Source organism: Periplaneta americana, chromosome 13 (genome assembly GCF_040183065.1).
Source record: "Periplaneta americana isolate PAMFEO1 chromosome 13, P.americana_PAMFEO1_priV1, whole genome shotgun sequence".
NCBI lineage: Eukaryota > Metazoa > Arthropoda > Insecta > Blattodea > Blattidae > Periplaneta > Periplaneta americana.
The window spans coordinates 80,131,550-80,203,638 of record NC_091129.1 but is presented as its reverse complement, the minus strand read 5'-3'; the positions used below and the strand labels follow the sequence as shown (position 1 = coordinate 80,203,638).

General features: G+C 35.6%; 1 protein-coding gene across 1 annotated transcript; it reads right to left on the bottom strand.

Moving 5' to 3' along the window:
- Positions 1-26,913: 26,913 nt before the first annotated feature.
- On the bottom strand, positions 26,914-63,367 carry LOC138712051 (lysosomal alpha-mannosidase-like). The gene is made up of 17 exons (XM_069843442.1): positions 63,200-63,367; positions 60,979-61,081; positions 58,591-58,672; positions 56,997-57,182; positions 54,566-54,771; positions 51,010-51,146; positions 49,970-50,103; positions 48,646-48,856; positions 45,812-46,011; positions 43,065-43,258; positions 38,457-38,659; positions 37,968-38,175; positions 36,515-36,632; positions 33,450-33,726; positions 31,332-31,565; positions 29,090-29,239; positions 26,914-27,175 (listed from the first exon to the last, which is right to left on the bottom strand). The coding sequence occupies exons 1-17, from the start codon at positions 63,326-63,328 to the stop codon at positions 26,975-26,977; spliced, it is 2,973 nt and encodes a 990-aa protein (XP_069699543.1). The 5' UTR covers positions 63,329-63,367; the 3' UTR covers positions 26,914-26,974.
- Between the last annotated feature and the right edge of the window lie 8,722 nt (positions 63,368-72,089).

Genomic DNA, 72,089 nt, shown 5'->3' with positions numbered 1-72,089 from the left:
TATGTTTTTCCTCTATTTTCTTCTCTATTTTCACCTCTTTTTCTCGTCTATTTTGTCCTCGATTTTACCCTCTATTTTCCCTTTATTTGTTCTTATCGATATTCATAAATATTTGCAACAAAACAGTAAAACAATTCCCAAATTAAAGTGAAAGAAATATACCTTCTAATATGTTATTATTATTATTATTTTATTATTATTATTATTATTATTATTATTATTATTATTATTATTATTATATCAATAAATATTATCCTAAGCCTGTTTAGCCATAGGAAGATTTAAAAACAACGTAGGTTCAATGTAATTATATAAGTTGACATGTAGACCTAAGAAATAAAATTAACATATCATTAATTAAGTTGGCATGTAATTAATTAAGATGGCTCTTCATTACTTAAGTTGATAATGTTTGGGTTAAAAGAAATAGATTTACTTGTAATTTATATTTACTTTTCTTTAGGTATTTACTAAAGATTATTATTTTATTGGTCCTACAGAATATAGCCTATCTGTTATGGTAACAATTAATATTAGAGGAGAAAAATTCGCTCCGGCGCCGGGGATCGAACCCGGGTCCTTGGTTCTACTTACCAAGCGCTCTAACCATTAACGTCGGCGTAGCTCAGTGGTGAGAGCACTTGGTAGGTAGAACCAAGGATCCGGTTTCGATCCCCGGCGCCAGAGCGAATTTTTTTCCTCTAATTTTAATTTTCCTTTAGGTAGCCTATAGGCCTACTTTTTTTTAAAGATATAGTTTTATTTAGGCTAACTTTTACGTTTATTTTATCTTATGCACCTCTGCCACTGGGAGTATACCTGATTTCAGTGGGAATAAATGCATACGAATACTGAACTATACTTACCAGAAAGGACGACAGGGTATTGGTGATGTAGAAAAACTAGATGTAATATCTACTACTTGTGAGAATCAATCCTTTGAGTTTGGATCCGGTCGTCATGGTAATGGACAAACGCTTCTAAAGCGTCGCGGAATTGACGTCATTCCTTTGTTGCCAGGTTAATAGCGATAGTTGCTGCTGTGAGTTAACTTGTTGGAGAAGTGGAAATTGATTAGGATCGGAATCGTGGCCGTCGGCTTGCTCCTATAAAGAACGAGCTCCATAAAGATGCTGTATGTGCTATGAACGCAGTTTTACGACGGTCCGTACTACCGAGTAAATTAGAACCAGCTTATGCTGTAAAACAGGGCCTTACTGGGCTTAAACTGGGAAATCGTGTTTCAGAAGTCTTCTTAACAACATCACACTCAGAATTTAATATTGTATAGCCTTATAATACGGAATAATAAATATATTATAGACCTACATGATACATTATACTGCACTTCATATTGAGAATGATCAATAAAAAGCAGACAAACTTTGATAATAGTCAGTATTCATTTCAAAGTAACATACGTATATTTAAGAGCAAAAAATGCAGCGAGAATTGTAGGCCTATTTTGACGTAAGATTCATGTGAAAATATAAAATAGTAAATCTTTGTTTTCTTTTGATTTTTTCTTTTTCTTTCTTTTTTTTTTTTTTTCGAAAATAGCCTATACTTGCTCAAAACGTTTGTTAATATTACACTTAAATTTTTAGAAATAGGCTAGTATCATCGAAAGAGTGATTTAACGTGATTTCGACATCATATTAAAGAGTTTTCGCATCCTCGATGATGGCTAAACGTCTAACGCTATGTTGACGTCAGTAGTGACGTATATTCATTTTCGTTAAACTTCGGAAAGAATCGAAAGGGATCGGTGCAGGTATTCCTTTAACGTAAAGTTCTTGTTTGTTGTTTCTATTATACGATATTTCACTCTCCGTTAACATTTATCATGTCGTAGTTCCTATGGTAATCAATCGGTCTGTAATTCGTTAAATTTATAGCTCAGCGTCTTAGGAAAGGGTAGAAAAAATTCGAAATATAATTTTTTTAATAGAGGAAGAAATACTGACTTCCATATGATCTGTTCAGAATAGACATTTAGGCTATACCTTCAAAAGTTGGTAAGCGGCAAACTTTGTTATTTTTTACTTTAGATGAGGAGTCAAAGCGAAGGGAGTGTTGAGGAAGAATGGAAATTACTTTTAAAAGTGGTCGGTACTCAAAATCTTTATTCGTTTCTGAGTTACGGCGATTAGCGAAGTACACACGACTCAACATTTCGTCTGTTGGAATCTCAACGAAAAATTCTTTCCCGAACTTTCTTGTACTTTTAGTTTGAATAATTTTTCCAACTTGAGCTGTTCTAAGTAGATAAATATCGTCCATAATGGTAAATGTCGAACGAGATGCCATGTTTTAATACCGAATCAGGCCGACTTAGTTTCTTCACGTTATCTGCCTATAAATAGTGCGGTCTACTATTAAAATAACGTGAGGTGAATGGTCTGATTAGCTCTTTCGTCTATGACGTCACCATAGCGTTAAGCGTTTAACGTACCAGAAGGGTGTGAAGGGCGTCCGTTACGTTAGAGCAATATATTTATAATAGTTATCGTTTTTTCCCCTGTCTTCCTTTGCTGTAAAGCATGTAGAGAACAATATTGTCTTACATTGTGTTCATTTGGAGAATTTTGATAAGTTGGTTACAACTATGGTTGTGGACGCAGAAAGTAGTCTTTTGTAGCAGGAAAGAAGTTAATACCCGCTTATCATCCCTTCCCAAAATACTTTCTTTTGGAATTATATCCCATTTCTCTACGTGTTTTATTCTGGTGACCAAACACTTGGAAGGATTTTCTTCCAAAAGTGTACGGAGAAAAAATAAGTTTATATCCTTTGAGCCTAAGGGATGCGCACGTATTGCGGATGTCAATACTGAAGCCCAGCAACATTGCGAACCAAGTGGGCATACTGACGAAAGAATTGAAGTGCGTTATTGATGTTTTCAAAGTTCTGAGGCTTGTAAGCAATTCTTGGAATACTATCTAAAACAGATTCCCTCCTTTTATCAGTAAGTTGTGAATTGTTTAAGATTCAGGTAGGTTACTCATAACTTACAAGTATTTTAAGGGAACTGGGTAGTACTGCCTATGCGATTAAAAAATTTCAGTACAAAAGTTTAGTTCAATATTTCTAGGCTTTTAGTGCTCAGATTAGAATAAAAATTTCCATGCTTATACAATCAATCATTCTGAATTCAGGGCTATAAAAGACAACTAATTAGTTTCGTAACCAAGTGTAAAAGAAAGGTCCTAACTGATAACCTGTTTTCTCACCTTGCTAAGTGTACCTCATTCTTCAGATGCACATTACTTGCTACAATTTTCACTCATGTGCCTTGTATATTTTTTAATTATCTAGTAATGTATACGGTAAATTCTAAAGCAAAATTTAATTCAATATTTCACCCCTAGTGAAACAGAAAAATATTGAACTTTAACATTTTTTTGCAAATTTTTCAATGCATATATATTTTTTTGTCGTGTTATGTGTGTGATATTCTTAAACCCATAGGTCTACAAAGTAGAACACAGGCTGCAGAAAACAGTGAAAAAATTTATGTGAATTGATTGAGTAGTTTAAGATAAAAATGCTCTTAAGTTTGAAAAATGTCAACTTGTAAAAAACTGCATTAAAAAAAAGAAGGATGTATGAATTACATGCACTATCAAATTTCAAGAGGCTATTTAAAGGGCTTATCTGCAGAGCTACCCCCCCACAATATTTATATTGTTTTAAAGAGCAAGTTTTGTACTGTTTTTAAAACACAAAATAAAAATTCGTAATTTTGACCTCTAATCACTACCTGGTTTCCACGGCTCTGCTTCCAAATAAGATGTAGTAACTGATATTTTACCAAATGCGTTCCAACAGAAAATTTCAATCTGCAGGACGAATATAAGCAAAAAACTAGATTGATAGACACTGACTTACATAGCGTATAGTATTTGAACAACAAAGCAATCACAATATGTGCGATTGTAGCAAAAAAGATCAGCTATTTAGAACAGATAAATGTAACATTCCGCTCTTTAATGTACCAAAAGTTTCAATAGCACAAACTTCGCCAATTATAGCTCACCTTTGATCAGTAAATTAAAGGAATTATATCACTCTTATATTGTATAATATTGTTCTTAGATTTTGTGAACTGATGTTGAGTTTATTGTTGATCTAAAACCACAGAAATGCAGAGCCCTCACAAGGAAAAAAGCTCAGTCACTTAAATCTCGTCATTTTACAGTTAAGGTTGATTCACAATAAACCGAGAATGGAAACTAAAACAATTTAAAAGCAAATAAATAAGCAAGAATAAAACTCATTAAACAAATACTGAAACAAAATCGGACATAAATAAAAAAGTAAAGATTAAATAAAATAAAAAATAAAAAACGAACGAGAACGGAAATAATGTTAAAATGCATTTAAATGTGAGCATTCACAATAGTTAATTGTCAATGATCACATTTAAATACATTTATTTTAACAATACTTCAGTTCTCGTTTTCGTTGTCATTTCCGTTCCCGGTTTATTGTGGACCAGCCTTTAGAGTTCAAACGCGAGTGCCGGGGAAATGTATAGAGTATCTGACTCAAGACGGTCATTAATTGTTTCATGCATCACGCACAACACAACTAGAGGTGGACGCACTATACTTTTCGTCGTTGAAATTCTCTAACTCGTAGCACTGGTACTTTAGTTTAAGGGGAGAGGATGGTATTTTTTTAAACTTTTTCCTATTTGGTGTAAAATATCAATTTTATGTATCTAGAGAGGTCATGGCTGTGGCAACTCAACCAAATAAAATATTTTGAAAAAAAAAACTTGCGGGCCCAAATTTGAAAAAAAATATACCCAATGCAGGATTGTACTAAAACCGATATATATAAACCGTTTTTAAAGATAGATTCAAACAGAAAAAGCAAAAGCATGTTCTACAAACTGTCTCTAACAGAATTTTGATATTAGTTCCTACGTTTGTAAAATAAACAATTAAAATGTAATAACAATTTTCTGATTTCCTTTCTTGCAAACAAAATTCTGTTACAGAGAAACGTTTCCTAATAGTCTAAAGAATGTGTGTTCTAAATTTAATGCATGTATCTTTAATAGTTCAGAAATTATATCCATTTTTGTCTGGCAATGTAGCAAAAAAAAAAAAAATGAAGTTACTGGAAACCGATAAAAGCGGGGGTGTGATTTAAAAATCCATAGCGCAGAACGTTTAAAAATGACGTCTCAACATCCGATAAGGGCACAAATACCCACAAAATGCTATGCAATGCATTCCACACGTATCAAAGGGTATTTGAAAGAAAAAAAATTGAAAATTTAATTTACTGGAAACAGCAATAAAAGTGGGCGAGTGATTTAAAAATCCATAACGTAGGAAATTTAAAAATGGCAACCCAACATCCGATAAGGGTACAAATACCCACAAAATGTTATGCTATGCATTCTACACATATCACAGAGTATTTTGAAGAGATTTTTTTTAATGTACTCATTTTTCACCAAAAAATACTATCCTCTCCCCTAAGTAACGATTGAAAACGGTTAAAATAACAAATAGACATAGGTTCGGTGGACTGATTGATATATTACTTCATACGATGCGTCTGAGTGAAGAAACAAACATTTATAATACGCGCATCTCTAAAGCAGCGGTCTTCAGCACAGTGCACCCTCGGGCTAGCGTCTCTTACCCGCAGCGTGCACTGGCGTGTGTTCGAGGCTACTGGCGGGTATGCCTACTCCCTATCCCTTCTACACGACGGTGCATGTCGCGATACACTGCTTACCCGTTACCCATTTCAGCGAGTGCTGATGACCACTGCTCTAGAGGATATGCCATGGCACTTATCTAGAGTGACGTCTTCGTATGAATGTTTCGACTGCCTGAGGGGGTTCGATACTCGGGCCTTCCTTTCGTACTTTTTAATTTCGAACTTCGATAACAGGTGATTCTATAATATTAGAATTAATACTAATTTAAAATGGAAATACGCAATCCACCGTAACATCATGTTAATAAGAATGTTCCACAGCAATAACTGTAAAAGCTCGAATTCCACCGTCGGTAACCATTCACGGGTCCAATCTATTAAGTTCGTGAAAGCTAAATTGAAAGAAAGCGAAAGAATAATCAAATATAAAATGTTCCAGTAAGCAAACTAGCTGTGGATACTCACATTTAAATACATTTATTGTAACAATATTTCCGTTCTAGTTCTGGTTGTCGTTTCCGTTTCCGGTTTATTGTGGACCAGCCTTTATAATAAGAAATATGTAGAAACGCTTGATGATTATATCTTCACATATCCAGTTAATTATGCTAGCAAAACATAATCTACCCATAAGAGTGACTGACTCTTGAGATTTTGGACAAAACAATCTTGATGTTAGAGCCTGCAATAGTGTCGAAACTCTGAACTCATAAATCTCACGACGGGATTGGTAATCCTAAATTTTCACAGCAAATTCTTATTTTCATATAACATTCGTTGTCTTGACAGCTAATCTCTATGACGACCAGTGCTAAACGCTTTTCAATTTTTTCCCCCAATGCGAGTTGTCAAATAAAAAGTTCCATATGAAGACATTTCCATCATACATCCCTCGGAACTGCGAATGGTGTGCAGGAAATGGGGCCAGTTTTGCTACGAGTCGTAAATACATTTTTACTGGCAGATGATCGGATCCGGCGTATTGAACGATCCTATCGGCGGGACACGGAAAGTAATTAAGCAGGCCATGACGTTTAACATCTGCTGTAATGATGAAATCACGTCCGGACTGCAAACAAATCAATACTTTATTCGGGTCGCGCGCGAAATTAAGAAATTACTTACCTCCGGCGTAACTCAAGTGATGGCATTTACGCCTGCATACTTCGCGGATCTGATTTCGAATTCTAGAAAGGAAGTAGGACTTTTTATTATATTCCCATTCTCATAAATGGATAAGTATCTGTCTTCTGTTTGTTCTGTGTTTTCTCAGTAGAAAACTTCGTATTATGCTGGCCATATTACCAATAAGCCCCGATATTGAGAAGTCCTCCTATTTGTTTCTGTGTGTCGCGTGATTGGGGATAGAACGTACGAAATCGCGACAGTTCTTGAAATATTTGTGATGATGATGATGATGATGATTATTATTATTATTATTATTATTATTATTATTATTTTATTATTATTATTTTATTATTATTATTATTATTATTATTATTATTATTATTATTATTATTACTATGAATTTTAAAATAAAGTAGTAAAAAATATACAAAATTCTAAGAATAAATTAATAAAGAAATGAATATAATACAAAATATATCGACAAAAATTATTCTATTAATAACTTTAATAAGGGGTACGTTAGTTTCAATTTCATAGACTACTTCTACTATACTTCTAATACCAAATTGTTGCTATTGTTGTTGTTGTTGTTGTTGTTGTTTAGTCAATTGTCCGAAGACAGATTTGAACCTCATAAGTGACACCAATAAGGCATCACTCATAAGGCAACTAGGCCAGCAGATAATGGGGTAGGGTGGTCAGTTTTTCCCCCTCCAATGCATACATCGCCGATTAGCTACAGACTCCACTAATCAGACTTCAGATGTATACAAACAATTGTTTTGCCTCTGACACAAATCGTCAAGCGAGATGTGCCTGATAATAGATATACATATCAGCCAGAACCTTAATCAAAAGTAAACAACAAATTGTCCAATTTTATTTAATCTCTTTTTTCTGTAGATTTAATAAATTATGTTAGGTAGGCCTATTTATTATTATTATTATTATTATTATTATTATTATTATTATTATTATTATTATTATTATTATTAAATGGTACAGTGAGTAATGTATCACATTTATTTGGCCGCCTTTCATTGGAGACGAACATTTCATATACCGGTACAGCATCTCGGTACCTTCCTGCATAACTCCATATAGTTTCATCGCTTTCCGTTAGATGGCATTTATGCAGGTGGTGTTCAAAATTCTGTGGTGTTATGGCAGAAGTTGATATGTACAATTCTGGCAAAAAATATTTTGTTGTCTAGATATGTTTAAAATGTTGGATTTACTGTATATTTACGGTAAAACGTGGTATGTCTATCCCCATTACTTCCATTAGCAGCTAACACTAATACTAATAAAAATATTTCCTCTAATGGATCCCTTATTTTCCCTGAAAGAAAAAATTTTAAAACTGCTCTCCTGGAAATTAAGGAAAATGTACATATCAGCTTTTGCCTGAACTCCACACAATTATGACTGCAAATTTCTAAGTAGAGAGCTGTGATTGAATTTATTTTTGCAGCAAAGGAAACCATTGCAGATATTCACATACGCTTAAAAGATGTCTATAGAGAAAAAAAAACCTTGTAAAGGCTACAGTTTTCTCAGACTCTGAAGGCACAATTTCTCAACTTGCACACCGGTCAAGAGATCACAAAACTAGGACATACTGTCCTATCTCATCCACCGCACAGCTCGGATCTTGCACCCTCTGACTTCCATCTATTTGGTGGTCAGAAAGATGAAAGAAGCGATGTGACAATGATGGGGAGGTCCGGAGTACAGATTTGGCTGAAAGGAAGACCAGCTGAGTGTTGCCGCGACAGAATGCAGAGACTACCATCTAGGTGGCATAAGGATATAGATTTCAATGGAGACTATGCGAAAAAAAAATAGACAAAAATAGGCATTTGTAGCTAAAAATTTTGGGGATAACATGATAATTATATATGTGCAATTCCAATTAATGTGAGGAAAAATGTGGTGCATTACTTATTGATAGAACCACCTATTAATAATAATAATAATAATAATAATAATAATAATAATAATAATAATGGTTTATTTAACCTGGCAGAGTTATGGCCATACAACCTTCTCTAACAATCAATCAGGAGTAAAACTGTGTTACAAAAAACACTACAAATTTACAAAGTAAAGTACACTACAATTTTACACACAAAACTGAAGAAGATAATCATAATGTAATGTACGTAAACAACAAGTCTGTAGAAATCAGACATTATATATTACATAATATAGAAAGAAAGGAAAATGCATAATTTAATGTGAACAGTGGGTCAAAATAAATGAGACATAGAAAGTATAAAAATATAAGACAACAACAACAGCAATAATAATAATAATAATAATAATAATAATAATAATAATAATAATAATAATGATAATAAAAATAACAATATTAATAGTAATAAAATAGTGCAGTACAAAGCATACAATAAACACAATATTTTTAGGTACACACAGTAAGGAAAATTATAAGTACCTCAAATTATCACATTATAGATATTATTTTTATTATTGTTATTATTATTAATTAATTAATCTTAACAGAAAATTAATTATCAGAAAAGATTGTATTAGAGACCTCGATGTATTAATTGACAAATTATATTTTCACAACCACATTGATTATATTTACAACCATGCAATAAGAATGTTAGGAATAATTCGGTCAATTACTTATTCTTTCTCAACACCTGACTCTCTTTTAATACTATACTATACATTAGTGAGATCGAAACTCGAATATGCATCTGTAGTTTGGAACTCTATTACTAGTTCTGATTCGGAAAAACTGGAAAATATTCAAAGGAAATTTATTTCATTATGTTCGTACGAATTTCTGCCTAATAACTCTGGGTATAACTATGATAAAAAATGCGAGCACTTTAAATGCCGAGGCTTGTATGCCAGACATCATGATATCGATTACTTATTCTTATTTGAGGTCCTAAATGGTGCCATTAATTGTCAATCTTTCTTAAACAGTGTCAGCCTTCGTATTCCTATGAAGGACATGAGACATCACAAACTCTTCTATATTAGAAATTCTAAATCTTCCTCGCCGGTCTCCAGATGTATTAAACATGCTAACTTACATGTAGGCGATTTCGATCCATTCAATGTATAGAAGTATTAGAATTAGGCAATGTCTTTGCCAATATTATTTGCATAATCGTTATACACAAATTGGCAGTAAGAATCAACTCTTTTCCTTAATATTTTATAGTATTAATTCTTGTAAATTAATTATTGTAATCTATGTTCTTTATTTTGTTGTTAACTCAAGTATTTAATTTGTACCATAGTTGTTCATTTTAATGTATTAATTGTATCACTGTGCTGGACTTTTATTGGCCTATGGCTGTTGTGTAGCACATAAATATAAATAAATAAATAATAATTATAATAATAATAAATAATAATAATAATAATAATATTATTATTATTATTATTATTATTATTATTATTATTATTATTATTATTATTATTATATCGGTGCTCGCATTAACGTCACGTTGTGCTACAAGACGGAATCTCGTAGATTCGTTTCCTGAAGCCATTATAGACTTTCAAATTGATATTTTACCGACAGGTCTATTTATAATTTGGAAGCGGTTACAGCGCACATCGCTACAGTAAGTTTTTAGCACTTACATCACCTGTTTCCTTATCGCTGAATTTCGTGAAAAATAGCAGAGCGTGTTAGTCCAGCTATTCTAACGCAATGGTTCGGTATGGTATTAGGCAGATAATGATTTGTGAAAAATTTTTACAGTGTAAATACTGTGTAGAAACGTGTTAAAATATACGCCTACGCCTATCATCGTAAGTTTCGTCATACGCATAGAAAATCTCTCCTGCCAACCAAGTCATATGTTATACACTCATGTAACAAGCGGTTTGTGTTATACGAATAAAAAGGCAAAAAGAAGAAGTGTATAGTGACAGAAAGAAAGTTGCCAGATATTCAGGCAAGATCGCAGTTCAGGATGTTTACTTATGGTGAAATGAAATTTGGCAGACTTGCAATATACAGACGTGTGCAAATTATTAGACTCAAACGATAATATATATGAATGAAATAATATTTATTCTACAAAACTAATTTATTACACACTGTTTGCAACAATTAGTATGAAACCCTTTGTTCTTATCATCAATTTTATGCGGTTCGGCATGCTGTTCTTGACATTTTCACATTGTTTCTTGATGTCTTCATCCCTGTGACATATTTGGATAAGTGCTTCTATGAGGTCCACCTTGGCGGTAATCGTCTTTTTTATAGTTTTCTCTTTACGACAGACCAAAGATTTTCAATTGGATTTGCGTCTGGGCTGTTACCTGTCCAGGGAAGGACGTCTACATTATTTTGAGCCGGAAAATTAGTTACTGATCTGCCTTTGTGACAAGGTGCTCCATCCTGCATGAAGACACATTCACCATCAGGGAACCAGTCCCTCATTTGTGAAAAAATTCGGGTTTCTAGAACTGTTTTGTACTCATCCTGCCGCATGGAGTTCTACAGAATTATTTTGTGGCCAGTAATTCATTTTAATTGCATTGTATTAATTATGTTTTGTTCATAGGAATGCAGTAATTTTGTATCATACTGGTTGAGTGGAAGAGAAGGCCGAATGTCCTTAACTCTGCCAGTTAAAATAAACCATTATTATTATTATTATTATTATTATTATTATTATTATTATTATGAAAATGTAAAAAATGTGGTGCTGAGTCTATTAATTTGCACACGTCTGTATTCCTTCAGTTCCATACGTAGTTTTAATATTTTCAAAGAAATATTTCAGTTAAAATAATTTATACATCTTGATTACAAAACTTTTAACACTGCATCACTTCGGAATAAGGATACAACCCTAACATAATAGACAACATAATACGTAAGACAAAACATAATCAGAAAAACATAAGAATACAACACAAACACAAGAACACGAAAAATACATCACACTAACATACGAAAACAAAAACACACACAAAATTGCAACCTCATTCAAGAAATTAAATCACAAATAGCATACAGAACAAATAATAGGCTACTCTACAAAAACATCTCAATATACAAACAACACAAACAAACAAATACAACCGCACAGGCGTATACAAACTCAAATGTAACATCTGCAACAATTTCTACATAGGACAGACAGGCAGATGTTTCAAACACGTTACAAAGAACACATCACAGCCATAACAAAATTACAAAATACGTCCACATATGCAGAACATATCACAAATGCTAACCACAGAGACATCAACACAGACATGGAAATACTACACATCCAACCAAAAAGCCAGAAACTAAACACACTAGAACAATATGAAATATATAGACACACAATAACACACCCCAACGAAATTCTCAACACACAACTCAACTTCAAAACACACACACTCTTTGACTCTACACTATACCACAGGAACACACCCTCACAGAAAACAGAACAAGTGGCGCCAAGACCAACAACGACCAATTCTGAAGATGACCCATAAATAGGTCGAAACATGTAAACGAGGTACGTTGAAATTTAACACAGGAAAGTCTTACCATACATATTACAAAATAATGTAATTAATTTTCGGGAATATTTTGCCAAGTTGCAAAACATTTCTAATCTCATTGCTTGCAAAATAACCAGGATTTTTCTACACGACGGTTTTTAATTAATCCTGCGCTCTTTCTTAACCTGGTTCTGAAGATCTGTCAATATTTTAATATTCCTCCTTTTTACGTTCAGGGCATCTGAATTGAAATATGTGTTGTTTCCAGATGAGTTTATACCATTTAGGTATAAAATATTTTACTAAATCTGTTTTAAAATTTCAAATTGGTAGCTCTAAAAGTTGAGATACAGAGCAATGTGTGGGCTGCTGTATTTTATAGTAGATTAATTATACTACGTTGTTACATACAAAATCAAATATATGTATATAGTTGATAGTCCATCGCTGTGGAGTAACGGTTAGCATGTATGATCGTGAAATGAGCGGACCCGGGTTCAAATCCTTTTTGGGAAAAATTACCGGGTTGAGGTTTCCTCCGGGGTTTTCCCTCAACCCATTAAGAGCAAAAGCTGGGTAACTTTTGATGCTGGCCCCTGGATTCATTTCGCTGGCATCACTGCCTTCATCTCATTCAGACGCTAGATAACCAGAGCAGTTGGTAAAGCATAGTAAAATATACAACTTAAAAAACTTTATAGTTGATCCACGTAAAGATTATTATTTTTTGGTCCTACAGAACACATCTGTTATTAATTTATAGTTGAAGTTTCTAAAGCAAACTCGGAACAACTTTGAAATTTCTGTTTATTTTTTATATTTTCCCCAAGCGCATTTGTTCACTACAATTGAGGTATTTGACACGTTTCGGAGAATTTTAATCTCAAACACTAACCACACGCTTGGCGAGAATCCAATGACGTGGACTCGGCATGACGCCTGACCTTCACTTAAAATAACCCGGGACTTCATGTCGGATGTATAAAAATCCTCACTATAATATGATTCTAAATTATAGTGGCTGCAAATTGCTTGTAGCATAAATTATGTACTTCAAATCCAATACACCACGTAAAGTTTGTTTCAGAATGACATACTCAGATACTCAGAGTTTGATGTACCGTTGCAAGAAACTTTGACTAAAAAGTCACAGTAATAGTCTTCCTTTAGGTGTGTGTGGAAGGGATACCGGAAAGTTTGAGGGAACATGAAATGTGTTGAAGATATGTAATGAAAGAGAAGCAGCACTTTGCAGTGTGTTAATTAAATAGTAAAATGAAATTGCATCTAATTAGGTCGTCTTACTATACAGAGTTATTCAAAAGCTTGTGCTGAAACTGTCTCAGCTCACAGAGAGGTTGGGATATAATAATTTTATGCCTTACCGTGAAACGAGCGGGCCTGGATTCAAATTCTGGTTGGGACATTGTACCTGGTTGACGTATGGTAGGCGAAATAACGAAACAAATTGTAGTAGGAAATATTACATGACGTATTTAACACACCATAGTTGTTGGAACTGACGACCATAATTAATGCAGACATTTCATCGTCTAGCAAATGAGTTCCAAATACGATAGGGGAGGCTGTTGTAGGCTACCTTAGCATAGTGTACCTTTGAACATTTTTGTTTGTTTTTTTTTTTTTTTAATTTTTGCTGCTACCTAGAGGACTCAAACTGAAGTAGATTGTAGAGAAAGCCGCTAAGTAGCTCTGGTCGTAGTTTCAGTTTGATTTATTGCAAATTGTGGAAAAAAGAATTTTTTTAGTACCAAAAATAAACATTTCGTTCATTGATATATATTTTACAACACAAAACCAAATTATATTTGTTATTATCTATGAAGTACAGTGTGTTCCCTGTCATCTGGTGAGTAATAACATATTTTAATTTCCATTAGTTATTCGAATCTATAGTTTTTGGAGGCATTTTTGTTTAAACGTGGACCCTCTTGTACCTTTGAACATAGCACCATGGAACATGTTCCAAGGTACGCGATACTATCGGTTTTTTGTTTTTCTTTTATTGTAAGATCATGTCACGAAGTGAGTCTGAAGATAAAAGGCCCCCAATTGATCCGGATAACTTGAAGAAAGCTGTTGAAGCAGTTATTGTTCCTCCAGGAAAGAAAATCTCAATCAGAGAAGCCTGCTCTGGTTTATGATGGCAAATACATTTTAAATATGATTGTCAGTTTTTACAGCTATATTACCACCTGTATTCCATGGGTTCCAACTTACAAGAGGGTATGTACCAAGGTACATGAACCTGTTGTACCTTTGAACACATTACATAGCCCTTCATTTTATTTTTTTCATCCTTAATTGATCTGAAAAAAAGGAAAATACATACAGGAAGTTGTAAAGGAATCTTCAATAATTTTTTCAAACATTTTTTCATTTAAACATTTTTTTCCCAAAATTAAAAACAAAAAAAGTGAAAAGTGTTTAAAGGTACAACAACTCCCCTACTCCAGATATCTCCTGGCTGAAAGTGTTTCTGGGTCTTCCAACGGATTCTCGTAAAAAAAAGGCTTTTCATTTTTCCCAGAATGAGTAATCAACAGGCATCAAATTAGGGGAGCGGGATGGCCATTCAATCGGATCTCCTCTTCCGATCAAACGCCCGGGATATAAAAGATTTACAAAGCCTCGTATAGCAAGAGTAAAGTGTGCAGGTTCTCCGTCCTGTTTCATCCACATCTGCTGATACACAAATAAAACGTTTCCTAACAACTCCAGAAAACCTGGTTTTAAAAATGTATCTCCCCATTTAAACGTTGTATCAGGAGGTAAGGTTCAAAATATGATTAAATCCGCAATGTAGGTCCTCACATATGAAGCTTGGAGTGACTCAGGATTATTTCGGAGACAAGTTCCGATTCGAAAAAATATTATAGCCCATTTCGAACTATCTATATTTCTCTAAGTTCCTTCAGTTCCAGCACCAACCTTTTGAATCGCCAGATAAATATCACATCATATTACTGATGCTCCCTCATTTTTCTAGTTCTGAAAGGAAGTTAAATATATTTATGCTTGTACCGTTTCACTAGCCCGGAATGATTATTTAGGCCTATTCGCTCTTTATTTTGAAATTAACGACAATTTTGAAAATTCTCAATCTTATTATTAAAAAAGGTTCGCTGCAATTCTATTACATATTCGGCTGAACTAAATAATCTTATCTACTTACCTGGTACATTTTTCCTTACAGTATATAAAACTTCCTTGTTTGTTGAAGCGATAATAATAAATTCCATGCATAAAATATAGTTCAAACATTATTTTTAACTCATTCAAGATTCTTAACGTGCCACCTGCGTGGTTTAAGGATCATAACCGAGACTTGCATCTCGAGGTTAAGCCCAAGCTGTTTATCTGGCTGAGTATTTTCCGTGGTTTTATCAAATAATATAGCGAATATCAGGGAAATCCAATCTCTCCAAATACCGACTTTCTATCACCAGCTATGTTTCTATGTACCGTTATTTATAGTAAAAATCCTATCTTATAAAAGAGGTTCTAAATTAATGTCCTTCGGTTCGTAGTACACAGTGCTTGGTTTCGATGGCATCATAGGCTGCTACTACTCTTATGAAAAGTTTTTCCACTCTATCCACTAGTATTTAGTACATTACACTTGTCACAATATTGTAGAATAAAAATTGAAATCTGGGGAACTTGGTGGTAAAGTCGTAGAAATACCTTCTAGATCCACCTTTCAGAATTATATTGTTTGAGGTGCTTCGCTTTTATAGTCATGCAGTATCGTACTGTTGTGGATTCGTTAAAAAAACTTGTTTCTTTTAACACCTCTTGGTTTTTTTTCGTGAATTTCTGACAAACACGAGAACATCATATAAATATAAATTCATGCTATTACTGGAAATTATTTTCTACTCGAAAACCGCACTAAATGTTAAGTTTTCCATTTTCTGCGCCCACTTCTACCGTGCACATGCGCCTTGACTCTTTTTTACTGTGTATTCAGTTTTATAATGGTATTCATGCTGGAATAATAGCTACTTATCATCACAATTTAGAACTCGTTTGCGATGTTTGTCAACGTTTGAGAGGAGGAGGAATGCCAATCTGTGTATCTGTTGTAGGTAGTTACTAGCGTAACAATAGGAAGGGATGAATTAAACTTATCTTCAATACTTGACGTTTTCCCCACTTTCTTCTTAAATTATTGTTCTTTTCCCCATTCATAATAGTATTATTTTCTTCACACAACTCATTGCATCGTAACAAAAACCTGAGATTTTGACACTTTAGTCCCGTCGCTCTAATTTACGGCAGCCAATCACGTTGCAGGTCGGCTACATTTAAACGTGTGCGTCTTATGATTCGCTGATGAAAATGTAAGGCATTTCCTAAGGCTGGATAAATAATATATAATCGCCCGCCATTTTGGCTCTTTCGTTAGCGTTCGCAGAAAGCACATGAGGACGTTATTTGCCGCTCAATTATTTGCTGATTTACAGTGCGTTTGATTTATTATCATAGGAACTACGATATGATAATGTTTAACGGTGTGGCAAATAGATCCCTCTTCTGGTAGCTCGGCAACGAAAGAACAAAAATGGCGAACGATACTACCTACCTAGACTTTATAGAGCCTTGACTTCCTAAGACATAAGCGAAGAGGAGGAGCGACGCCGGGAACAACAGCGTCGAGACTATAGTAACAAAAAAATATTACACACTATTAATATAGCAAGACTACAGCCCTTAATCTGGAGACAACACAGCACACAACATTAAGAAGAAATAAACAATAATGTCATAAAGATAATTGGAACACGCGATCCTAACATCACGTTCTCTCCTTTGTAAATATTAATCGTCGTCCTTAATGAACAATGTGACCACTGAAGTGGTGTAGTTATCAGATGACTAGTGATGCATGGGTTGTAGAAACAGATGTGCTAGGTTTAACGTACAGGTGTATTGAAGTCCGTATATGATGCGTGTGTTAGTTGAGGTCGCATTCCTTTCCGCATCAAGGCTTCCAACCCAGTACAGCTCACAAGCTCTATATGAGTAGTCCGAGTCTTTCAGAAAGTCACTTTAATTAATCCTTCTAATGATTCCCTATTTAAACTTCAGAGACTATTTACAGCTTCCGAATAAAGTTGTGATTGGAAACTTGTCTGGAGTGTTGGTTTATGTCCCGTCTTATTTATTATACTATGATTCCACATCACTGGAATACAGTTACTGTTCATTGTAGTTTGATAAATTTAAAATTTTCTTGAAATACAAACGCGTACGAGAAAGAATGTACTAAAAACTTGAAATGATGACACTTTTCAGATGACTTAGGGGAGAGTCGGGTAGTATCGGACATCGGGTAGTATCGGACAGTGCGTTTCTTTCATCTACCACCATATGGTAGTACCTGAATGGCATGGTTACGTTTCTCTATGCGACATCACAGAAACGTAACCATGTCAATCAGGTAGTATCATCGTGTGGTAGATGAAAGAAGCTCACTGTCCGAATTACCCGATGTCCGATACTACCCGACTCTCCCCTATAATTCTTCCCTAAATCCTCATTTTCGTGATTTCTAAACCATACTTTTCTTGGTTTCGAGCTTTTCATTACTCACTTTTCGATAGCTACTACAATGAGATGTAATATTTCCTTATTGGAATGTTTATGAGACTGTAGGTCAGTATGGTTTTATTAATGGTGTCTTGTTTAACTAAACAAATTTTTCTATAAAATGAGGGGGGCAGAAGCAAAAGGGTACAAGTGACATTTCTAAGAACATAGTTTACTCTTAAGTGCACCTAGGGCAAACTATAGCATCTAAAATGTTAGTGGCAAAGGGATATATCTTTTAACCACATCAAACAATAAAATTTAAATAAAAACTTTAAAGGAATTTACGAAAACTTAAGTTTTCAACCATATTTTCTAAAAAATAACTTAAATTCACTTATACTCCTTTGCTTCTGATCCTCTCACAAGCAAACTTTCTGATGGGGCCAGATAAAAAAGTAAAATTTTTTTCTTCCACCATGTTAATAATGTCAAAAGAAGTGCTTATACAAATTTTGGCCACTCGACAGCAATTACGAGGGCCGTAAAAAATAAATTCGCCAGGTGCCGTTAACAGAAAGAAAAACCGCAATTTCATTGGACAAATTTATTAGAACGGACACAGCTTGTTGAGCTATTTTTCAACATATTTTCCATCGGAATTGACACATTTCTCATATCATAGGATCGACAGAGAGAGGTGCAGACGCAGTCAAACGCTGGTTCCGGTCTTAGGCTGCTGACTTCTACGACACAAAAATTGATCCCATGGTATGAAAAGTCTCTCAATTCCAGTGGGGGATATTTTGACAAATAGCGCAACAATTTGTATCTGTTTCAATAAATATTTCCATGAAATTGTGCTTTTTTCTATAAACGACCCCAAGGAAAATCACGTTCTGGACAGCCTCGTAATTTCGGTCGAGTGGCCAAAATTTGTATAAGCACTTCTTTTGACATTATTAACATGGTAGAAGTAAAAAAAAATAACTTTTTTGTCTGCCCCCATCAGAACGTTTGCTTGTCAGTTTCAACTATACTTTTCATAACTGTCAAAGTAACAGAATTAATAACCTTCACCATTTTAATATTTGCAATTTTATTGTTGTCAGAAAGGTAGGTGTTTTATTCTCAATATATTTTTCTATTACATAACACTATATTATGTTATGTTATGTTATGTTATGTTATGTTATGTTATGTTATGTTATGTTATGTTATGTTATGTTATGTTATGTTGTGTTGTGTTGTGTTGTGTTGTGTTGTGTTGTGTTGTGTTGTGTTGTGTTGTGTTGTGTTGTGTTGTGTTGTGTTGTGTTGTGTTGTGCCGTGCCACGCCACGCCACTCACGTCACGTCTCATCGCATTATATTATATTATATTATATTATATTATATTATATTATATTATATTATATTATATTATATTATATTATATTATATTATATTGGCGTACGCAGAATTTCGTGAAGGGGGTATTATTAAAATTGTTTACAATTTAGACTATCGGTATTTTAAATTTTGTGTATTATTATTATTATTATTATTATTATTATTATTATTATTATTATTATTATTACTATTATGTTAATATAAATTTATTAATATCCTTATAATATCTTTGAAACGTAATTTTTTCACAGCTATCCAAATTTTATCAATAAGATATATTTCATATTCTATCGGATTAATTTCAGGTCTCTCTATAGCAAAGATAACATTGTTATAATTCGAACGTGCCGCAGCACCAAGCACAGGAATTATATTGAAGAAGAGTTAAGAGGATTATGCCTTATGTCGATGAAGATTTTCTTACTCTGACAGTGAAAAATTAGAGAAGAGGAAACGATTAATGATACAAAAAAATACTGAAATCTGAATACGTCATTTTTTTAAGTTAAAGGGAGTTGATTCAAATCCGATAACCCTCCTTTGCTTACACCCCTGTTTTTATATTATATTATATTATATTATATTATATTATATTATATTATATTATATTATATTATATTATATTAGGCTAAATTATATTAGGCTAAATTATATTATATTCATTTTCATTTAATGTTCTGCCCAACGGCAGTTCTTTCACTCCAAACCCAGCATACTCTAGTCTTTTCTATTTTCTGTCTTCCTCATTGTCTCTTCATATGACCCATATATCTTTATGTCGTCTATCATCTGATATCTTCTTCTACCCCGAACTCTTCTCCTGTTCACCATTTCTTCCAGTGCATTCTTCAGAAGGCAGTTTCTTCTCAACCAGTGACCCAACGAATTCCTTTTTTCTCTTTCTGATCAGTTTCAGCATATTTCTTTCTTCACCCACTCTTTCCAACACAGCTTCGTTTCTTATTCTGTCTGTCCATTTCACATGCCCCATCCTTCTCCATATCCACATTTCAAATGCTTCTAGTCGCTTCTCTTCATTTCGTCGTAATGTCCATGTTTATGCCCTATAAATTGCTACACTCCACACAAAGCACTTCACTAGTCTCTTCCTTAGTTCTTTCTCCAGAGGTCCGCAGCTTCATTTGCCATTGCTAATCTCCTTTTGACTTCCTGGCAGCAGCTCATGTTACTGCTTATAGTACACCCCAAGTATCTGAAGCTGTCCACTTCCTCTACTGCCTCAATTAGAATTCGCAAATTTACCTCCTTTACTTTTCTTCCTATGACTTTTCGACTTGTTAGCATTCATCTTTATTCCATACTGCTCACAGCTGTCATTTAGCTCCAATAGCATATCCCGTAGTATCATCTCCTCTTCTGCTAACAACGACATATCATCAACAAATCTTATACAATTTATTCTTCTTCCTCCTACTATCATTCCTCTCGTATTCTGAAAACAGTTCTTTACTAAATCCTACAAGTAGATGTTGGAACAGGGTGAGTGATAAAGGGCATCCTTGTACTTCCCTCCCTATTTCCCTTCCTTCTGACATATCTTCTCCTATCCTGACTTTGACTCGTTTCATATAAAGGTTACTGAACAGCCTCCTCTCTTTCCAATCCACGCCAATTTTCTTTAGGATCCCCATCAGTTTATTCCAATCCACTCTGTCAAGCGCCTTTTCTAGGCCCACAAATACTATATACACTTCTCTATTCTTCTCTAGGTATCTTTCAGCGATTATTCGTAGCATCCCATTTGCATCTCTCGTACCTTTTCCCTTCCTAAAGACAAACTGCTCTTCTTCCAACTGTTCTTCCTTCTTACAAAAGGCTGATAGTCCTGAACTCGTTACATTTCTTGGTATTATATTATATTATATTATATTATATTATATTATATTATATTATATTATATTATATTATATTATATTATATTATATTATATTATATTATTTATGTTACGTTATGTATGTTATATAATGTTATGATGATTTGTAAAATCCCAGACTCCATACAAAGCGCTTCGCTATCTCTCCTAGTCCTTTTTTCCAGAGGTCCGCAGAAGATGCTCAGTGATCTATTAAGTGCTTCCTTTCGACTTGAAGCAGTAATTAGGAGAGGGAGAGACCGATTTATTAGCGAAGTGATATCTCCATATTTTTATTACATGTATTCGCGGGGATGTTCTGGCGACTTCGTTAGAATTAGCTTCCCACACAGGTGTTTCGTCACTTGTCAGCATCGGACAGATTTACAGCCACCTTGTGCGGTATTGTATATAGAGACTCGCTGAAGCGTAAAAGCCAAAGTTGGACTAGACCCGTGGGAAAGTAATTGCAAGCTTGGGTTTTCCAAAGAACGGGGTTCTCCAAAATCGACAAACTAATTTGATGTTATGGGAAATCCAAAGTCTAAATTTAGAGATGACGTATTTCGCGCCCAATAAGAAGAGATCTTGGTTCAGCTTATGAGGTCACTTTGGACCAATAGAGAATAGATTTTAGGCCGGTTAAGTGACGTAGTTGTTAACCAATAGGATAGTTAGTTTTAGCGTAGGATAGGTTTTTATAAATAAGGGTGACGGGGAGCGGAGATGATCACAACATCTCATCGTGTCGGCGGCCCTACATACAGGGCACAAACACAACTTCTTATCGTGTCGGCGGCCCTACATACAGGGCGCAATAACTACTTCGTTTTGTGTCGACAGGACTACGACTTCTTTTCGTGTCGACGGCACGACACACTGAGTTTTTTTGGTGTCGGCGGCCCAACTTAATAGTCTTCCTTCCGGCGAAGACTCGAAAGATAGAACGTTGTCATCGGCGAGACTACTCGTCAACGTTTAGGAGCGTCGATCATAGTGTACTGGGCATAGTATTGAATTTAAAGTATCGGATAGAGCTTATTTAGAGCTGCCATAGAGTCGATACAGAAGTGCGACCAACGATTTAATTATAAGTCAGCCGGAAATACATACTCTAGGGTTTACCAAGTGAATACGACAATAAACTTATAGTTTTGGAGTTTACACTGCCTTTTATATAAGTAGCCGGCTTGGTCTTATTCCCGACATCATCCTACACCACAACCGTACCTCGGCTACCCTGAGTGAATCTCACGCAACACCGAGACGCACCCACCCTCAAATGGCGCCCAACGTGGGGCCACAATAACCACCCACCCTCAGACTTAATAGCAGCAGTTCGTATTACTGCTGGCAGTAATTACATCCCGAGTATTTGACGCTGTCCACTTCCTCTACTGTCTCATTTGGAATTCGCACATTTACCTCATTTTTTTTCCGATAACCATAGTCTTCGTCTTGCTGCATTTATCTTCATCCAACACTGCTCACAGGTGTCATTTAGCTCTGTGGTATATACCTTACTATCGCCTCCACTTCTGCTAACAATGCCATATCAGCAAATTCTTATGTTCTTTATTCTTCTTCCTCCGACTATCACACCTACCTTCTTCTGAAAACAGTGCTTTATATTATGTCGTTAAAAAATAATAATACGAGTTTTGTTCTAATTATTTGAAAATTTTCATGGCTTTAACATAAATATTGTCAACTGAGACTGCAATTCAACTTAAGGATGAATGTGTACACTTACCAGTAATATGTTTATCGACAAGAGGTTTCATTCTTCCGAAACTGTAGTGCAATAAAATTCTCCTCATTTGTTTTCTTTGGGATCTTCAGAGTCTGGAAATCTTACGACTTACGCACCATCTATCGAGAGAAATGAAGTGATGTAATGACACAGTGGTTTCACATTACGCCGCTAGATGACTCGTGAGATTGATTTCATTCTCCATGGTGTTTTCATATAGGTTTAATATGGTCATGACGTTTATGCAAATGTACGTGACTCGCTGTTGAAATAATTTGAAAATACAGTAGAGAACGATACAGGATAAGGTGAATAGTTTTGTCACAAACTGGTTTAATACATAATGCGATATCTTTGAATTACTCTTTTAAAAACACACAAGAAGTCTCTCCATCGAAGAAATAATAATACGACCTTCGATATGAATTAGGATTAATGAATGGAAGACATGTTCTAAGACTGCATTAAGGACGTGAGTTGGAAATCCTCTTAGCATATCACTTCGGAGGTTTTACCCATCTCTAAGGTATATATAATTTATCCAATGGCTATTCGTGCGTTTGTTTTTCAAAAACACTACGTCGATAACAATAATACAATAACTTATAAGCTAAACAGCCATGTACTTGATACAGCGTCGTTAAATAGCCGATTCAAATGTAATGTACTATTACATGATACACGCTCTATGATGTGATACACATTAACTTCAGAAAGCCTCACGGTTGCTAATCTGCTGAAACGGTAATGTTAAAAAGAATAGGACGTTCCTAAATAGGAACTGAGTGCGTGTCTTCATTTCAAGTATCCCGGATATTTTAGTATAAATGTAGCATGACACCTTCTGTACGATTTTTTTTAACATTACATCTATCATAAATGATGATATGCTGTTCCAAAGTGTACTGCCACTCCACAAACTGAAATGAATTGCGCTGAATGGAAGTCAGCTGTATACTAATGCTTTGACCTTGACGTACAATGAGTCTGTGCCATGTGTCCATACTACGGAACACAAAACTTTCCCCACATTCGATCCAGGTATACACTATATCCTCGGCAATCGCGTTAGATCTACAGTAAAAGGACGACGACATTTAACTGAGTGAAATCTTTTTCCCTGCCGAACGCTCAGTCGGCTCAGTAGAACCTGTCTTCGGATAGTTGACTAAACTACAAAACAATTCCGTGATTTTTGCATACATTTGATAGTATGTTTTAAGTACCAAATACAATTAAAAAAAATATGAATTCTGGAAACACGTAGGATGCGGAACACACTTTGAAATGAGCTGCTCTACAGGATCATTTGGTGTGGTCATTATAGTGATTGCATTTCATTGTTTTTTTTTTTACCTCGTAAGCGTGAAGCCTCCAATTTTGGATTAGGGTATTGCTTAATGCTTGCAATTGGCTGTAATTTGTAATGCAAAACACAGAAATATGTAAAGAACATATCAAAATCGTAGCCTACAGTTTTACTGCTCATTATCAGACATACAATGAAACAAAACTAATTTATTACCTCAACTAGTCCTTATCTTGTGACTCAGGTCCCATGTCCTCTGATCATGCGCATTGCCACCTTTCTGGTATTTATATAAAGTATCTGTGCGATAAAAACTTGTTTCTAAGACTGTACGTATTGCATATTCCACATCATCAGAAATAGAGCTATGAAGAAGAGATTTTTTAATATTCTTATAATATGAGACATAGTATCGGATTTTTTAAAAATTCCTGACAATTCAGTGTTCTTTTTATACAAATCAATACATTGTTCGTCTAGCAAATTAGGAGAACAAAAACTCAAAGACATTAAGAACACGATACATTGAGGACAAGATACAAAGAAAGATAGATATACAATACATAAATTAACACATGAAACATTTACATACCACAATATGAAATACAGATATATATATATATATATATATATATATATATATATATATATATCGTACTATAACTAAAACAAATACACGTACACGCGTGAGCACGTGCTCACACACGATGAGATTTGTTCATGTACAAATAGTTACGACTGCATCTTGCAGATGGCAGCAGTAGCTTACTATCAGAATGTCCTGCCATCTCTTGGCTGCTTCAGAACTAATTTTTTATAAATGACTGCTGGGAATCCTGAAGAAAGGAAATGTCGACTTGAAAGAGAGAAGACTGATCTGTAATTATCATATGAAACGAGTCATAGTCAGGACAGGAGAAAAATACCAGAAGGAAATAGGAAAGGAGTACGACAAGAATGTCCTTTATTATCTACCCTCTTCAATATCTACTTGGAGTCGACCTGGTTGGCTAGTTGGTATAGCGCTGGCCTTCTATGCCCAAGGTTACGGATTCGATCCCGGGCCAGGTCGATAGCATTTAAGTGTGCTTAAATGCGACAGGCTCGTGTCAGTAGATTTACTGGCGGGACAAAATTCCGGCACATCCGGCGACGCTGATATAACCTCTGCAGTTGCGAGCGTCGTTAAATAAAACATAACAACATCTACTTGGAGAATTTAGTGAAGACCTGTTTTGAGAAAGTTGGAGGGGTGATAGCATGAGGAAGAAGAATAACGTGCATATCATTTTCAGATGATACGACATTGTTACCAGAAGGGAAAATGATACTGAGGAATATTCTACTGGAGCTAAATGACAATCGTGAGCAGTATTGGATGAAGATAAATGCAAACAGGAAGAAGATCATTATTATCGGAAAAAATAAAGAAAATAAATGTGCAAATAGCAAATGAAGCATTAGAGCAAGTGGACAGCTTCACATATTTGGGATGTACTGTATGCAGTAACATGACCTGCTGCCAGGAAGTCAAAAGGAGGACAGCTATGGCAAAGGCAGCTTTTAATAGATAAAAAGAGCATATTCTGCGGACCTCTGGAAAAAGGACTAAAGAAGAGAGAAGTGAAGTGGAGTGTGGCATTGTATGAGGCATAAACATGAACATTATGACGAAGTGAAGAGACGCGATTAGAATCATTTGAAATGTGGATATGGAGAGGAATGGAGCGTATTAAGTGGAAGACAGAATAAGAAATGAAGCTGTGTCGGAATTAGTGGGTGAAGAAAGATTGATGCTGAAACTGTTCAGGAAGAGGAAAAGCAATTAGTTGGGTTACTAGCTGAGAAGAAACTGTCTACTGAAGAGATCGGGGCAGACGAAAATATCAGATGATATACCACATTAACACATATGGATCATATGCGGAGGCAAATAGGAAGACTGAAAATAGAAAATATTTGAGTGTGTTAGGTTTTCAGTGAAGGACCTGCCCTTGTGTAGAAAATTCAAGGGTGATAATGATATAGTCCTAAGCCACGCAGACAAAATTTTACAGGAGAGCGTGTTAAAGGTTCAGAGTCCAGTGCTATTAGATGCGGTATCGTAAATTCTTCGCCTTATACTTACGTTATTTGTTAAGTAATTTTTATAATATCTTAACTGTATCTTCCAATTATGTCTAAGAAATGAACTCTTACAAACAACATTTTTGTTAAATGCGTGGCTTTGGACTATCTTATTCCCACCCCTTTAATTGTGAATGAATGAATGAATGAATGAATGAATGAATGAATGAATGAATGAATGAATGAATGAATGAACATTAATTAATGAGAGAATACGCTCAACAGTAGCACTTTGAGCAGGTTTGCTGTAGATATTAAATGACACAGATTAATTATTCTGTGAATACTCCTCAAATCACATTTGTTCAAGCAAGTAATACTTGTACCGCTTTCATGGCATAACCTGCTTTTCTTTCTTCAAGATTTGTTTTCATCTCATCAAGACCTTTTTAAATGCTACCCATTAAAAAAAATTGTGTAATTTATTGAGAAAGACAAATAGGTACATAAAGTTTTGAACGTTATGACAAAGTCATTACAGGACGCAGAACAAAATTGTCAAAAAAGGGAATTATCCTTTACATAGGCTACAGAACGCCTTGCAATCGAAGTCATAAATGAAGCGCCGTAAAAAAGTAAACACAAGAACTAATAATAAAACATATACCGAGTGTTTATTCAGTAATTTGTTACAATTATTTATTAGTCCCTCATCGTTTGCTAACTATAACGAGATAGGTAACTATCTGCATGGGATCCAACCCAACATCTCTGCTCTCTTCAAACGATACTCGTTGTCTTTTTGCAGCAGTGCCTGTTTTCCATACTAGCCTGTTCATATCTTCCAGCCATTGGTTGCCTGCCAGAGTAGTTTGATGAGACGAGGTCACAGAGAATGTTGAAAATATATCCTGAAATACAATTAATTGAATTAATTCAGGAAAGGTCGGCGTTTATTAGACTATATACTTGTCTGTTCCAGACTCGGTTGCCAAATGATAACATTGGTCTTCGTAAGTGCGATGGTCTGAATTTTTTTATTTCTAAACTAAAAGTTAGAATATAGTATTAATCATTTTAATTCAACAAATAATAATAGCGTGTATTTAAATTTTGATATCTATTCTATTATTCCCCCATTGGGAAGGACACGAACTGGGACTGTCCTCGCACGCAGACCGCTCGGATGGACCCATTGTACTACCCGGACGGAATGGTGTGCATGCCCTAAAATCTCATGAGCTGCAGATCCCCCGAACTCCTTACAGCCTAAATTATCCCTTTACCATTCCACGTAGTCCTCACGCGGTCCCTCAACCCCGGTCCCACGAGTTACCATTAGACCAGTGGAGAGTCTACGGTGCATAGCGCTACCATCAACAACGAATGACCACATATCCATGGGGGTCCAAGTTCAGCGGCGGCCCGCAGCCGACTTTACATCGAAGGAAAGTCGAAAACTAGGATAGAAACGATGATGATGATGATGATGATGATGATGATGATGATGATGATGATGATGATGATGATGATGAAAGAAGAAAAGTGTAATTATGATGGCGAAATGAATTCGAGGTCAGCCGGGTTTGGGAATGCATCACCAGAGAGTCATCGCAATAGATCTTAATAGGTCGCAGTGCTGGGCCATAGTGCCTCTCTCCGTTAAATTCAGTTCAATTAAAAAAATACCCAGAAATTCTGGTTTAATTTGTTGAGGTAAAACTTCGGAAAAAACTCAATCAGGTAATTGTTCCCAAACAGGATATGAACCCGGGAACTCGTTTCACGGTCGGACGTGTTAACTATTGCTCCACAGGGTTGGACGATACCTATTAAGTGCTCTTATCATAATTACAAATTCCATCATTACACTTTATATTGAGAGTGTAAGAATGCTGCAATATAGTTACATTTCTCCACAGACTTAGATAAAATAAGGTATAGTAACAATAATATACAGTACCAGTCTGTTAAGTTACAATTAACACAGGCTTCGTTGCTGTGCCTTATGTGTAGACCTGACATAGCACGTCAAATAGGCCTATAGCACAGGAAACCCCAAAATGTTCCAATAATTATCCCTTCAATTTCTTCCCGATCCTTAGACTTCGGACTTAAGTAGGCCTATATCAGGTTTAGTCGATATATTTTGACCCAACCTGTATTATCCGGCTATAATTTACATTTCATGTTTATGTATTCTGCAGTCTTCCTTAATAATATTTTTCATATCAATGCATATAACTCTGCTGCTCTCATACATTTGCATTATCAAGACATCACTATCCCATGAAAGAATTCGTCTTTTCAGTGTGTTACAAATCTCGGTGACTGCGTGTTTCTGGACTGTACAGTAGTTTAATACTTTGTTAAAAAATCGCATTTTTTAAATCTATGTTGGCGTGTCAAATGCCATCTCATTTTCAATATAATTAGTATGTAAAATAGAGTGATTTTATCGAGAAGCGACGATGATTTTTTATAAGAATTTGTTTCTTTATTTTTCTTTCGCAGGATGTATCAATATGAAATAAAATATTAACATTTCTAACAAATATTATCTAAAATTTCATTTGGATGTAGATGTACAAATTTTCCGATTAAGTACTCCCTAATACATTCCTGTAGTGTTACAGAATATAAAGTGTTCAACGAAAGTATATTTAAGGGAACAAGTCTTAAAGTTTGTAACACCAACACAATTTTATTGTCGTGAAATTGGAACATTTAAAACCGGATTGTTAAAGGTATAACACAGCAAGGCATTTTTCCGACAACTAAACAAAATGAATGGAAGAACACCAAAATCTCATTTTTTTTCTTACCTCGTACGATATAGTAGCTGGCTGAGAAAGTTCTGCATCTTCATTCTTCTCAAAAATGTGTTCAAATCTGAGCAGAAGTGTGTTCTCCTTCCAGGGTTCAAGCGTTAGAATTTGAATATTTTCTGGGACACTTTGCAGAAGACCAGAAAACTGAAAATATTAATTCAATTATTAAGAGACAGGACTTCCGACAATCTGTTCTAAAATATTTAAATTTCAGCAGATACAAGGTGTTTAAAGTATCCAATATTTTAGGGGGTGATAGTATGGATCAAAACAAGAAAATAATGTCTAATAAACATGGATCCTACAACACATACTTTCTGAGATCTGAGCACTTTTTTCATAGGAAGTGCTCAATGCCTATTCACATTTTTCTGATGATTAATAACAGACTCAAATATATGGAATTCGGAATGTTTCTCTTTATGTGAGACTTATGGAAAATATTGTAATCTGGCAGCCATATGTAATTAAAATATTCTATGTTAAGCATTTCAGGATGTAAGAAATCGTAAATAATTCGATTTTAATATTATTTATGCTAAATGAAGCGTTCAGTGCTAAACCAGTTAATATTTAGATATGCATGTTTATTCAATATAAAAGTCCTATTGAGCTTTTTTATGAAGAATTTTTTTCTGAAAAAGAAAAGTATGTTGCAACTAGAGCAAAACAAGACACCAGAATTTCCTATGTAGTATAGGAATACCTTAAAATAATCTCAATATAAACGATAATACGGCACAATAAAGGTTTTGAAAGTAAACTGCAGAATGTAATTTTGCATGGTGGTACTGTGTCTTCATATGTCAGGCAGAAGAAATTAATGAAGACAGAAGATATAACGACTAATAAACTCTCATCATCACATCAAATAACCCCATAAACTATTGTGACAATTTTATGGAAATATTAGTAAAAAATACAGGATATCTAAAAAAAATACACAATTTTATGGAATGTCCTTTAATTCACAGGACGCAAAAGCAAAATGTTTCGATCTTCTAACTCACATAGTTCTTGGGATATATATATATATATATATATATATATATATATATATATATACCGGTTTATAAAGTATTAGTGGTGAGGTAGTGTGTTGGCGTACATTTGTTATAATTCATAACTCTCCACAACATCACTGTCAATGTTCATGATATGAATACAAAAATAAATAAATAAAATATATAAATTGATTTACAAAAATGAACAAATAAATGAAGGGTTCAGGGCCATAGTGGGCCAAGCGCCATTTATTAAAAATGCAGAAAGCAAGGGTTAAATTTAAGTGAATACCATAGTTTAATGAAGACTGACATATCATTTAGTTTTAATGTGTATACTTTATATTATTTGCTATATGTTTCCATTGAATTATGGTAATAACTTCATTTTAACTCTTGTTTTCTACGGCTTTAGTAAATGGCGCTTGGCCCACTATGGTTCTGAACCGTTCAAATGCACTTGCGTCAATAAGAATACTATATGAGATAAGATAAATTGGCCTCTCTGCTCGGACTAATGTCGCCTAAGTTAAGCAAGCAGATTGTCAGAAAATATCCAGTAAAGCATTCTTCTTTTTTTTTTATTTTATTGGGTTATTTTACGACGCTGTATCAACATCTAGGTTATTTAGCGTCTGAATGAAATGAAGGTGATACTGACGGTGAAATGAGTCCGGGGTCCAGCACCGAAAGTTACCCAGCATTTGCTCGTATTGGGTTGAGGGAAAACCCCGGAAAAAACCTCAACCAGGTAACTTTCCCCGACCGGGATTAGAACCCGGGCCACCTGGTTTTGCGGCCAGACGCGCTGACCGTTACTCCACAGGTGTGGACCGCATTCTTCTTTGTCATCAGTGACTTAGTAGTACAAAAGTAGCATAAAAATATTCATTATATTTTTACCTGCGTCCTTACTCTCGATACGATATACTGATTAATTGATTTTCAGTAACTTCCATTGTTTTTTAACAGAATTGATATAAATCATGATCACCCTGATCTAGAGCCATGTCTGGTAACTATGTACCGATTTTCCTTGAAAGTACTGTTCATAATTATTTTATAACCTAAAGGTTAACCGTTTATTTCCCGGCGGAGAGAGTCTTCACTGCTATGCGGCCTTGTGAAATATTGCTTAACTTTAAAATGGTATTGAAATTCGTTACTTACATTTTTAACAATTTCAGCAATACCATTGCCAATATCTTCATATAGTACAACAAAACACCTACCTCCATTTTGTAGGTGTTCTGCCATTCCTCGAAACTGGTTCCACCTGGTGAAAAGAAGAGCCAGGGAGACAGTAGCTTCCTCTGCGCTAACTGCCTCTCCTGTGCCGCTAAACCGGAAGTAGCTCCAGCCACAACGTAATGCTGTCCTCTAGCCACGAGACCTTGGGCGTAGGCTGTTTCGTTTAGAGCTTCCCCTACACCAAAATCGTCGTCATGCAAGAGTCGTCTGTGAACCTGAGGGCGCGTGGAAGCATGTCGTAAGTACCAGATTTCAATAAATTTGTAGAAGTCGTTTATTATAGTGAGTTATTAAATTAACATTTCATTAGACATTGATTTCTAATGCACAACACTTAAAAAGGTCATTAGATCTTTTCAGTTTGTTTCGCCTTCGTTGTTATATAATTTGCAGGATATTTATCATATATGGCTGCCGTAACACGGGAACATGCTTCCGGGCGACAGTTTGAGCATCAGCCGGTAAAATGCTGCCTACAGCCGAGGAATTAGACGTGCATTATGAAAGCTGCCATACAGTAGATGTTGAAACTCTTGTCTTCTTCTCGTATAAGAGCTTGATATTGCGATAATATCTTATCACTCGTTCGTCTAAGCTCATCAACTAAAGTAATCATGCTGAAAATTAGCCTACATTTCCTCTGATATATTAGGATTCGTGCGAAACATATTGTTTTGGAACTATACCATAAATAAAAAAATTAAGAAGCGGAGAAGGATATAAAAACAAAAAATGAAAGACGAAATGTAGGAAGAAAGGGAAAATATAAAAGAAGGAATAGAGAAATCAGGAAATCTAGAAATATTACGAAAAAGAAAAGATAAAAGGAGAAATGGAGTAATCAAGAAATGGAGAAAGAAAGTAAACACCAAATAAGAAAAGGACAAAGAGAGAAATGAAGAAATAGAGATATCAGGAAATGCAGAAAGAATGCAAAAATGGAAAAAGAAAAGAAATAGAGTAATTAAGAAATGGAGAAAGACACAAATCACAAAAATGGGAAGATGCAATATAGAAATGAAGGAATACAAAAATAAAGGAGAAATAAATAAAGAAAAACTAAATAAAGACATAAAGAAATGCAGAAAACGAGAAAACATGAAAAAGAGCCAAGATAGGAATTAAGAAATTTAGAAGGAAAGAAAAAACTAAAAAATAAATAAGAAATAAAGAAGAAATAGAGAAAGGAACAATTGGAGAAAGAAATTAAATATGAAGAGAAAAAGAATAAATAGAGAAATAAAGAAATGGAGAAAAAACTGAAGGCCAGTTGAGTATGAAAGCACGCGTAACGCTACTAGAAGGCCAGTGCTGTGTCATTTCCCCAGGACGCATATGCCGTATATACGGCAGCTATATATTTTAATGACTCTATATTATGATTCTGTCTCTCTAACGGTATCGATACAAATATGAAACTGTGAACTAATCCTCATTCCATACAAGAAGACTCCGCATGGCAGCAGAAATAACGCTAAATCCTTCCGCGCCAAAGCCGCTGATTGGTTTATGTTTATGCCGGAAAATGAGCCATTCATAGACTAGTGTGCAACAATGACCGTTAGATTATTTTAATTAGCAATCTAATATAAAACATGGAATGTGTGCGGGATTTTTACAAAAATATACTTACATCATGAAGAGTCCACATGAGGTAATATTTGAGGCCTGAATTACAGACAGTTGGCGCAGTCGTTATAGCCTACAGTCTACATTCTTATTGTACATATGTCGCAGGACGTTAACAATACGTAATTTAACACAGCAGAGCACCGACATCTTATTATAGTACAATATAAGGAACAAATATTAACAGATACTGACTGACCGACCAACTCCCATCTCCGTATTTAGATTAGGGTTTTGAGTGGCGACGCAGAAACAGATAAATTACACAACCCACTTGTTATGTTATCTCGCCTCATTGTCAACGGTCCGTGCTGATTTCACCTGCATACCACATTCTGTTTTGATGACGTTTATTATTTTGTCAACTGCTTCATATATCGTATTTCCTTCTCGTGTCTAGAAAAACAGCAAACTTCCCATTAAAGAAGAAAAAGAAGAAAATGATGATGATGATGGTGATGATAACTCACCATGAGTTCTGCTTCAGAATCTTTGAGACTGGCTCCTCCCTGGGCTCTGTCGTTCAACACCGCCACTTCTTGGCCCTTTGCAGCGTCCCTAAGTACAATTTTGGAAGTGACTGGGTAATAATTCCCGGCAGCCGGCTCCGCGATGCTCACATCCCAAGTCGGTCTGAAGTCCCTCTTGCGTTCCAGAAGTTCACGGCCGTTTGAGTCTGTGTAGAAGAGCCCGTCAGTTGCCAGATTCGTAGAAAATGTGCTGACCACTTCTTTTCCATTACCGTCACTGTTAACATAACATTCGTTAATTCCTTCACCTGCGTCGTACCATAACTGCTATTTTATAAAACAGCAAATGATATAGACTACTACAATAACTTAATTGTATTATTGTCATTAATAGAAGAAACGTACAATAGTGGGAAAAAAAACGGACCGACGGAATAATCAAAGTCCCCGAATTGAGCCACTGCGCATGACACGCCCGCATTCACAAGATAGCGAGTAATCTATTGAAATTGTTGTAGTTTCGACTGCTGACGTAGCCCATTTCGAAAGTCATTAGAAAATAAGCTGGTAAAATTCATGTTCTGGGAATAATATGTTAATTAAGTAGTAAAATATCGCTGCAATCGAAAAGTATTGGGAATAAATTTGAATAAGGAACAAAAAAAAGCTTCCATCCCAGCCAGGATTCGAATCACTAAGGTCTTAGTTACCAGTCTATCGTGATCTTGAGTGAACAAGGCTCTGAAATCAGCTACAAGGGTCGGTCCGGTTTTTTTGCCACTACTGTACATAGTCTCCGGAAAAAGACAAGTCATCTCTACAGACATTCAATTCAGCGTCATGTCCATTGAATCTCAATTAAATAGGGCCGTACAGATGGGATTCTAGATAAATTAAGGGACTGAATGAAGTGAATATGTTAAGGCATGTCCATGACTATAGAAAAGTTATAGGAAATTCATTATGATATCCATGGTAATATCTTTGTGTAATATGTTGTTATTTATTTTAGATTAATAAACATTCCTCATATTTTCATTTCAGCATCATAGCCAATGGTTTTTATAACAATAGTAGGTCCATCAGTGTCCTATTTCAATGTAACATAGTTATTATTAGACGGCGGGCTTGGGATATCTTTACGGCGGCAATAGGTTGATGCACAACGGAGCTTAGACATGTGACGTTACTCTCGTAGGTGAATTTTGTTAAGAACATGACCTGTCAGCCGTCCCGTTGCGCGCTGTAGGAACCGAACCTAAGCCAGCAGAGTACTGTGCGCAGTCATAGTGAACAGTTGTCTGACGTTAGTGTCGAAGTTTTTTGTCACAGTGTTTACGTATACAGTAGAGCGTCTCGTTTAGGCTCGGTGAAAACGTAAACAAAATGCAGGTAACGTGTGGGGGGTGGTCGAGTCGTATGGTAAACACGAGGGATGCAAAATATTTTAGTTATAATTAATTATATTAATTAACATTAATTGACATATTTTCCAAAAACACACAAAATAAAAGAATAAAAATTGCATAACATTATCATATACACATTTTAACAAACTAGGAATTGTGATGTTGAAACAATTCAATACAACAAATCAAATTTTGCTACTTAGTCTATATGATGATCTTTTCAAGCAGCATTTTTACGGTCATGAATTTCATTCTCTGTATGATTCACATAACATTAACGTCTTCTGTACTGTACCTGAATAAATTGAAATTTGAAAAGGGATAATTATTATGTTTAGGAAATAGTGTTGTCATTTCAGACCAATATACTGTAGTTTTGTTAATTCGGCCATAGAAGACGGTGATATTATGTTAGTCATACAGAGAATGAAATTTATGACCATAAAAAATGCTGCTTGAAAGCAACATCATATAAGAAGCAAAATTTGATTTGTTATATTGAATTATTTCAACACGACAATTGCTTGTTTGTTAAAATATGTGTGATAAAGTTATACAATTTGTGTTCCTTTGTTTTGTGTGCTTTTAGAAAATATAATTTCAATTAATGCTCCGCCATAAATGTTGTAACTAAAACCTTGTGCATCCCTCGTGTTTATCGTACGGCTCGTCCTCTCCCACACGTTACCTGCACTTTCTTTACGTTTTCACTGTGCCTAAACGAGACGCTCTACTGTATTTGGTAACGTGTACAAGTGCAATGTCGAAACACCAGTGGTATTATTTGCACTCACCATTGACATCCTGTGATGTTGAACGGTCGTTCTCAAAATATAAAAACTATTTGAGTGATCCCCGCAGGACGTTTCAGTTCGCAAATCTTCGGATGTATTTTGTTGTTAATTGTAATACCGGCAACAAAACTGAAGAAGACGGAACCTTGCATGAATAAGGTATGTATTCATGCACTTTATTTTCAATCATAACCAGACTGTACTACCTTTGTTTATGTCCGCAGTGTGTGCCTAGTATCGAGTGTGTAAAAGGTATAGTCAATGCTCGTGTACATTGATTGCTAAAGTATCCCGGTTCCACCCTCTAGTTTTTATTTTAAAACATTTGCTTCAATTTGATATGTATTTCAATAGAGTTGACTATTATGCAAAAAATTGACTTCATGAAAATAAAATCTTAATTTCATTGTTATTGAATTTAACTAATAGTATTATCCTCTATAGCTCCGTTAGTAAAGATTGAGACTAAGTCAGCAAACAATTCCATAGGAAGAAGTTTGGTTCTTCTTTGGGTTCAATTGTATCAAGAACGTACATGGTTGATATATTTATTATATTTTGATTAGGCATAAAATTTGATTGAAACCTATATCACTGAATGTAGAAGCATCCCCACATTCCGCACCATAAGGTTATAAAGCGGTCTAAATCTTGAATCATTGATAACACGTCATTTGAAGACAAAAATATTCATTATCCTAATGAATACAATAAAGAAGGCGACAGTTTCAAGGCTATGTGAAAAGAATGCTGCTCGTTTAAATCTGCAGACACTTGATTATGGCTAGATTTATTATTATTTTATGGAAAATACGTATAATAAACAAAACCAGTGTCACTTAATGACACGATTTCTCCTTACTCTATAGGTATCGGTCCTACAAGCCATTCCAACTCGACGTGGTTTTCTCCTTTATTTATCCTCACTATTTGACTCACCCAGGGTGAGAATGTTTGATGTATTTCTTCTACCACTTCACCTGTAAAATTGTTGAAATAGTTGTCATTAACAATAATAATAATAATAATAATAATAATAATAATAATAATAATAATAATAATAATGGAATATTTAACTGAGGAGGCACGGATGGCCCAGCACTGCGACCTTTGACATCTATTGCGCTAGCCCTCTATCTGAAATGAGTTGCATGCCACAGATCCCCTACGCGCAACGCCCTAACCACATGACTCCCTTAACGACCGGTCCCTACACCCGACAGAATCCATATACCATTACTGCTTCGGCAAATTCCCCCAAGGCCCTCCTGTCGGTCCGAGGCGAAACTCCTCCCCCGAGTAGGTCCGCCTCTGCCATTGCAGAATTCCATCCAACATCGCTGAACCACAGTCTAATATAATATACAGTCACGAAACTGAGGGTACTAGGAACAATAGACTGTGCCGGTACTATTTCACATTGCCTGTAATGGGGCGATAGTAACGATCCTAGTGGTTAGCAACTATCTATGGATGCTTATTTTCTACATATTGAGCTTCGTGATTGTATACACTAGACTGTGGCTGAACTACATTCCACGGAGGCCGATCGAGAGAGTCAGCTGCTTCGGGAGGTCGTCGGTAGAATGATTTGAAAAATCTAAACGGGATGATGAGGATAGGATGATGGGGGAGGAAAAGAAGTGGCGAAGATGAGTGGGGTTCCAATAAAGTTACCTGATATTTATCCATAGGAGTGAGGAAAGAACCCCGAGAAAACTTCACCCAGGCAACTCGTCCTGACCGGGAATCGAACCCTGGACCGCTGGGTTCGGAGTTAGACTCGCAAACCCGTCAGCCACAACGGTGGACATAATAATAATAATAATAATAATAATAATAATAATAATACCATATATTAAAGAACTACAGTCACACGACATACACAAAGTTTCATTCCGTAATAGGGAATATTGTCCCTTTAATAAGTACAACTTTTAAGAAATGAGTGACAGTTTTACAGTGACTGAGGATGCGCTAATTATTTTTATTTCCAAGTCTTGCGGCACAAATAGATGTTCTCTGATACAAGTCTGAGAATTATTACAGCTTAATTTCTTATAAAGAAGGGACATCTTTTATCAATATCGAAAGTAGTTTTACCTATCTACTTTCAGAAGATCTGTGTACAATTTTAAGAAAAGGAGGGAAATTAAATATGAGTGGATCCAGTTAATTGAATACAATTAAAAATAAAAATAACACCTTACAAGAATTTTCATGTTTGATGACATAAAACAGTCTCCTAATATCCATTCGAAATCACTTGGCTATTACGTAGTGTATACAATACCTGAATCTTTGAATCTACATACCTTTGTAAACCACAGCAGTTGCTGAATCTGAAACTTCAAATTTGTCTGAAGTTTTCGGTCTGAATATATACGCTCCAGATGATCTGTGATCAGATCCCCAATTATCACCAATGAACCCTTCGTAATACATGAAATCTTGGATGACATTCACCCCGTCGCTTGTGGTAATAGTCACTTTGCCATCCGAGCCCACTGCTGCTTGAAGATTCTGGAAGAAGAACAATCATTGGTCTGTGGAATAACGTTAGCATGTCCGACAATGAAACAAGCGGGCCCGGGTTCAAATCCTGGTTGGGACAAGTAACTAGGTTGAGATTTTTCCGGGGTTTTCCCTCAATCCATTAGAGCAAATTCAGGGTAACTTTCGGCGCTGGACTCTGAACTCAAATCGCTGGCAATATCACCTTCATTTTACTCTGATGCTAGATAACCGTCACATTTGATAAAGCGTCGCAAAGTAAACAAATTTGAAACAAACTCTGAACTTACGGCGTCGCCAATTGATGAGTCGGCACTGGGTGTCACTTCCTCGAAGGCGTCGCTGACGCGAGTGACGTAGTACGAGCGGAATCCGAGAGATGGCAAATCGACTGCTCGGAATACCAGATCGTGAGTAGCAGTGCTAGGCTCCCTCTCCGGCAGCTTCAGAACTGCGTCGGGAATCGGCACCAGTTGGATCAGCTGCTCTGCGCCTGCGCAACGTTTGATATTCTTGATTAGAGTTGTAAAAATACAGCATAATACCGTATCATACCAACAAACATTGTATAATATTGCATTAATTATAGTAGCCCCATAATGTCAAAAAATATGAAAGTTAGAATTTATAAAACAGTTATATTACCGGTTGTTCTTTATTGTTGTGAAACTTGGACTCTCCCTTTGAGAGAGGAACATAGGTTAAGGGTGTTTGAGAATAAGGTGCTTAGGAAGATATTTGGGTCTAAGAGGGATGAAGTTATAGGAGAATGGAGAAAGTTACACAACACAGAACTGCACGCATTGTATTCTTCCCCTGACATAATTAGGAATATTAAATCCAGACGTTTGAGATGGGTAGGGCATGTAGCACGTATGGGCGCATCCAGAAATGCATATAGAGTGTTAGTTGGAAGGCCGGAGGGAAAAAGACCTTTGGGGAGGCCGAGACGTAGATGGGAAGATAATATTCAAATGGATTTGAGGGAGATGGCATATGATGACAGAGACTGGATTAATCTTGCTCAGGATAGGGACCAATTGCGGGCTTAAGTGAGGGCTGCAATGAACCTCCGGGTACCTTAAAAGCTAGTAAGTAAGTAAGTAAGTAAGTAAGTAAGTAAGAAAGTAAGTAAGTAAGTAAGTAAGTAAGTAAGTAAGTAAGACCTATAAAACGACGCAATCTTCACTACCGCAACTTTCTCTGTTGGGCATATAAACATCAGGCAACTTGTCTCAAATTGAGAAGTAGCCTACTCATTTCTTCACGTAGTAAGATGCTTCTAGAACAGAGTGCTGCAGAACAGCGCTTACAACGGTTTATATTCGACCGATTCCAGATCAACCGGCGAGGTTGGACATTCGTTCGAATATCCGGTCTTGAAGCGGTTGCTCCTGGCTAGATAGAACCACCGATATAGAGGACAAAATACCAAGAGCATTTCACCATACAGGAACTTTGACATTTTGTAGCTACACAATTAGAGTAATTGAAGGAAATTTACTTTTCTTAATTAAAAAAAGGCTTAGCTTGACATTCATAGGAAAATATTTGGGGCTAAGAGGGATGAAGTTACAGGAGATAGCTACACAACGCATTGTATTCTTCACCTGACATAATGAGGAAAATTAAATCCAGACGTTTGAGATGGGCAGTGCATGTGGCACATATGTGCGAATCCAGAAATGCATATAGAGTGTTAGTCGGTAGGCCGGAGGGAAAAAGACCTTTGAGAAGGCCGAGACGTATATGGGAGGATAATAATAAAATGGACTTGAGGGAAGTGGGATATGATGATAGAGACTGGATTAATCTTGCACAGGATAGGGACCGATGGCGGACTTATTTGAGAGCAGCAATGAACCCGCGGGTTCCTTAAAAGCCATAAGTAAGTAAGTTAGCTTGAAATAGGGTTATAATTGATTGTACAATTTGGTACATTTATCTTCATAACTAATATATCAATCAACTAATGGACACCGGTAATAACAAAGGAAATAAGCGTTATGCATATATGAAATCTGACGTCTAAACAAATAATAAAATAAATTACAATTAGGCCTACTTATGAAAGAGAAGAGCAAATATGAACACACTTATTATTGTAACGTTCATACTTTAAACTCAAAATACATAGGCTACCTCTGAAAGAGTAGTTTATAATATAGCCTATGTCTTTTAATTATTCTAATTGATTGGATGTATTATTATTTCTCTGATAAATCGTTTTTAGGGAAATAACAAGTTATTAACAAAAATAAAAGCACTCTCTCAATTCCAATGATTGTAGTTTCATGATGCGTGCTTCAGTCAATGAGGAGAGAGAAAGAAATATCATTTGAAAGGTACACGATGATAATCGCGTCCTTGCAAGTATCCTTGGACCTTCTGGATGGCTCAATATATCTGTTGTTCATGATCCAGAGCAGTCCAACCGAGTGAGACTCGGACATTCGTTAAACCGAACATTGGACTACTCCGCGAGACGGAAGAGCTTCGCATACTGTCTATAGCGTCAGACGTTCAGTAGCAATCTGTCTGTTCTATTTTTCGTAACCGGTTATGCAGGGCTCTATTCTAGAACCTATCTCAAAGGACCCATGTCGGCAGCTATTAACACTGCTAAGGCAGATAATGCTATTTTGTCTGATGTCCATGAGCAATTCGCTCAAATTTTAAATCACGCCGATCTACTTTCTCTGGAAACAACCGAAAAGTTGGTTTCGGTACAATGGAAACTCCGATACAAGGATGATGCACCAGAACGAGTTGAGAATGAAGGACCATAATTTTCGTCCGATGAAGAGGTCGAGTGGTCTTGCGGATTGTTACAACTCTTAATAAAAACATTACAATATTGGTACAAAATATTTAAGTTTTGACTTCTGTGATTTCGTAAAATTTATTGTGAAAGAGTATCTAATGTTATTTTTCCTCCTTTTGCAAGAATGAATGCAGTTATTTTCCGTTAAAATTGTAAGTCAAAGTTAATACCATACAAAGTATTACAATTCTATTTATTTTTGTATTTTATTTTATTAGTACATTAGTAAAAATAATTAATTTATTGTATTTACTTTACGTATAAGTACGATAAAGTTATAAAGCTATTTTTATAACGAATATATATATATATATATATATATATATATTTCAAAACAAAAAAAATTTCATACAGATCTTTCCAAAAGTTTAAGGACACTCCTCGATAAGTGATGTTTCACCCCTGTCCTTATACTTAGGCGAAACCTCTGATCTTTATAAAGAGACTGTGGATTACTTAACAATTTGTCTGTTGTAAAACTTATTGAAGAATTACAGTATTTTGTACAAAAAAAAATAATTATTCCACAATGGGTTGACTTAGATCATTGAATTTTGGAATGGAGCTAGATATTATTTCCAATATTCTTCCACATCTCAATAATCTGAGACTTCACGTCATCGAATGTCAGCCTATTTTTTTAAGGAAGAAATCCAACCTTTCCACACTTAGGCCTACAGCAAACTCCACAGCTGCTTAATAAAAATGGAGGGAATAAGCTGATTGACCAATGTTACCAAGTCCCAATGTTATGATGTAAATGGTAGTGGCAGATCCGGGTCCATTTACCGCGAATTTCAAGCTCAATGGAATTTTATAAAATGGAAATTTTCCCTAAAGGAAAAACATAACAATCTGGAATGCAATCCCTGCACGAACTGCCACAAACTTTTTAAGCAAAAAGCAATAATTTCACAAAAAGTCTTCCAGATATGTCTAACTCCATCCCAAAATTCACAGATCTAAATCAATCCATTCTGAAGTAATTAATTTTTTCCTACAAAATAGGTAATATTTCATGTAAAGTTTCATGACAGACAAATTGTTTATAATCCACAGTTTGAAAGATTGATAGATTGGGTTTGCAGTAAAAACTTCACTTTTCACAGACATTTGGTCCCTGTATAAACATCAGGAGTTTCACCTAAGTATAAGGACAGGGGTGAAACATCACTTATGGAGTGGTTCTCAAATTTTTTATAAGACCTGTAGTCCTTACAAGCATTTATGCCACCAATCCAACCAGTATTACCAATGGACTGCGGGTTCCTTAATAGCCATTAGTAATTAAATAAGTAATAATAATAATAATAATAATAATAATAATAATAATAATAATAATAATAATAATAATAATAGTAATGAAAGTCGTTGCGAAATTGCGAGTTGCTGTTGAAGATATCCTGGACTTTATTATAATCAGGAATCAACGCCACAGTTAAGTATTTTAAAATTATACTTTGTAAAATTAACTATTTCTGAGTTTATGCCATCGCATTTATATTAATCACCCAATTTATATATGATTAATAATGAACTCATTACGATTTCACATTTGCTTCCCCTTTATATTTTATCACGGTTGGATGAATTGTTATAGAAACTACTTTGTTATGAATATATCATAATTTCAGTCATCCAAGGCCTACTGTAATTAATGACGTCATTATTAATAGTAAGTGTGACCAGAATTATCGAATGTAAAACGCACTAACATTTTCACGTTAAAATTAAATTAGATCAATTTTAATGCTGTAATAAATAATAAGCATTTAGTAAAAGTTAAGTTCATGACTGAGTACCTTTATCCATTAACATAATATTGCTTTCAAGATATAATATATTAACCCAGTGTTTAAAGTTAATATTATCCTTATAAATTTCCATTTTACTAACAATGAAGCATTTAAATAGTGGTTTAAAGCTTTATAAAATCCTGAATTACATTGTCGAGGTAAATTAATTTGAGTTCTTTGTCCTGCCAGACTTGAGATCTTGTAAAAGCATATTGATGGTTTTACATATATCTATTACAATAAACGGTAATATTGTTGATGTATAGGCTATAACTTACCACTAGGATCTTGGACGGTGTAGGTTCCACTTTTGACTGGGAACCGCACTACATGTGAAACAGGGTGACTTATAGGGTTGTATACAGTCACCACAAAGCGGTCTCCCCCGTTTTCACTTACGTCGCATTTGCTCACGTTGAGCTCAAGACAATTGTGCACTTCCACTTTGGTGGATCCGTCTGATAGAAGATTGCTGGAAAGAAAGTCATTGTACGTCAAAGAAAAATCGGAACTGAATTTTTATTTGTAAATATCCTCGCTTGGTCTAATATACGAAAATGAGACATTACATTATTTCACATCCGTTTTCAAATTTATAGGATTGATTTCTTATGCGTCAAATATTTTATTATGGGGATAATAAATCCACAGGTGTGGGGTAACGGTTAGCACGTCTGGCCATGAAACGAGCGGGCCCGGGTTCAAATCCTAGTTGGGACAAGTTATCTGGTTGGCTTTTTCCGGGCTTTTCCCTCAACCAATCCAAGCAGAATTTCTGAGTAATTTTCGGCGTTGGACTTGAGATTCATTTCGCCATCATAATTACACTTCCCCCATTCTCATCATTATCCCCGTTTCTTTCCTAGGCTTAGGGCTTGCTCCAATGTAGAATCGGCTGCGGGCCGCCACTGAACTTGGACCCCGCGGATATGTGGTCATTCGTTACTGGTGGTAGCCTATGCCATGTAGGCTCTCCACTGGGCTCGTGTTAGCTCGTGGGACCGAGGATAAGGTGACCGCGGTGAGGCAAACGCGGGAAAGGTAAAGGGATCAGTCATCATGCTGTAGGGGAGTGAGGAGGCGTCGCGCAGGGGAATCTATAGCGCGGAGGGCCTTAAGACATGCATACAATTCCATTCAGGGTAATACAAGTGGCCCACCCGAGCGGCCTGCGTGCGAGGACAATTCCAGTCCGTGTCCTCTTTGAAGGGGGACTGATGGCTGTAATCTGTGAAAACCTCATAGCACCTTGCGAAAGTAAACCTCTGAGACAAAAGAGGAGTCCATAAATAAGAACATTTCGTTGTCCATATTCATACGAAAAATTTTAGTTACAAATATTCTTCGCATTTACTACATAAATCTCACTATTTAAATTCAACTTTTTAAGACTATTCAGGATCACTGCTTCAACATAGCTTCAACAGTTAGGGCAGTCGAATTGTTTTTAAACCATTTCTGCTTCCCACGTCTACCGTTACTAGTGATTCAAGGATGGGCGTGTCAAAACAATCATCAAGTTGGATGCTAAGTCATAAAAAAATTCTCTTATATTATGTTCAATTTACCGTGAGGTGGTGAATAAGTGAAGTACTGTTTTTAAGGTTTGATCATAAGGCAAAAACATCTCAATTCGAGCTACGCACAAGGACTTAAAATTTAGGTTTGTGATTTGGGAAAGTTACATAAAACTTCGTGCAGTCTACTTTTTAAAAGAAGGATATTAATAACTGCTTTTAAAAACAAAATCGTGGATAAATTGCGTGACTTACATATTAGTATATTAGGACAAATCAATCTTAATCTGACGAAGAAAGAAATAGCAGCAGAAATCTCTTTTTCCCTTTCGGGTCGGTTCAAACGATCCTTGCAAAAAGAAATTAATATCAGATACGTCACTGCGAAGCACGTTTTACACCTTCTGTATGAGGCCCAGAATCAAAATCATTGCATTATTCTGTGGAAATTGTTCGACCGTTGAATTTCAGTCTTTGCTTTCTCTGACAGATGATGAAAATTTCATGTGTGGGTAAAACCCTAGATCATATATACCCAGATTGCTCGGCCTTATAGGCTTTGACTGTTAAACTTTTGTCAGGTTTGCTATGCTGCCATCTAGTTGTTACATAAGGAGTCACGTTGTAACTCCCATGTGAATTGAATTAGCGACTGTACTGCCATCTCGTGTTCGTTTACTGCGGACGGGTGGCGATCCTGGCGGTTGTTCTCTTCAAAGTGCTGCCGATTTTAACATAGGTGTGAGCTGTTACACATGATCTGAGATAAAACTCAGACGTGGAAGTTCAGAGTTCGCAGTGGAAGACATCATTCTCGTTCAGACGAAAGAAAGTTTGGCATTTATGATCGCAATTGAAAATTCTATTTGGGATTCCTTTGACAACTAGGGATTAGATTTCAGTTTCTGAAAGTTCGTATTTTTAAATAAAGTTTATGGAATTCAGAAATGATTAAGGAAGATTTAACCACTACCGGGAGTGCTAGCTTAGACGGTTGCGTTTGAGACTCGTATTGGGGGGGGGGGGGTCCTGAGTTCAAACTCCGACGCGGCCAACCTCGTTGAGGTTTCTTTGTGGTTCTCTCAACCTGTTATAATGTATATTTCCAGTAATAACGGCAAATGCCGGATTGGTATCTAATAATTTTCACGAAAAACAGACCCACAACCTTCTGACAATAATAGTATTACAGTAATGCAGCCATCGTAACAGTTGCAACATTGTACACGAGATGGCGCCTCTCAAGTGAGAGTTTAAATGTCCAGCCAGGAGATAGATGGTGCTTCGGTCGGGGGTTTAAGCGTCCAGCCAACACGGCAGATGTCGTGATGGTGAGAGAGCACCCCAGATCGGGGCATCGGATGTCTCCGGGTTAGATAGAACTCCAAACTTCAGACAAAATGGCATCGCATCCGTAATAAAGTCGCGATATGACTATTGTAGTTAAAGCGACTCTAAATAAAATTAAACAAAAAAGTTCTATCGACGTTATAAAATATTATACATACTTCAGTGCAACTTCGGCTGCCTCCCGCGCTTCTTCCATCGCGCTAGACAAGAGCCTCGCATAGTCCTGAGCAACGTGTTGTTTCTCAGTGCCTGTTACAGCGTCGTGGTGCTGCATTACTCCCATGGCCTCCCTCAGACTGTCCAACGCTGATTCTCCTTGCTGTCCAAGCTGCGTCATAGCCTCGAGTTGCTTGGCAACCTAAATTAAAAAAAAAAAAATATATATATATATATATATATATATATATACATACCTTAGTTTCAAGTACGGTTAGTATATAGTATATACAGTCACGAAGCTTGAGTGGTGAGGTTACTAGGAACAAAAGACTGCAGGTACTATTTCGTGTTGTCTGTGATTAGGCAATAGTAACCATCCTAGGGGTTAGCAACTATCCATGGATGCATATTTACTACGTATTGAGCTGCGTGGCTGTATATACTAGACTGTGGTATGATATGTCATAAATAACTTTATTTAACCAAAAATTTAAGTAACAATAAACGCTTTTTGTCACATAAATTCTGGTAACAAATGCAACACGAGTAGCTTCCATTCTCGAGAGAGAAGTTGAGATTAGCAGTGGTAGCAGGAGTAGTAGTGGTATGTTATTGCTATTAGAAGTGGTAGTAGTAGTGGTAGTAGTAGTAGTAGTAGTTCTAGAGTCTAGAACTACTACTACTACTACTACCACTACTGGGTAAAGGGTTTGGGCTACCGCTGACCCTATTATTACACAAAATATATCTAACAATTACTTTAATTGTAATTACTATGGTAAAACTAATAATACAAAATTATTACATTATGTTATATTATAACCTTTTTTTTGTAATTTCCTTGGGCTACCACCGGTAGCCCCGGTAGCCCGCAAAATACGCCCCTGGCAATTCTAGTATCAGTTCTAGTAGTAGTGATGGTGATGATAATATTGGTAGTGGTAGGAGTAGTGGGAATTTGGGAGGGTGGTGGAGGGGAAGAGGAGCAAATATGGGTCATTGCACTTTAACTGTGATGTCAAAAGTTGTAAAAATTCAAGAGAACCAGAAATAATAATAATAATAATAATAATAATAATAATAATAATAATAATAATAATAATAATAATATGTGATCTGTTTGAGAGCATATAAAATGAAATTTCTATAAAATTATATCAGAAATGATCAAATATATATTAGTTTTAATATGATATTATAGCGGAGGAGTTTTATATCATTTTTTGAGAATAAATTAAATCACACTTCCTGTTACCGACATAAACAAAATACAATTTACTGCAAGGTGAGGAGTCAAATTCTTATTTTGTTTTACAGGATTTCAAAGTGTAACATCAGTTTAACGATGTTTTCGTCTTCCGTATGGTGTTCGCAGAGCTTCGAATTACAATTTGTTAACACGCTATGCATAGTGGACGTAGGCGTGTTATCGAAACCGAAGCTATTGTAAGAGTTGCTATGACGAGTCCCAAGAATAGTCTTAGACGACTGTCCGCACAGACGACTATAGTATAGAGAAACTTGTCAATATTATATAAAACTCTGCTCTACCGCATGAAACGTTCTTAGCCATTACCCGATCTGCAGAAATTGATCATATTTGTTCTTCATATCACAGCTACAACAGAAGAACCACAAAGACAATGTGTTATAACGGGATGGCTCACCATCTATTAAAAAAATAATTTGTGATTTTATTAATAATATTCGCCATCAATTAGCGCTGTTACTGTGGGCCAATTACGCAGCCTCCACATTCTCCAGACCTCACATGAACCGATTTCTTTTTTAGAGGTTTTAAAACAAAAATGCCAATGCATAGCAAGTCAGAGACATTGATGATCTGAAAGCAAAAATTCTTTCACCATTAAGCCTAAATAAAATGACACTGAGGTATCAGATCACAAATAATGGCAGAGATTAGGGACCGATGTAATCCGGACTAAAGGGCCGTGGTCTGTCGGAGTTGTTGCTGGCAGAGATTAGCCCCACTGTGTAAATTTGTTGTGTACAGAATGGTGGTACGCTGATGTGTAATGTGGTAAAAACTCCAATCCTTCTAGAATGTTCAAGGGGCAATCAATAAGTCTCCGGACTGCCTTGAATGTAGGCATACACAAAAAATAGGAAATGGAGAAGTTATATAGATCCAGGAAAACGCCTCGAATCTATACTGAATGCATCACTTGAAAGGCAGAGAAGAAGACTAACCATAAGTATATACATGGAAATATTTCAGGATAAATCGCAATAGTTCATTGACACGTTTGCACAAAATCACCTGTAGAAGCTCAGTTCTTAAAGCTAATCTGACGCTGTTTGATAGACTCAGTCTACAGGCATAGAAGCAATGACCTTTATTAACATGTGGATTTATGTTTAAAGGTACGGTAAATACAAGTGCAGTTCGGAAATATATTGATTGCACCTTGTATTTACAGATTACTCAAAAATAAATAGGTAGTGACTGTCTTATGTTACAGCGGTTTTATTTTATGTCTTTCCAAATGGATGATCCTTTAGCTTAGAGTGCCTCATGGGTGCATCGCACGTATCTTCTTTTTTTTTCTTGATTACTTAGAATGGACATTACTTCATAAAATATTTATGTATTTACGTTATTTCTGATCACTTACATTATTTCTGACAATTATAAGTGTTTGAAAAAGTTACAATTTAATTTATGTTACACTTCCAGTTCTCTCAAGTGATATTATCCATCGACTGAGAGACTAAATTCATAGACTTTTCCATTCTTCGATAATTAAAGCGTCATATTTATGTATTATATTTTATTTGGAATTCACAGTCTTGCTCTAGTTAGATTAACTACCTGCAGGAAATTGTTGCCCAGCCTTTCGAAACGTTTTACTGTGGGTCTGGAGGTGAAGTAGCCAGTCCAGTATGAGTTAGGGTCGCTGGCGTAAGGGAAGAAGTCATCTTCTTTTGTCGTGTAGGTTAGACCTTCATCGTTTACAGCCTTCAGATAGCAGGACGGCGTGGAGTAGATGACGTTGAGACTACTATCAGCGGCGTTAACATACCTAAAGTAATAATAATAATAATAATAATAATAATAATAATAATAATAATGATAATCATCATCACCACAATCATAAGCCTAGTAGTCTAGTGATAAGAGCTTCTGGCTACAATTCATGAGATCCCGGGTTCGATTTCCTGTTCGAACACAGTGATTTTTTCGTAAAGGAAATTGTTCTTGTGTGTTTGTTCATGCTCTAGAATTTCGGTTATATTTAGGTGTAAGACCTTTCTTGGCGCCACATAATCATGATCATCCTATTATATAATCAGGGTAACGTAACTTCGCCTTGCAGGCGCCCTTACTTCAAAAGTGGGATATACCTGCCAGGAAAGAAGACCAGAAATGTGGTATTAATGAAATGATGATGATGATGATAATAATAATAATAATAATAATAATAATAATAATAATAATAATAATAATAGCAACAGCAATAATAATAATTAGGCAGGGCATGTAGCACGTATGGGCGAATCCAGAAATGTATATAGAGTGTTAGTTGCGAGACCGGAGGGAAAAAGACCTTTGGGGAGGCCGAGACGTAGATGGGAAGATAATATTAAAATGGATTTGAGGAAGATGGGATATGATGATAGAGACTGGATTAATCTTGCACAGGATGAGGACCGATGTCGGGCTTATGTGAGGGCGGCAATGAACCTGCGGGTTCCTTAAAAGCCATTTGTAAGTAAGTAATTATTATTATTACTATTATTATTATTATTATTATTATTATTATTATTATTATTATTATTATTATTATTTTATGGCTGTAAGATCTAATGGAAAGATCATCATCATCATCATCATCATCATCATCACCATCAACTATCAAGATAGGCCATTTAGACCTGTTTCGTGTCAAAGATTCTGTTCTCATCGACATCTGGGTCTTCCTATGCCACGTTTTCCTTTTGGGTGATGGTGCAATACTTGTTTTATTCTCCCGTCTTCAGTAGTACGGGCAATATGATGGAACCAGTTTTGTTTGTTCTATATATTATAATAGACTCCTATTATAATAGACTCTTAGACTTAATTAATTATTGGTGGAAATATAGACTTCGAACAACTTATCTGGTTATATTATTATAAGTATTGTTTTACGTACTTGATCAGCTTATCCAGGTTCTTATACCACATGTTGGCGTCTTGATAATAGAAATCACTGCCCATCGTTAGAATGATGTTGCTGGAAGTGTAGTGAGAAGCTTGTTCACGTACGTAGTTCACAAAATCTTGTACCTGTAACGATAAGATAATTATATTTTGTAATGAAATTAATAAACATGTAGCATCATTTACAACACACATTAGAAACAGGAGCTCTACAACAGCAAAGCGATACATCCACGCATCCTAAACACACGATATGACCATGGATGTTAAAGGAAAAAATAAATGGAATAAATAAATACAAGTAAAATTGTAGCGTACGTATATTGTACCAAGTTTATATTTGTCACTGTAATTTTTTTTTTCAAGTTTTATAGAAGTAAAATTCTATGACTATAATTAATTATAGGACGAGTTAACACACAAAATTAGCATTCCTGCTTTTGTAATGTACGGTGGCATATGTTAGTTAATATTATAGAGGTTTTTAGTTCCAATGTACGAGTTAGACTAGATTATCCATTCATACATACATCCATCCATCCATCCATCCATCCTCCCGTCCATCCATGACTCTACATAAACTACTTAAAGCCCTGGTTTTTCTGAACCGACGCATGCGAGGTCCGCCTCTCACAAATCCGTACTGCACGAGTTATAGTGAGTGGTTTCTAAAACTGCGAGGTGCGAGGTCTGCGCATGTATCGGTTCAGAAAAACCAAGGATGTTCGCCATTTTTACGTGAAAGCGGTTTTATTTTTATGTGTGTTAGTAGGGACAGAGTTGTATATGCTGGCGTGAACCAGCCTACTTGCTAATCTCTGTATACAAGTTACAAACTTTCTGTGTGACCTTCCAAATCTACGTCAACTACGTAATTGTGAATTAGTTGCGTAATACAAATTTTAATCATAAACGAAAACGTGTAAAACTTTAATCTAATATAAAATTGAGTAAAAGTTTTAAGATGTCCAAATCTGGGGTTTAATTGTTAATGACGTATTAGTTACCTCTTCTATTTAATGCTGGACTCACCTTTTGATCTACATTGTAATCTGCACTTCTTTTGTCGTCTATGAATGGCGTGTCTGCGCATAGAACGTCGAAGCAGAAGCCCGGGGGTGCCCCGTACCCGTTGTACAGGACCGTTGTGAACAGATCGGATGCTGCACCTTGAATATTGTATGACATAGTCAAGAAATTGTAGTTCTGTACAATTTACTGCCTTTCTCTTTACATTGTTAGGTTGTCAATTTTTATTAATATTATACACAACTATTCAGCTAAGCCTTTACAATTTTAATGACATATCTTCTGAACCAATAATAGCAAACGTGTGCAATCAGTTCTGAATTACAGAGTAACTGTGGTAGATTCCTCAGAGTAAATGTTTAAAATGTCTTCCACCTTGCGTCCATACACAACTATGCTCGTCGAACTATGTTTCGTGACGTTCACCGAAGTGTACCCTCGTCAATGTTGCTGATTTCATTCTTAATGGGCTCAGGTACTTCAGGAAGTGACTGCAGTTTATTCTTGTATACTCTGCCCTTTAGCTAGCCCCATAACAAGAAGTCCGAAGAGGTCAGGTTATGTGATCTCGCGTGCAACAGATTTTTTTTAGAACAGGCGGTCACCGCAGAAGTTGGTTATAAGTTTCATGGAATCGTTAGACGTAGCCTATGTTCGTATTCTCTCTCTTAGCTCAATCGGCGCAATGATTTCTTTGGTGAGTTCAATAAACGTCGACGATCAACATCAACACAATCTTCACTAATTCCAGATCTGTGTTTTCCACTCTCGCTGAGGAGTTGTCTCCAGCTTTCTTGCCGTTCTGGTTGGAACATTACGCACACCGAATTCTCTTCGAAATGCCCGTTGTGTTTGAATAAAGGAATTTGTCTTCCAATACGTTTCCACAATAATACATACTGCCGAATTGAGAACTGCAAACACTAAAGGCTGCGAACTAATTAGTAATACGCAACAATAGTCATAATAGTAAACAGTGCATAGTAGAGGTACCAATATAAATTCTCCCAGAGTCAGTGAGATCATTCAAATCAATTTTAAGTTTATACTAACTTCGAGGGGGAAATAATATTCACTAAAATTGTAAAGGTTTATATGAAATCGCTCTGTGCAAGCCGCAAGAACCATTTTTTGTGTTGCTAATAAGTAATAGGCCTATTTAAGTATTTGCGCAAACCTGTAAGACGTATAAATATTTAAATACCGTAGATAATCTGCATTTCTGTTACCTTTATATCCCTACGTCCATTTACATCTAGATACCTGTCCATGCTTTCCGTATAAATACACCTATATTCATTTGTATAAGCACAAATACATATAATATAGGAATATACATAGATGTATTTACATCTGTCGGATATCGTCCGGTTAAAACTACTCGAACTATAGGTATTTCCAGCGTAATCAAGGTCGACCGACACGAGTTATGCTAGCTGATAACCATTTACGTAAGCAGTTGAGTTCTGAGTGCGGTGCTAATTTGGCAGTTTAGTTATCTATGAGTGCTTTATTATGTAATATTTTGAGAATTCCGTACAATTTCGAACAAAGTTTATTCATTTACGACAGTTATGTCAAATAACGTTCTTGTAAATAATGTAAAAAGAAATTTTCGGCGTAACTGTCCCTGAATATGCCTGACATAGCTCTGCACCGTAGCGTCATGGACTAATGCATCTTACCTGGACTCGCATTACGGAATGCGCGCTGGTTCGATTGCTTATGAGGAGGGAGTTTTCTCACGAAATTTCGGCCAGTAGGCCTATATGAATCCCGTACCCACCTAGCATCGTGGTGAATTTGGTGAGGTAACGAAATCCGGTTTCGAAAACAGCTGTAACAGCTAGGGAATCATCGTACTGATCATACATTGCTCCCATACTTATAGATTGGATGATCATTAATTCGGCTTCGGCCCTACATGGGCTGTCGCGTTACAAATAATAATAATAATAAATTATTATTATTATCATTATTTCATTAGCTTATTATATTATGTTATGGCTAGAATCACAAACAGTAATTATTTTTATGCAGGGAATGAAGTACCAACATATACGTAGTGTTCTTACAGACAAAAGTATACTTAATCCAAAGCCCAACTATATTTTAACAAGGAAAGATTGTCAAAACGTACATACAGTACTTATATGTAGCCTATATTACAATTATTTATGATATTTTTATTCGTGAAGAACTCACATTTAAAATGTCATTAATTTTTAAATAAATTTGACTTCGCTTTCATTAATCGACATTTAACAAATGGTTTTATCAGAATAGATACTGAGCCTATTACAATGATGTGCTCTTTGCTCGGGTTTGTGATTACCTGACTGGTCCTCGAAGTTATTAAATTTGGACAGAATATTCTTAATGTAAAATAGAAATAGACCTATTTCCGGGTATAATAATTATGAATATCTCAGAAATGCAGGGGACTGGAGATATAAAGGACTGCATATTTAAATTTGTTCTTCAACTAATAGGCCTACGAATATCGGAATAAGAAAGCTGTAAGTGCTGACTTCGAGTTCACACTAATTTATTTCGTATTTGTGATTTTAAATGAAGTAGCTATTATTTTTCGCAAAAAATCCTTATATACCACTTGCATAATCCTGGGAACAATTTACTAATTCAAACTGATTAAGAAAAATCAGGCCAAGTGTTTAAAATAAGCCGCTGTACAAAAAATAGAGACAGAGTATGCAAGAGAACTTTACGCGGAAATCTCGATTTGGGGGGGGGGGGGGGGGAGTCACAAGGATTTCTCTAAAATCTAACCAAATATTATTCCTGAATAGCATGAACAAGATAATTAACTGCTAAACTCATAACAAATATTTAATTGAAGTGAATTTTGAATCAAGCATTATCATGGTGGGGGAAATACGAACACGAATTTATTATTTTCACTTTCATTGCTATGTTCTCTATCACGCCCTGATGTTAGCAAGCGGCATTTGATATGCATTTTGTATATATGAGTCCTCTACAGTTATAACCCACAATACCCAAAAAAATTACTTATTCTTTTATAATTCATAAACTTATATCAAACAAACAACTTTACTTGAAACAGTCATTAATATTTATAATTACAAAAGAACGCATATTTAAAACAATTCTGCGAAATGGCAGTTAGTGAGATGTAAATTTTTGCTTAATTGCCTTATGATTCTAGACGACTCATATCCTTTTACATCTTTCCTTCATGAGCCATTCTTCACTGAATTTCTCAAAACTCTATCGTGATACTCTTGTAATTCCCTTCCAATTATCTCTGAATGTCTTTGCAACAAGCTCATGCCTTTATCTCCACACCTCTATCCCTTACTGTTAAGGCTTGTTCACAATAAACCGGAACGGAAACGACAACGAGAACGGGAACGGAACGGAAATATTGTTAAAATAAATGTTTTTAAATGTGAGCATTCACAATTAACTATTGTGAATGTTCACATTTAAAAACATATATTTTAACATATTTTCCGTTCCCGTTCTCGTTACCATTTCCGTTGCCGGTTGATTGTGAACCAGCCTTTACACTCACCCAGGTTGGCACTGCCCTGCCACACCGTCTCCAAGGTTTTCGTGTTAATGCGGTTCTCCTTGTCCTGGTAGTCCAGGCGTCCGAACATCAGGCCGTCGTATCCCATCTGAGCGAACAAGGACGCCATCTCACGCGAGTGACCGAACGGGTCGATCTGCCAGCCGATGTGCGGTCGTCCGCAAGCTCCGAACGTATCATTTAACTTCCTGCACATATTTGCATTACATAACGGAAAAGAAATTAGTGCAACGAAATGACATCGATCTTCTCATTATACGTTCATTTTAAACATTTTTATTTTATCATGTTGGGAATGATATTACATTTTTCTACTTGGTACCTTAACTCCCTCGAAACACAAGAAGATAGACACATACGGAGTTCATTACAAGTTCCACGCTTCAGAAGATTCTACTCTTACAAACCAATTGCAAGAATATCGCGCAAGAATTGAGAAGAAAAAATTCCTGAAATTGTGCATAGTGTATTCAGTGCCTAGCTGCTTCACTTGCGTGATTCGGGTTCCGCATATTGCGGATAGATGGCAGGACTTTGACCCATTTTCAATGTACACTCCACTTCGGCAGCCACGCTATGCATGATGTGTATCTGTGGAGAGTTCTGTCGTGTACTACAATCTATACCAAATGTCTTTGGAGCAGACCATAAATAGAGTTTCGATGCTTCTCATGTTATCGCTGCTCTCCCATTGGTTGGCGAGTCATTACTTAGCTGAGAGCGTTGTAGACACTAGCGCGTGCATATCCTGGTTACGAGACGGTATTCAGAGACGCGTCCACTACTACAGTTCTATTGCGTCTAGCATCTGTGCGGTATATGAGCAGACGACAGCAGTACAACTAGTGACTGATGCAAGAAGGTGTGTTCAAAGACACATTACTTTAATTTTCACTTTCCGTTATATGAACGTAGTCGGTCACTTAATTCATACACAGGCATTTAGTATTGTGTGAACCGCGCTGTCTTGCATTTCGTTCTGTTGTTTATATCTGCTCCAAAGACATCTGGTATAGAGTTTAGAATGAGTGTATCTGTAAGGAATGTGTGAGGATGATTAGGATGAAGGGGAAACCCGGTGCTGGCACATAGCCCATTCCTGTGGAATATAACCAAGGAGGTCGCAACTCTTTACGTCCTCATCTGATAGACGACACACTATCAACAGTGACATATGCCTTCTCTTCATAAGCACTGCGGAGAGATTTGGCATTTAACCCAGTCATATTGGTGCACAATCTAGTGATTAGAAGTTGTGCACTGCCACCTCTCCTAATCTCGAGATAGAAATATTACGGGGATCGAACCCGCGCCCGAGCGTAAGTCCGAATCGGCAGACAAGTGCCTTAGCCGACTGAGCTATGCCGGTGGTTTGAAGGATGTTCCATCTATAGGGTTAGTATAATACAGAGAGCGTGTAAAGCTACGCAGAAGGATACTGAGGGGTTTCAAAATCGAAACACGGATGAGTCACGTGACTTTGGGACGAACGCAGCTGATTTCTGTTCTGATACAGGCGCGTAAAGATTTTTTATAGGAAACACTGATTTTTTTTTCGATCTAATACAATAAGTAAAAGTATTACGTTGTTCCTTTTATAACTGGATATAATGAAGTTCACTGATTCGTCCGAGAATATTATTATTATTATTATTATTATTATTATTATTATTATTATTATTATTATTACTATTATTATTATTATTATTAATATTATTATTATTAAATTTAATGTCCTGACAGTTGGACTTGGTATAAGATCACTGTGCTACTTACTTATCGATTTAATTCACCTTCAGTATTCAAAGTTTCTCTTGTCGCTGCATTATTAATATGGTAACAGTTCATCGTAATATTAGTGGTGGTATGAAACACATGTTGGTGAAGAATTAATGGAAAGGAGAACGTGGCCTGTTGTATCATTGTAAGGAGAGGAATAAATTGCATAGTTATGCGTGTTTCATATAATAATAATAATAATAATAATAATAATAATAATAATAATAATAATAATAATAATAATAATAATAATAATAATAATAATAATAATAAATATATGAGTCGCCTAGAAACAAACTGCACTTTATCCAAAAAGCTTATTTTTCATGAAAGACGAAAAACTAGTGCAGTTAGACTCCAAACGGTGGTTTTACTACTAAAGTTAAGACAGATAGGCCTAACTTACATTGCAGTTTCACTCCAAACGAGCAGTTTATCACATTCTCTGCAAAATTCTGCACTGAAAAACGTCCTAAAAGCATATTTCACAATTTGGACAAAGTGAAGTTTGATTCTAGGCGATTCATATATTACATTATAATGAAACTGGTATATCTATGTCTCTTCAATAACTTTCCTTCACCGGAAAGATATGTTGTAAAAATTCTTCGCGAAATTCTTGCAACAAACTTACCGCAATCCCCAAGAGAACTGATCAACAGTAGAATGGTAGTGGGTGGCAGCTTCATCGTTCATGCTCCAGGCTCCACCGATAAACTCTAGACGTCCCTGGCTGATCAGATCCTTAACAGTTTGCTGCATTTCTGCATCTTGCTCCAGCCACCATTTCCAGAAGAAGGCAGTCTCCACGTAGATAAACCTATATGATAAAATATAATAGACTATATTTTCTATATGTGTTTGTTCAACAATTATAATAGATGGCATATTTAAAACAAATCTATTTCTTTTTTAATATTTTCTTATTTTGTTTCATATTTTCTTCTCCTTTCTCGAGTTCCTTCATTAAATATATAATAATATATTAATTTAGTATTTAATTATGCACTTCTATTTGATGCCTCTCCGCTCTCTTGTTCACCGGATATTCAGTCATGTTAGTTTTTACATGTTTCTGTCTTCAAAGCTGTTCTTCTTACATTTCTGTCTTTTCTTTGCAATGACAGGGTCCGTAACTTGCAGCTATTGGCTACTGCCGACAAGCGCAGACTACTTAGTTAGTCAGTGACTATCCAGAGTGCACGACTAGGGACGGACCTACATTTCACTCGAAATGAATGATAACTGAGAATTGTAGGGATATCACAGGGGGACCGGAGTGCGTGGGGAAAACCCCTGTACTACTTGGACTGTGAGCTTGCTGAACAAAAGTTATAAATTCAGGGTGGATAGACAGAGATTGTCACAATGGTGCTCTGGTAGTGCTGAATAACCGTCTTAAAATTCTACTGCGTTCTAATATTTGCGTTTCCCATATTTTTGCTTTTCAATATTTCGCGCATTGAATCGCTCTTCGTATTTAAATCTTACTACTTTCAAATCTTAATACCTTTAAATCTTTTTGCTTTTATTTTTTTGTTTAATGGTCATATTTTAATTTTGCTGTCTCAAAAAACTTGTTCGTTTAGTTATTTCCCCTTTCTGCTTAAAATTCCTCTTCAAAAGTTCATGTTTTAAAATCTTAATGCCTGAGAACATTGTTGTCCTACAATCTTACAGCCTTAATAGTTTACCATCTTCAAATTTTACCTATTATTGCGTTTCTTTCTAAATCTTTCTTTAATTTTCTCATAATATAGCCACTATCTTAAAATATTTTGTCTCAAAATTGTTGCCTTAGAATCTCTGTCCCTTGAGATTCTTTTGCAATTATTTTCCTTTTATACTTACTTACTTACTGGCTTTTAAGGAACCCGGAGGTTCATTGCCGCCCTTACATAAGCCCGCCATTGGTCCCTATCCTGAGCAAGATCAATCCAGTCTCTACCATCATATCCCACCTCCCTCAAATCTATTTTTTTAATATAATTATTTATCACTTCCTTTCTTGTTTTTGTTAATTTTATTTATTTTGTTTTATGTTTTTTTACAGTTTTTCTTTGTTTTTCTTATTCCTTCATTTTTACTCTCTGTTTTATAATTTCTGAATTTAATATTTTTCTTATTTAGGTATTTTATGTGTAAGATCACACAATATCAAATGTATTAAAAAAATTGTATTCAATTATGATTAGGGTTTTATAAACGAACAACTAAGAAACACCCACCTTCTCTCTGGCTTCTTCAGTAAAGCCTCAATTACAGAATCAAGAATGTATTGCACTCCAGCTCTCTGAATTCCGGTGTTGCCTGAAAAAATAACGCATTACTTTAGTTTCACCATATTTCCAAGTGTCAGGTTGAGAATGAAATCTAGGAATAGATTAAGACCGTAACCGAACATAAGTATATAGAGCCGAAAAGAAGGTAATAGAATATGTCGTTTTTAATTCAGTGTTAGAAGTACATTGTCCGGTCATGCAATTAACTTCACTTGTTATTTTCGAAACTTCCTGTGATTATGCTTATGTGCAAAAAACTGAAGTATATCAGGTTTATTTTTCAGAGAAGGCTGTATCACACTCAGAAACAATAAATATATTTAAATAAAATTTTAGAAAACTTTAGTCTGAATCATTATTAAATTATTAAACATACCGACTCAACGTTGCAGATTTCTACAATAACATGAAATTGTTGTCGTTGATGTCCAAACATTCAAGACCATCTTCTATTGCTGACATGAATATTGGAAAGATATAGTCGTCAGTTATGTGACGTGTAATTTTAATTACTATATTTTTTTTTCAATTTCTGTTTTGTTTTTCTATTTAAAGACTAAATTATACGTGGTTGGAAATGTTACATGTCTCAGAAACCCCACTTTATTACTTTGGTCCATAATAATGTTACGTCCAACTTCTTCAGCTGTCAGTATACTTATATCCCAGTGTATTTTTGCTAAATACTTTTCTAATATCGTACTTGGATTGTGCTCGTACAATAATGTGTAACATGATCAATTATTAACAAGTTTTTAAAGATAATATCGTCGTATTACTAGTAAAACCAGTTACGTCCAGTAATGCATTTTTGTAAAAACAGCAATTAAAACTGTATTATTGCTCGAAAAATCATAATAAATTTTTTAATTAAAGTAATTGGTTTGATGCCTACAACATTTCGGACTTATTCGATTTTACTGGAAAACAGAGCACGAAAAGACAAGTCGAGAACTGTACTTAACTTATTTTACGCAAAAGTGGACTTAATCGGTTTTACTAGTAATAGGACGTATAGGGCCTATTGTTAGTGTAAAATTTGTCATAGTGCGGCATTCTGATGTTACAGAACAATAAGCAAAAGGTGGACTTAATCGGTTTTACTAGTAATAGGACCTATAAGGCCTATTGTTAGTGCAAAATTTGTCATAGTGCGGCATTCCGATGTTACAGAACAATAACGGACATACGTCAGGAAAGAGATTTCTCTTACAATTGCGTCATTCAGAAGGATATTATATTGACAAATTAACAACTCTGTTAGCGGTGATGCAACAGGTGGGCTTTGGACAATAAAATATCTCGACTTAAAAATTACACATTACGGATGTTCAATGGCTTGCAATTTAAATGCTGGAACTGTCGATCATCACGTATTATGAAAGGATTTCATCTCTGTTCGATAGAATTGAACGCTAGGCACATGATCCGTTTTATTCAATTTTTGAACTACTGTTGACTTTAGTTAACTATTTCTTCCCTTCCCATGCTTATATCTTGGATACAGCTGCCTAATTCCCTTAACAATTTCGTTGGAAACTATTCTAGCTCCATTCAGCGAGGTTATCTTTACTTAGAACGTTATTTATGTTCCCCGCTTTTTTTTTTTTTTTTTGCTTAAATCTGAGCCGGTTTCTACCACTTAATTCACCAAATTTTGCAGCATTAAACCAACTGGTTCTTGAACACAAGTTATTTCCGTATAAATATAACTCGGCACTGCTTGTAGGCCTATAATTTCTTCATAATATAGCCTACGCATAATTAATTAAAATTCGCTATTCTAAAATGTACCAGTACCGCATTATTACGAAATAATCTAAACTGGATTGTACTGAATGGAAGTCAGCTGTATAGGCCTACTGCTTATCTAAAATTGATGCCCTTCAGCCTGTCTTATCTGTCCATATACGAAATCCAAAATCTTGTAGTGCTCAAACCAACGGAAATGTACACACTACTTCCTCTGAAGTCGCATTCGATCTATAAGACTAAAAGACGGACGGAAATTATCTGAGGGAAACATCTCTCCTGGGGAAAGATCTGTATTTTAAATAAAACGTTATACGTTTTGCCTCAACGACTCTCTCCCTTAATTCTGTAATTATTTTAGTTTGATAACTAATGATCCTGAATAGCATAAATAAATGCTTTTGTTTTGAAAAAGATTTGGCTTAGACTATATAATTTTCAATATGTTCGATGCAGTATTATAATATGTATGTGAAGTTCTGTCAGAACGTATATGTGTTACTATCACCATTATTATTGTCATCATTATTTCGCCACAATGATGAAAGGATGGAAATATAGACTTGTCTCTTGCTAACTTACTTCCATAGTAGTACTGATCAACCGTCTTCAGCCAGCCAACATCGTCATGAGTGTGAGGTACCAAATGGATGTTAAGTTTGCTCGGATCAACAGCTGGACACGACTGGAAATAAAACATTTGTTGAAACACATACATTAAAAAATCCCAACAATACTAGACAGACTACGTACGTTCGAAAATGAGCCACGGCTGGTGAAATTCTGAAAACAATCCTGTTGACTTGTGGAAGTCTTCTTACAGGGGTTCGATATTTTCGAACAGTCACATTGTTGTAGTGCTCAGAAGTAATTTCCTAAATCATCAAGAACCCGCCGCCATACCTCAGGGAGACGATGGATGTCATTTGTAGTGTCTTGTTGCACTAATCGTCCGATAGACTGCTCTATTGCTGCTACAATGGCCTGTCCGGTGCTAAAGCGATCTCCTATAAATGGTAATTTCATTTTCGAGAAAAGATAAAAATCGCATGAAGAATGCTCGAGAATTTCCCAATTCCATCTGCGAAGTAAATTTGCCACAAGGACAACTATGTGAGAGCGAGCACCATTATGTAGCACAATAGGATGAGAATTCAGGAAAACAGAAGAAAGAAAACAGTGCGTGCATTTCTGTGTTGTGTAACCTTCTCCATTCTCCTGTAACTTCATTCCTCTTAGCCTCAAATATCTTCCTAAAAGCCTTATTCTCAAATACCTTTAATCTCTGTACCTTTCTCAAAGTGAGAGTTCAAGTTTCACAACCATACAGAACAACCGGTAATATGACTGTTTTATAAATTCTAACTTTCAGAATTTTTGACAGCAGACTAGATGACAAAAGCTTCTCAACCAAATAATAACAGGCATTTCCCATAACCTATTTATTCTGCGTTTAATTTCCTCCCGAGTGTCATTTATATTTGTTACTGTTGCTCCAAGATATTTGAATTTTTCAACCTCTTCGAAGTATAAATCTCTAATTTTTATGTTTCCATTTCGTACAATATTCTGGTCACGAGACGTAATCATATACTTTGTCTTTTCGGGATTTACTTTCAAACCTATCACTTTACATGCTTCAAGTAAAATTCTCGTGTTTTCCCTAATCGTTTGTGGATTTTCTCCTAACATATTCACGTCATCCACGTAGATAAGAAGCTGATGTAACCCGTTCAATTCCAAACCCTCTCTGTTATCCTGAACTTTCCTAATGGTATATTCTAGAGCGAAGTTAAAAAGTAAAGGTCATAGTGCAACTCCTTGCTTTAGCTCACCGTGAATCAGATATAAATTGGCCTATACGGACCCTGCTGTAAGTTTCACTGAGACACATTTTAATTAATCGAACTAGTTTCTTGTGAATACCAAATTCAATAAGAATATTATATAAAACTTCTCTCTTAACCGAGTCATATGCCTTTTTGAAATCTATGAATAACTGATGTACTGTACCCTTATATTCCCATTTTTTTTCCAATATCTGTCGAATACAAAAAATCTGATCAATAGTCGACCTATTACGCCTAAGACCGCACTGATGTTCCCCAATAATTTCATCTACTAATTCAATCTGATTTCAATAATTAGTTGTTTGTATTCTAAAAATACTGTAGTTTATGCCTTGCGGTAATATCGTCTGAGTTTGATTCTGACAATGTAACTTTACAGCAGATATTTTAAAAGGACGGAAGCTGATTCTGTTCACATGAAATACTGTTTGTCTTTCAACCAAGTGATAATTTCAGGACTTTTATGTAGACACTGTATGTGAACTTGTTGTAAAGTATAATATGATCTACTTGCATTCCTGTCATGTAGGATAAACCTTACATTGATTGTTCAACATTTTTATGATCGTATATATCTATCTCACTCAGTATTCACATGTGGTATATGCTGGTTTGTATTCGTCAGCTGGCATTGTGAGATAGTCCTTGAATAATTTGTTCGAAATTTTTATGTACACACGTTATATGAAATAGGGTAAAGTTGCCTAATTCCGTGATACTCCTAATTCCGTGATACGTTTTTTTCACTGAATGTCACGGGATTGGGTATCTTGCTATGAAGTTCACCGATGACTCAAAAGAAGGCGAAAGATGCATACTTTCGAGAAAGATGTCTGTCGCTATAGTGGAACGGCAAAGCTTTGACTGGCATTCAATTTTTAAAAAGTATCACGGGATTAGGGGTATCACGGAAATAGGAAATTTTACCGTAAATATGTATCAGTTTTTCTTACCTGATAACCACACGAGGCATCGGCTTTCTCGTGTTTTCTGTCAGATCGTGTCGGATAACCTTCGCAAATGCTGGCTACCAAAAGTAGCACTGTGAGTGAAATCCATAGAGCCGTAACTCTAGAATCCATGTCCGAATACTTTAGAATAATACTAAGATTATTTTTGTTTTTATAGTGAAGTCATTAATTTATAGATGTTTGGAGGGTTTTGTTTTGTTGTTATCTATCTCGGCTATCTCGTGTTTATGTCCAGATGTTTTATCAGCATCTCGACATCGCTATTAGTAAGAAATATGTGGACCTTCACCATGAATTTCAAAATAAATTAATTATAATACTGATTTTCAAGTACGTGGTATAAACTGCCGGTTCTAAAACGATTTGGAATGGAATAGTAAATTACGGTTACATTTTCATTACCGTTGTTGAGAGAAGCCGAAAATGAAATTTCAATCCTATCATTATCATCCTATATTGATATTTTTTCTGTTAATTTGAAGATGCTGAGTTCCGAACTATTCTCGATTTCTTCCTTATCCAACAGTGTGTGTCTGGCAACACTTATAAAAGTTTAATCTCTGCGGCTTCAATTATTTTTCTCAATCATTTTAATGACCGGAATTACGAGCATTGCGTAGTGTAGGAATCGCAATTTCTTTATAAAATTTTAGTTTGAATATGCTTAAGATCTCATTTCACTGTGCTGGAACGTAATTAAAATTATTAATTTAATGTTTGTGTCTTTCTTCTTAAAATAAGAAATTTTGCAATGAAAATTGTTATAACAGTTTACCTCTGCTCTCAAAAAAGTTGAAAGTCAGAATTTAAAAAATAGTTATATCACCGATTGTTTTATTATGGTTGTGAAACTTGAACTCTCACTTTGAGAGAGGAACAGAAGTTAAGGGTGTTTGAGAATAGGGTGCTTAGGAAAATTTTTGGGGCTAAGAGGAATGAAGTTGCAGGAGAATGGAGAAAGTTACACAACGCAAAACTGCATGCATTTTATTTTTCACCTGACATAATTAGAAACATTAAATCCAGACGTTTGACATGGGCAGGGCATGTAGCGCGTATAGGCGAATCCAGAAATGTAATTAGAGTATTGCTTGGGAGCACGGAGGACAAAATAACTTTAGGGATGCCGAGACGTAGATGGGAGGATAATATTAAAACAGATTTGAGGGAGGTGGGATATGATTGTAGAGACTGGATTAATATTGCACAGTATAGGGACCGATGGCGGGCTTATGTAAGGGCTGCAATAAACCTCCGGGTTCCTTAAAAGCCATAAGTAAGTAAGTAATATTAGAAACAAATGAAGTGAACATCCAAGTATCTCCCAATGTTTATGAGGACATCAAACTAACCAAGGTTACAATATCAAATTCTACAAAGTATTATTGAAGTAAAATTTCATTTCCCAGTCGACTATAGAGCATTTCACGTTAAGAAAAAAGCATTGGTTTTATGGATCTTATTAAGTACATTGCAGAAGCTATGTGGTAGGTAGGCGTTTCTATGACAGCTGGTCACTTGATAGATCAGCCCCATATGCTTTTTGCATTTTCTTAGCTGTGAAGTCTTGTAGGAACAATATTAATACTACCGTCAATATGTCACACAGTTTCTCTGGAATTGACTATCAATCGTCTTGGTAACAGAAACTTCTTTAACCGATTAAAAATTCGTTGCTACCCGTATAAACATTATTATTATTATATAAGTCACAAATGTAGGGGACTAATTTTAAAGAATAACGAAAAGATATCTGTGTGCTTTTGAGATAACAGTAGGATAGATAACATACATACGAACTCGTCTTTGTATTCCATTTTTTCTAGTTTATCTGTACAAGTTATAAAACCATTTACTTATTGATTAGATAATATCTATATCCTGTAAACAATATTAAGAATGTTATTGTTCGATATTTTATCACTTTTAAATCTTATTCGTCTGTGTAGAAAAACTCAAGAAATCTTACTGCCTTGCCTTTCCCAGGTAATGGATAGGGTTGGTGATTGTTTTGCAATTTTAAATCAGAAGTTTAACATTTTCATTTCAATCACTAAAATGTGTACCAATATGCTTGGGTTAAATCCTAAATCTCTCCGCAGTGCATATGAAGGGAAGGCATAATTGTCATTGTTGATAGTGATTCGTCCGTCGAATGGGACCGTTAAGCCTGGCGTCTCCCTTGGTGCTGTTCGACAGGATTAGGCTAGGTGCCGGCACCGAGTTTCCTCTTCTTCCTTCCTCACCTTCATCTTTATCCTCACCCATTCCCTACACTACACTTACACGAACACTTAACATACACTCACCCTAATACCCGACATAACTCTTCACAGATACACATCATGCATAACGTCGTCTGCCGAAGTAGTGTGCAATTTGAAAATGGGTCACAGTCCTGCCATCTATCTGCAGTATGCGGAACCCGAATCATGCCAAGTGAAGTGGGTAGGCATTAGACACACACACATTTTCATTTTAACATGTAACATTTTTAGGATTTATACTTTCGTCATTTAGCATTTTGTAGAAAAACATGGGCTGTAGATTAATATAGGAAGATAGGTCATTTCTTTAAAAAGAAAGAAGTGTGAAATTACAGTCCTACCTACCTGAAGGTACTAATTATTTATACCTTGTAAGTCACGTTCATGAATCAGTGACACCATTGACATGAATCATAGAACACACCTGTACATTTTGTCATGTCATTCTTCTTTTCCTATCACTTACAGTTGAATTGTATCTACTGAGAAATATTTCAGCATCTACGTATCTACCCCATATACTACTTCTTTGAACTGCTTGAGTGAATTCTGGGTACTTAAGCATTTTAAAGCCAACATTTCCACGCATTCCACTTCTCTACTATCTGAATATTTTTAACAATTTGGTTATGAAAATGATCATGTTGCTCAGCAAAGCTATTCTTGTTAACATTCCAGGGAAATGGTATCCATTTTATCTCTCACATAAACTTTTCAAATCAACTGATAAAATCTGACCAACAATGGTAGTGTTAAAAAGTTTACGAACCTCTTGGAAAAAAAGTATTTCTGCAATTCGTGCCATCCGCACTATGCAAGCTTACACAGACTTATAGGTTTTTTTAGAAAAACAAAAGAATATACTTATAAATGTAATTTATAAGATAAACATAATTATAAAAATGGTCGGTTTCGCATTTAAATGTATTTTAGTAAACAATTTCGCATTTTGATAAAATTTTACATTTCATCGCATATTCAAAAACAATAAAACCGGTTATATAAGTCGTGAAAGTGAAAATACAAAAGCACAAGCCTTTATACTGTAGTAATTTTGAATTTTATATATCTTGCTAAAAATCACGGAAAATTGTAACATCGAAAACCAAGAAATCGCCACAGTCTGCACAGAATACTAAATGCCATTCACATGCAGGCAGGTTTTTCGTTAGCTTTGCTTTGTGGTTAAAAATACACCACCATTTAAGATGCCTCATTCACAGTTTTGTGTGAAAACTTTTCTCCAACCAGGAAATTAACCGTGAAAGGAATGTGCTTACTATTGCGTCATCTATTGGAGCGAAGTAGATAGATAATATTATCGTTATAACGTCAGTTTAAAAAGCATGCGCTCTCCTTTATATGTTATTTCCTGTAAGGAGGGCTTACAAGACCAGTAAATCAACCGTGATCTAATTTTGTAACTAGGTTAGTATATTAATTTCATTATGTGTGAAGTTTCCGATAAGCAAGTTATAATCTTAAGTATATTGAATAAATTAAACAGTCTGTGCTTATCTAGTCTTACATTTACAGCATTAACGTTTTCAGTACTGTGTACCATTTTCAAATGCGAATGCCTGTTACATTTAAATAGGTCTGCGTAACTGTGGAATTGGAACCTTCATGAACATTATGGATGCTGTTAATGAAACTACATGGGTAATTTCCTAGTACCCGGTACTCAATACATAGGTCGTTTTTGTGTTTACACAGTAGTTCCTTTCTGAAAAGAAAAACGATAAAAATATTTTCTTTTGTCGGAAATGAACTAGAACCTAAACTAACCTAACATAACCTAACCTAACCTAACCTAACCTAACCAAACCTAATCTAAGAACACATTATTATAGTTAACGATAAAAATATTTTCTTTTGTCGGAAATGAACTACAATCTAAACTAACCTAACCGAACCTAACCTAATCTAAGAACACATTATTATAGATAATGATGAAAATATTTTCTTTTGTCGGAAATGAACTACAACCTAACCTAACCTAACCTAAGAACACATTCAAAAATATATTACAAACTGACTAGAATCACATCTAGTAACAAACTATTAAAATTCTTTTCAAAAAGGAGCCACTGTGTAAACATAAAAGCGGCCTATGTAACGAGTACCGGGTACTAGGAAACTACCACTACATGAAACACAACTTAAGGATAAAATATATAAAATGCATATGTTAACAATAGTTCACGTGATCACTCCGATGACGTTGTTAGAGTAGTCTTCTCTTAATGTGGAACATCGTGGTTAAATATTATAAAATATCCCATAGAATGGTAAATGTTAAAATTAACTTGCACTGATAATCACCATAAAACACTGTACTCTTGTTGAATAGTATCAATGTTCATTTATGTTCGTATATGCTATATGTTGCACTATTTCCCGTTAGATATGTCGTACGTAATGTTCGCAGTGCATAAAGGCTAGACTGAAAACCGCACGAGGTCACTAAGAATTCTGTACCTGTTTTAACAACTCTACCACCAAGTCACAACCAGGTAATACAAAACCTACATTACGTACGACATATCTAACGGGAAATAGTGCAACATATAGCATATACGAACATAAATGAACATTAATACTACTCAACAAGACTACAGTGTTTTATAGTGATTATCAGTGCAAGTTAATTTTAACATTTACCATTCTATTGGACATTTTATAATATTTAACCACGATGTTCCACATTAAGAGAAGACTACTCTAACAACATGTCATCGAAGAGATCACGTGAACTATTGTTATCATATGTATTTTATATATTTTATCCTTAAGTTGTGTTTCATGTAGTTTCATTAACAGCATCCATAATGTTCATGAATGTTCCAATTCCACAGTTACGCAGACCTATTTAAATGTAACAGGCATTCGCATTTGAAAATGGTACACACGTACTGAAAACGTTAATGCTGTAAATGTAAGACTAGATAAGCACAGACTGTTTAATTTATTCAATATACTTAAGATTAGGTTAGTATAAGTATGTGTGTATCATTGTTATTATTTGTGATTTGAGAGTTAGCCAATGGAGTTGCGTGTACCCACTTGTGTGACCTTATGACATACTATGACATAAACATTCATTCATAGCATTTCCCCGCTGCGTCTCATTCCCCTGAGACTTTCACCTGGTTGGAGTACAATAGCTCCAATGCTTCATCAATTGAAGCTCTGCAAAGATAGCAATATAATAGTTATCTCAGTTAATAATAAGTATTGATTAGATATTCATACATTAATTTAATTATACCTGTTCGATCTTAATTAGTAATAAGAGAATTATTATCTTATAAATTAGTATGTTCATTATCACTAGAATTTGTATTTTTATTCGCCGTAGATGGTCTAACATGAGTTGTATTATCTAATTCATCGGATGACATTGTATTACATGATACTTAAATCGAATCAAGTTGTGGCCGACTTTCGCCATGCTACTGTTGATTAATTTATGACGCACGTGTGAGAGCCTCCATTTAACCCAATGCTTTGAAAGCAGTGGAGATGCAGAGAATCTCAATTTTGTAGTAGCGTGTAAAACGATGTCTAAATGTACCAGCCTCACAACTAGACTGTCCAGGGTTAGATTTAAAAACTTTCGAGCTGTAAGGAAATTTCAGATTGATTAAATATCTTAGAACTAGGCTTAAGTTATTAACCAGAAAATAAAAGAATTTACATACAGAGAATAGTTCATAGCCAATCTGAAGATGATTTATAAATACAACAATGTAAGTGTGTGGCCCCCACGCGAAGCAGAAGCTAACCCTCTTAAGTTGTAAATGTCTAGTAATCTTTTTAAGTGTTACTGCTATGAGAGACGAAAAAGTATGGTTAAATTTAACACTTTTACAGTATACTGAGTACTTTTCAGAATTTAAAATCAAACGATTTTTTTCCTTATGGTAAAATTACATACGAGAAATAAAGCACACAACATCAAATTGATTCTCTGTAAATTATTTTTAAAATATCTATGATAACTTTTCTTTGTGGGCCTATTCATGATTACTGATTTAATGTGAACTGTGATGTAATTCTTAATTTCACTTCAGGAATCCGCCCCTGAGCACGAATTCTACTCCTTCAGGGGCGAGCTAAAGTTTTTCTGTATATATTTTATTTTATGTTACAATTCTTAGCAAAATAAATAAATAATAATAAATAAATAACTTCTAAATCACTGACATCAGTTGTATCCGTACTTCTAATTTATTGTTGATGGTTTAGGAACATTCATTAAATCTTTGACACTTTGTAGGTCTAAGTGAACTTTAGGAGAGAGATTAGGAAATTACTTTTCTTTGCACTGCATTCTCACAATCGTTCCATTTTATCTTCTCGTTTTCGGTTGAATTTTCTGCGTTTCATTTCAACGCTCTCCTTTACGTCACTTTTTTCATTCACCAGATTTCGTCATATTTTCTAGGAAAAGTTTCTCAAAACTGTAATTTCCTTCACTTGTACTTGTACAACATCACAGCACTACAGAGAAGATGCAATGTTTGGTACAACCCCAGTGCTACTAGTTGGGTATGTATTAATTCCTGTCATTTGATGGAAATCGGAAACAACTTCATTTACGCGATAGTATTGCAACGAACGCAATATCATAGTAACTATATAGAAAGTCCTCTTAGAACGTCCATTCTAGAATTTTGTTTCACAGCTTTCGAATCGTAGCCTACCCTGTCTAAAGAAATTTCAGTTAAAATATTTGGATGAAATATTTGTATGAATATCCGCCGAGTTAGCTCTGCGATAGAGTGTGTCCCTCGAGACTAGCCGGCCCGAGTTCGATTCCCGGTGGGGTCAGAATTATTCATGTAAAATTTCTACCTTGGGACTAGGAGAGATGGCAGTGCACAACTTCTAATAACTATTAATATTAGAGGAGAAAAATTCGCTCCGGTGCCAGGGGACGAACCTCGGTCCTTGGTTCTACGTACCAAGCGCCCTCACCATTGAGCTACGCCGAAGTCCAATCCACAGCACCGGATCGAACTCCCCTCCTCCAGTGTTTTTCCCTTTGTGGCTTGACTCCAAGTTGGGCATGTATGTAGAAATCTTATATTAAGTCAACTGCCATTATACAATCAGTTGAGTGACTTGGTGGCCGGGATTCCACAATAATATGCACAGTAATCTGTACAGAAATATGCGCTGTTGCTAGAAGAATCTACGTAAATATTATTTTTTTTGGTCCTACACAATATAGCTGTTATGGTAACAATTAATATTAGAGGAGAAAAATTCGCTCCGGCGTCGAGGATCGAACCCGGGTCCTTAGTTCTAAGTACCAAGCGCTCTCACCATTGAGCTACGCCAAAGTCCAATCCACAGCACCGGATCGAACTCCCCAAAGGGAAAAACATTGGAGGAAGGAAGTTCGATCCGGTGCTGTGGATTGGACTTTGGCGTAGCTCAATGGTTAAAGCGCTTGGTACGTAGAACCAAGGACCCGGGTATGATCCCCGTCGCCGGAGTGAATTTTTCTCATCTAATATTAATTGTTACCATAACAGATACATTCTGTAGGACCAAAAAATAATCTTTACGTAGATTCTAATCACCAGATTGTGCACCATTACGCCTGGGTTAAATCCCTAATCTCTCCGCATATGAAGGAAAGGCTTATGTCACTGTTGATTGTGATTCGTCCTTCGGACGGAGACGTTAAGCTTGGCAGCCCCCTTTGTGCTATTCGACAGGAGTAGGCTATGTGTCGGCACCGGATTTGCCCTTCCTTTCGCATCGTCATCATCATCATCATCATCATCATCATCATCATCATCATCATCAGTCATTTTATACATTAAGCTTACACATACATTTTCGATTTTAAAAGGATTTATACTTTTCGAATCGGGTTTAGTACCGGTACAGTACGGGGAGGGGGGATTCGCAAAAGAAAGTCTCGCCCAAAAGTGGGTCGCACCTTCAGAAAGTTTTGGAACCACAGTTTTAGAAGTTTCAATAGAGGATATAGCATACTTGAGATCAGCAGTTGAAATTATAAAAATATCACTCCTTGCTCTAACATAAACACATCCAACTATTGAGGTATCGCGTTGCTAGTATCATGTCTTGAAGCGTTGCTGGTATCGTTTATCGTTGCTGCAACACAAACTAAGCCTAAGTCGTCATAGATTTCTATGCCAGCGTAACCAAAGACAGATGATTTTACTGATTTAATGATTTGTGATACTTTCGAATGAGCTTCGCATTTATTATTTTAATGTTTTAAATTGCTTCCGTTAAAAAAAAAATATTTCAAAGATGTGGCTTATGGTTCCAGACCTATGAGACACACTCTAGATTAAGCTTGAGGATTTTGGCCGTTCTATGGAGATGGATCTTAACAATTCCTTAGCTGTCGTTTTGCAGAAAGGCTTGTTCTCTGATGTCTCGTTATTAGAATGCAATATTTGCGGATTAAAATTCGGCCGTGGGCGTTGGACTTCTTAGGACGATGAAATTGTTATCATAGCTTTCTTGCGGAATAAAAATAAATTGTCGATCCCGTGTCTAGATCTACAGACCGATTATTTAGTCTGGCAGATCGGCGACGCGAAAGAGGGGAA

Excerpts from the sequence above, each read along its gene's own strand:
- LOC138712051 (XM_069843442.1), bottom strand. The coding sequence starts at position 63,328 with ATGGATTCTAGAGTTACGGCTCTATGGATTTCACTCACAGTGCTACTT. Across the intron at positions 57,183-58,590 it reads CTGAAGAAGCCAGAGAGAAG|GTTTATCTACGTGGAGACTG; the intron begins GTGGGTGTTTCT and ends TTTATCATATAG. Across the intron at positions 46,012-48,645 it reads TGGGCAACAATTTCCTGCAG|GTTGCCAAGCAACTCGAGGC; the intron begins GTAGTTAATCTA and ends TTTTTAATTTAG.